General features: G+C 39.3%; 1 protein-coding gene across 1 annotated transcript; it reads right to left on the reverse strand.

Annotated features, from left to right (window-relative positions):
* Positions 1–6,269: 6,269 nt before the first annotated feature.
* SHROOM1 (shroom family member 1) lies at positions 6,270–23,610 on the reverse strand. Its single transcript, XM_070933931.1, has 6 exons — positions 21,022–23,610; positions 14,505–14,575; positions 11,145–11,711; positions 8,775–8,934; positions 7,613–7,885; positions 6,270–6,714 (listed from the first exon to the last, which is right to left on the reverse strand). The coding sequence occupies exons 1-6, from the start codon at positions 23,608–23,610 to the stop codon at positions 6,460–6,462; spliced, it is 3,915 nt and encodes a 1,304-aa protein (XP_070790032.1). The 3' UTR covers positions 6,270–6,459.
* Positions 23,611–61,776: the final 38,166 nt, after the last annotated feature.

Below are 61,776 nucleotides of genomic sequence, written 5' to 3' on the forward strand. Positions count from 1 at the left end.
ACTTTCCTGAACAATATAAAAGGGATTCACATTCCCTTTCTTGTCTGTAGTTCTTCCCTACATGTATCTTGTATGTGTTTGGAACAGCTAACCATTTAAGCTTGATCAAGATTAAATACGATTTTACTCAAACCTCTGTTTAAGTTTCTTGTTTAGCATTTATGAGCTTAAACATATTATTATTGGACCTTACATTTTTGGCGCCCAATGTGGGGCTCGAAGGCAATGCTTTTCTTCAAGGTGGCCACATTTGGCCTCCCACATACTGAACCCCATTGAGGTTCAGCAGGCCTTCAACACAGTGGACAGGAAAAACTGGCATGGGCCACAGACAATGTCACAGAGCACTCCCAGTAAGTTTGAACTGGTGATGTTGGCCTGGCTGGTTGCCAGCAGATCCTGTTTCCAGCCAGACCTGAACGCCCCATTGAGGCTTGAACTGGGTATTGGGGAAGATTGTACTCTGCTAGGTAAGTAGAGAATTGTTTTTCTTTTCCTTTGGGTGGGAAGAGGGGAGTGTTGCCTTGTGTGTGTGTGAATGAGAGGAGAGAAATTCCTACTAGAGGTTTACCCTCCAAGTGAATTGTGGAGATCCAAACTGTGTTTCTGATTCTCCGTGAGGAGATTAGCTAGAGCCGATCGCTTTAAAAGGCGTGTGGAGAGTAAAAGTCTGCAGTGCAGGGGTGGGTTCTGACCAAAACTCTGAGCTTAAAAGGGGAGCCCAAGAAATCCTTTCGGAAAAAATGAGAGTTTTGTCAGTTCCGAGCCTAGGAAGTGCCTGAGAAACCCCCCTCACTGAGACAAATGCCCTTACAAAACTTGAGGGGAGGGTTTTAACCAACTCAAACTCCATTGACGAAAAAACCCGAGAAATTCTTGAGGGAAAAGAAGGGTCTTTGGCCAGAACTCCGAGCTGTACCAAGCCCGAGAAATTCTTTTGTGGAAAAAGAGGGGTGTGGCCAGACCCCAAGCTTGAGTCAGGACAAACAATGGGCAACTATACTGGTAGCCTGTTTGGAATGAGTATCCTCATTGGAAGAGTAGAGCCATGTTCCTGTGTTAATTCATTGGAATTAACACATGGGACATGTTAAAATCCATCGTAGCAATCAAAGTTGTTTTTAAAAAGGAAAAGCTGAAAACCCTCTGCAAATCCATCTGGCCAACCTACTACATTGATCCTAATGTAGGAACCTGGCCTCCAGAAGGCAGCCTTGATTTGGATTTTATCAACAAATTTGCTGATTTTTTGGCTACCATCAGGCAAACTGAAGAGGAACTCTGTTTTGATAAAATGGTTATTAAAAGAAAGAAAAGATGTTCCTTTGTTCAATCGTAGGTCCATAAAAATGGCGGGGCAGTGAAGAATTCATTTCAGAGAAGCAAAGAAGTTGCATTTGTCAAAGCTTTGTAGTTTTGTTCCAGTGTGACTATGTTTCAATGTAAAGATTTTTTTTAAAAAAAGGAAAGGGAACCATTGCAGTATGGTGGGCACAGAGTAGGAAAAAGAAGAAATCAGAGTATAGTATGCTTCACCCCCACTGGGAGATGAAAGGATGAAACAGAAGACAGAAGTGTGCTAACAGAAAAGGTGAGGACCAGTGATGGGTTGCCCCCGGTTCGGACCAGTGCTATAGAACCAGTAGTAAAACCAGCGGGAGGCTCCACCCACCGACCCCGACGTCATCAGGAAGCTTCTGCGCATGTGTGCGTGGCCCCATTGCAAACCTGTAGTAAAGATAAGTAGAACCCACCCCTGGTGGGGATGTTCTGCCCCAGCTCCGGATTCCCGAGGATATTGACACACACCAACAGTCCTTATCAAATTTATTAAGTAGCAAGAATAAACCAAAGTCCGGCAAAGGTTGGCAACCAGCCCAGAAAGCAAGATAAGACTTTTCCAAAAATGCTCTGATGATAATTACAAGTTGTTTCCAGCAAGAAACTTACTAACCGCGTGTGACTTAAATAGGCTAAGGGAGTGGCCAATTATCCTCAAGCCTTACTCTCGAGGAGACCTCCTCCTCCTGAGTAGCCACTCCTGCCTTTTGGCAGCCCTGCGTGCTCAAGCATTGAGAAGAGGCTCCTCCACTTCGCTCTCTCCACTTGAAGGAGCCTCTGGAAGTTCTGAAAGCCCTGGCTGAGTCTCTGCCTCTGGCACCACATCCTCTTCAGCCTCCTTGCTGTCCAATGCAAGCACCGGCTGCACAGGCTGCTGGCGCAACACCACACCAGCCTCCTCGTCGTCAGGATCAGCCACGATCTGCACAGGCCACTGGCGGGCCACAACAGGGGACAATATGGTGGCAAGGGGATTACTAGATTCCATGTTCCTTATGGGCTATTGTTGGATCAATTGGAAGAAATGGAACCTACTGACCAGTTGAGAACACAGCAGCTCAACAGGCTAGGAGCAAAAAGCCATGTGGGGCAGCAACCACCCATTGGAGAGATGAATGTGTGCCTGATGCTTTAGTCAGTTGAAGTGGAGATGTTGTTAGATTGATGTCAAACCCAAGCCCAAAGATAACACAGTGAATCCCTATCAAGTCCAATTCTTTATTGGTTTACATCTAATCTCTGAGGGACATGGGTGGTTCAAACATGTGAAAAATAAATGAATTAAATAATGGAGAAAATCGTGCCAGACTAAAGCTATAACCTTCTAACCCAATAGTTAAAATCTAAGAAATTCTAGGAAGTGGCCCAGGGGTGGGCTGCTGGGGGTTCGCAGGGGTTCAGGAGAACCTCTAGCTAAGATTCTGTGCAGTTTGGAAACCCCCAAATCCTACTCCTGGCTGGCCCTGCCCCATCCCTCCCAGGAGTCCCCACATGGCCCATTTTGGATGCAGGTAAGTGCAGGGCACACATGGAGGCTCGAGGTGGGTGAAAAACAGGCCTACCGAAAGTTTGGGAAGGCTGGAAATGGGCCCGTTACCGGCCTCGAGAGGGCCTCTGGAGCCTGGGGAGGCTGTTTTTGCCCACCTGGAGGCCCAAGGAAAGCCTCGGGAGCCCCGGGAGGGCAAACATGACCCCCTCACACCATGGTGCAGGAGGCCGACTAGGCCATGCCCACCATGGCCACACCCACCCAGCAACCGGGCAGAGAACTCCTTGCTATAATTTTTGAAGCCCATCCCTGGATGTGGCTACTCTTCCTCCCTCCTAGATCCAGTTCAGGACTGTGCAGTCCCTTATTTTGGACTTCTTTCTCTGAAATGTTTCTCTGAATTCTCTGAAATGCAGAACTACTCTGGGAAACTGCACTGCTCCTGGCAAGATCCACACATACACACATTCTCCTTTTCGAGGTGCACTTTCCATCACAATTTTTTTTTTTTAATTTGATTAATTAAAGTCTGAGTCTCTCCGGAGACTCAGGGCGGCTTACAATGCGTTAAGCAATAGCCTTCATACTTTTGTATATTTATACAAAATCAGCTTATTGCCCCCACAAACTGGGTCCTCATTTCACCTACCTTAGAAAGGATGGAAGGCTGAGTCAACCTTGAGCCTTGGAGAGATTCGAACCAGCAGTAAATTGCAGGCAGCTGTGTTAATAACAGGGTGCATAGACCACTGTACTATCAAGGCTCTTGATTGGAATGATTCTAGTTGTACACCAACTGTTGGGGTACTTATGGTAGCTCAGGAGGGAAAATAGTATTTTTGAACCAACCTGAACCAACTTCCAACTTCCAAACACTGGCCCAGGTGTATATGCATAGGGCAAGGAGAGATTGGGTACCTTGATGTCTGTTCTTGTACTCAAGAAATGTTGATTGGCCTAGAGCAGTGGTGGCGAACCTTTTACTTACTGAGTGCCGGACAGGAACGCACTTGCATGCCATCCGTGGAAACACGCAGCTCCTTCCCATGTGCTGTATGCGCAACCGCACCATCTGCGCATGTACACAGCTTTCACGCATGCAATGCACATGTGCAAACACTGCGCATGTGTGCATTGTGCACCAGTCACCTCGCACGCATGTGCAAACACACATATGCAGGGGAGCTCTGAAGACTAGCTCGGTCCCCTGAATTGCGCGCATGTGCACCAGAGGCCTGAACACCAACTGGGACGCATGCACAGTTTCAGGTGAGCTTGGTGACGGCTCGCGTGCCCGGAAAAATGGTTCTGTGTGCCACTTCCAGCACGCATGCCATAAGTTCACCAACATGGGCCTAGAGACTTATGCAGGTCAGTCAGAAGGTACAGATCTGACCTATAACTCAGTGAACAGTGTGGCAATTATTTCTAAATAAACACGGACTTTTACTGCTCACCTCTGACTTATCAATTTAGATCCAATCCATGCTTTACATACCTGGCACCCTTTCCTTGTCCTTCAGTTAAAAGAAAGTCACTTAAAATAATGTGTAAATGATAGTGGGTGTTTGAAAGTAGGATGTGGCAAAACAGTTAATAACTGACCATATGGTAGCTTGGAGCTGCATTCTTTTAGAACTATATAGTGGAAAAAACCCAGGATTTTCAAGGCACAATGCATTCAAGTAGCACTGAAACTGTTCGTTCGCTTCATTCCAGTTTTGATGCTAGCTGATGTGGGTGGCATCGCCAGGCTCAGCAAATAGCATTTTAAATGATTCATGAGAAAATGTGCAGAAAACTAGACTGGCATGGAATTTGCTATCCCCATTACCCATCCTAACCCTCTCCTGCCTCCATAGTCTCTATTCGCAGGCAATGCAGACACCTGGCTTTCCTCAAAGAAATGAGGGGTAAAACCTCATAGGTTTTACCCCATCCTGAGGCTGACCTTAAACAGTATTAGAGGAAGAGGGAAATTCTGTATTAATGTCAGGACTGCTAAGGGCAAGTCACACCCACCCAGTGGTGGGTTTCAAAATTTTTTACTAGCAGTTCTGTGGGTGTGGCTTGGTGGGCGTGACATGGCTTGGTGGGTGTGGCTTGCTGGGTGTGGCAGGGGAAGTTTACTGCAAAATCCCCATTTCCTCCCAATCAGCTGGGACTTGGGAGGCAGAGAATAGATGGGGGCGGGGCCAGTCAGAATTTTTACTACCGGTTCTCCGAACTACTAAAAATTTCCGCTATCAGTTCTCCAGAACTAGTCAGAACCTGCTGAAACCCACCTCTGCACCCACCCCATTCAAGGGCTCCTGACAAAATGAATATCATTATAAACCTCTAGAAATCATTTACTTAAGAGCTGTGGTGGTGCAGTGGTTAGAGTGCAGTACTGCAGGCTACCTCTGCTGACTGCCGGCTGCCAGCAGTTTGGCAGTTTGAGTCTCACTGGCTCAAGGTTGACTCAGCCTTCCATCCTTCCGAGGTCAGTAAAATGAGCACTCAGGTTGTTGGAGACAATAGGCTGACTCTGTAAATCGCTTAGAGAGGGATGTAAAGCACTCTGAAGTGGTATATAAGTCTAAGTTGCTATTGCTATTGCTACTGAACACTTTGTGGTTCATAGCTATTCTATACTTTTGGTTCTTTGATGCTGTTAAATAATACAGGATAAATAAGAGATGACCTGTGTTCACAGATTCCAATCCATAATTTGATGTGAATTGAACTAAAGTTACAGTGACCATATTTTCTTGGAAAAAAATAAAGACAAGCCTAGAGAAGAGCTGAATCTGAAAGCGGTTCATAAAAAAAAACTTCACATTTATAATTTTTCTTTGCCAAGGAAAATTCAACAGAAAAGCAACAAGAATAAATCAGTTACAAAAATCTAGTGAACAGCTTTCTGAAATAAAGGACTGTCCTTTATAGTAAAGGCATGTGGTTATTGTAACTGTAATTAAGCCTGAAGACATTGGGCTAATGGTGGCTTACTCCATAAAGAATAATGAAGCCAGCAATGGCTAGCATGACTTGAGAACCAGCCCTTGCTTCTTCTACAGACCATGCTACAATCTTAAAACACTGACTACCTGACAGTAAGAGTGTAAACTAGATTAGCATTTCCATAACCAAGGTATATATATATATTTATTGAAAGGGCCTCAAAAACAAAACCCATGATTTTAAAATAATACCTGGCAGTAACTATAAATAACAATGGAAGAGATATTGATGTATTTGGGATTTTAAAAAATTAAGAATGGACAATGATGAATGTTCAATATAGCATAAAATATATTTATGGAATTATTATTATTATTATAATCAGTCTGAAAAACAGACTGCAGTCAATAAAGAAGAAAGGATCACATTAATTCCTTATGAAAAGACAATGCACATTGTACCAATCATTTCAAGATTTTGTTTTTTTTTAAAAAAAAGTGCTATCTGCAGTGAAGGCATTGTCTTTTTCTTCTAAGAATATACTGTATGCCTGAGCCAATTTAGCCTTTGTCAATGGGATCTTGTGATGGCTTGCTAGAAATAATCAAAAAGTGCCATTGCTCACATCGTAAATGATGCTTTGTTAATAGATATCTAGGAAAGCAAGAGCAAACAATAGGGTTTTAAGGAAGAATACTCTTCTCTAATCTCTCCAGTTGCTCTTCAATAAATTTAACATGTTCCTCAAGGTCCTTTTGTTCAATCAGTAGAGTTATCTTCTCTTGAATAAAGTGTTTGTAGTCCTGGAGCTGATTCTCAGTCATGTATTTGGAAAGAATGCCTGACACCACCCTTTCTCTGCGATCCAAGTTCTCCTTCAAGTCCTTTGCATCTTCCTGCTGCCTGGATAAAAGTCGGTACCGCTCATTTAAGGATTCCTGAAGGCAAACATGACCAAAACAGGGTTAATAGGTAAGATGTAATGGGAATATAACATAAAGTGAGAATTACCGATTCCTTCTGGGATATCTCTGAAAATTCCTTGTATCTTATGATCAGTGACACCATGTGTAGCAGATAAATTTAACTACATTTAACTCCTTTTCTTGCTTGACTGAATCCAAGCGCATAAGGGACCAAATTAGATATTTCACCATTCTGAAAAGCAGTTGTGGACAGCTGCCACTTAAAGTTTAAAAAATACTTTGTTCTTACAGTTGTTTTTTTTAGTTCAATTCCATCTCTTTTTCTATTCATTTGGATTTTAAAATGGAAGATGTAATTTTAAAGGGAATAATAATAAAAGAAGAAAGGATCTACTCATGTCCCATCATGTTCCATCTTCTACCCCAACCCTGTGTAAAGTTTCTTTGGGTCTCCAGCACTGGTGAATTCCAAATTTTTTTACTACTGTGGGCGTGACTTGGTGGGCATGGTTTGGCTTGGTGGGCGTGGTTTGTGGACATGACAGGGGAAGGATGCTGCAAAATCTCCATTCCCACCCCACTCCAGGGAAAGGATACTGCAAAATCCCCATTTCCTCCCCACTCCCGGGGGAAGGATATTGCAAAATCTCCATTCCCACCCCATTCTAGGGCCAGCCAGAGGTGGTGTTTGTTTGTTCTCCGAACACAAAATTTCTGCTACCGGTTCTCCAGAACCTGTCAGAACCTGCTGGATTTCACTCCTGGTCCCCAGCCTATCAACAATAGACACAGACTTCACTTCAGTTCCCTGGGCAACTGGGAAAAAAAGTACCAGGATGTGTTTAAAAGATAACGTTTATACAGTAAAAGATACTGTATAAAAGTCTACAGTATCTTTCCTGGCACTCACTTTTTCTTCAGCATCGGTGTTTTCATCCATTTTCCCCATAGCATTGTGGATCCGGGCAAGGCGGGTGGAGAGACACAGCAGCAAGTTCACAACTTTCTCTAAATCACCCATGAACGTCAGGTAGCGCTCAAACTCATTGGGTTTACATAGATCTTGCACCAGGGATTCCAGCACCTTCCCGTGAGCAGCATGTTCCAGAGCTTCAGACTGGATAAGTTCCCTCTCATCCTGAAGAGTCTGTAATTTTGACTGGATGCTCAAAATAAGCTGCTTCTGCAAGAAGAAAAATAGCTGAGAGTCTGTAACGGGCTGTGCGAATAACCTTGGGAGACAGGAGGAAGAGCTGTAGATTAGACAGAAGATATCTCAATCCACATAAGAGAGCAGGAGATGAAACGCACCCAGAAGGGACAATCCCTAGTGGAAAGGAAAAGGAAAAAGAGGGGACTTGCAAGCTTCTATTTCTGTAACCTCCAAATAAAGATAGTGTTAGCACTTTTAATATTATTTAATTTTTATCTATTGTCGGGTTGTTTTATTGTTGTGAGCCACCCCGAGTCCTACGGGAGAAGGGCGGCATATAAATCTGACAAATAAATAAATAAATAAATAAATTTAAAAGAAAAAAAGCCTCTGATGATCGCCTGGCTCAGCTGGGCATGGGGGGCGGGGGCAGGGATTTTTGCTACCGGTTCTCCGAACTGCCCGCCGCCATCGCTACCTACTCGCCCGAGCTGGTCCGAACCGGGAGCATTTCACCCCTGGGAAGGGTGTTATAAACTAACATTTTACTTTAAAATATTTGTCCTGTTTTTCTCTGTCACTCAACAACTATTCGGTGGCTATTTAATTTTTTTCTTTTCTGAAAAAAATGGTACAAGAAAAGTATTTTATAGTTTGGGGAGGCGAAGCATTGGAAATTCTTGGAAGGTCTTATAAAAGTGGACCTATAGTGTCCATATTTCCTTACCTGATGTTCTGACAAAATGGCTTGCCATCTCATATAATTTTTGTTTTTAAGTAAATATATTTTCAACAGGATTTTGTTCATTTTTTTTTTCAGCAACACAATACGCATTTACCACAAAATAATTCTATTGAATTCAAGGGAACTTTCCTGTGAATAGAAATGTAAAGGTTATTGTGCCATTCAGCTACTTACTTTCTTACTTGTGATTCTGTCTACATCAGGGAGACTTTCTTTATTTTCATTACTTTCATTCATGATTTGATTTATATGAATCAAATCGTCTTCTGCTCTGTATCCAAACTCATTTGCAGTTCCATAATATGGATCTGTTCCACACTCATTGCTTCTTTGGCTGGAAAAATTAAACACACACAACATTATTACCCAAACCATGTGACGAACAATTATTCAATAGAGAAGTTATTATTCAAATAAATGGTTTAGATTATTCTAGACCAGTGATGGCTAACCTTTTCCGGACCGAGTGCCCAAAGAGCGTGTATGTGCACACGAATGCACGCGTGCACGCCCGAACCCACAAAATTCATGCACATGTGCCCCCTGCACGCCCCGTCCCCACACATGCATGCACGGGCCCATACACAAGCTCCTCGCATGTGCACATGCGGCCCATGCACGCACCCTGCACCCCTGCATGTGCAGCAGAGACCCAAAGACCAGCTGGCTGGCGGGAGGCATGCACACATGCGCAGCAGAACTGAACTGGGGCAGCGGCTCATGTGCCATCAGAGAGGGCGCTGCGTGCCACCTCTGGCACATGTGCCATAGGTTTGCCATCACGGTTCTAGACCATTTTTCTTGTAAGCACTTAAATTGATCCTTAAAAATACTGTATGTACCACATCCATGATCCTACCTAATGTTTTCATGCATGTCAGAGACAGAATGGTATATGCTTGTATCAATATTTCCCAGTGCAACATAGGTATGTTTTGACTGCTAAGCCACTGAACAATATTGAGATACTTGCTTTCCTAATGTGGCATATAGTTTTTAGAGGCCTGGTATGGCTGCTATTGTGCTAGCTTGAGTCAGCAAAAAAGGAGAAAAGAGGAGAAGACATTTAGTTCTAGCCATGATGTGCAGTAATGTTAAACTGGCTGATGAGGTAAATTGGCTGCTGTCCAGGATAGTTGTGGGGCAGATGTAGACCGCGGTCCCATTGGTCCAGCCTTGTAAATAGGTGTTGGGGACTAGAGCTTTTAGGGATCATGCTGCTCAAACTCAAAATTTGAGAGAAAGAGAAGGGGAGAAATGAGGGGAGAACAAGGAGAGAAAATGTGAATTACAAAGTCTCTTGTAGAAGGGAGTGGCTGGAGACAACAATTAGAGAGTACAGTTGAAGTGTAGAGAAATTGTTGTTTCCTGAGTCAGAAGGGGAGAAGAAAAGTTAACATGCAATTTACTGGAGGAAGAGAAGCAAAATCCCAGAGAGATGGTATCTTCACTCAAGACTCAAGAGGAGAATGAGGGAGATGGTTGGCTATGGATGGAGGATTGAATCTTTGATGAAGTCCTAGTCTTTGGAAAGTTTCATTGAAAACTTAAATATACCTCCAGTTCCAAAAGAACCCAGTCATCTGTGACATCCAATTAGTGGATATTGCCCACTAATTAATAGGTGTTTATAGTGAGAAGAGTTCTGAAATAATAATTTTCTTGGGATTGAAGCCAGTGCTATAAGTTTGCATTTTCAAAGTTGGATAATATCAGCAAGAGAGGAAGAGGACATCTGATAAAGGAAGAAACAATCATTTTGCTGCCCGCAGCACCATGCAGTTCCACCAGATGGCAATAGCAATAGCACTTAGATTTATATACCATGTCACAGTGCTTTACAGAATTCTCTAAGCAGTTTACAGAGTCAGCATATTGCCCCCAACAATCTGGGTCCCCATTTTACCAACCTCGGAAGGATGGAAGGCTGAGTCAATCTTGAGCTGGTCAAGATCGAACTCCTGACAGTGGGCAGAGTTAACCTGCAATACTGCATTCTAACCACTGCGCCACCATTGCTCTTAAATCCTACATGCACATTTTAAAAAAAGTTGATTATATAAACACCAGGCATTTCTGTCAAAAAATTGCCAAAATTCCTTGTAGCATCATTGCAAACTATCTGATCCGAGATAAGAGTATTTATTCATCTACGTAATATATTCTACTTTGACTGAATTTCAGACCTTCCACACACAAAACTTGTGCTCTAGTACTGAACTACAGTCCTTCCTTCAGGATAGTGTCACATATTTTAACAAATGCTGTATCACTGATATTCATGTAAAAACAAAAACAAAACTCCAGAAGAATCACAAATGCTTCAGTCAAATTTGTTAGCAGGAAAAGCTAGCTACCAGACTCCTGATTTTTTTTGCCATATTAGATTAACATGGTTCTCCACCGATTGTGCCTATGATATTCATGCACCAATGTTTTTTTTCCAGTTGCAAACAATCCACAGAGTTGTTAATATCCATTGTGCTGCACACATTTATCTCTACCCTTACATTCAATTTAAAGTTCCGTGCTTCCTAAACTTACTCATTTGCTTGGGCAGATTGAATTCCCCCATTCCTTCTGTGAGTCCTCCCTATCACTGAAGTGTTCACAGGAAAAAGGCCTTCCATGAGATCATAAACAGTCTTTCTTGAGGGATGAGGCATGAGGATATCAACCAGAGATCTGTCTTCCGCAATAACCTCAACTGCAAGATGGCCACATTTTTGATCCTGTTGAGATTTTGACTGAGTTATGGATAAAGCTGTATCTTGCAATGAAAACCGATGCTCCTGTTCATTTTGCAGAACTTTTAAATTCGCAAATTGTTGACTCAAATGTTGAGGTCCTTCATTGTCTAACAGGGCTGTGCCATTGTCTGTTCTCTCTTCTGACTGATCTGATATGTCTTCTTCCTCTCTGTGCTGCCAATGGTTTCCCCCAGGATCACTGAACACTTCCAAGTTTTCACTTATTTCTTGCTTCAGCTGAGAATTCTTACTGTTTTCTTTGGAGAACAAAGACAATTCAACTTCTTGACCGTGTGAATTCTCCAAGGATTTCTTATCGTCTTCACTGCCTGCAGAATCTTCTTTCTCAGACACAGAGAAGCTAGAACAAAAAAGTAGATACAGAATTATGCAATTCTACACAATCTTCTTTTTTCTTTAATCATACTTCTTATGAGCCAATGCACGGGCTGTGTTTACATGTGACAGTAAGCCACAATATACTTTGTTTAATTTTGGTTTAGGAATATTGTATAAACCCAAATATTGTGGTTATATCCCGGGGCTTCTTTAGATGTCATTTTTCCAAATTAAAAAAAAAAACATTTTAGAGTTGCACTCTACCATAACCTCACTTACCCACATACGAAATAGTATACACATTTTATACTATAATAATAACTTTAAAAAATTAAATAGGTAGCTTTCCCCAGATGTTATTAATTTGGAAACAGTGTCGAATATTTCTTTGGACAGTCTTGTTTTCTATTTCCCATCCACCCAAACTTAATGTCATAAAGTTTTGAAGGTTGCAAAAATTCTGTACAATCGCACTGCTGGAACATAATACGAAGTGCCATAAATGCCTCACATGTCTCAATCACGTCCTGTTGGGATTAGTATTTTTTCTCAAAAAAACCCCCCAAAAAACAAAGACCACCAGAAGTTATTTATAAAAAATTCATCTAAAGAGGTACTTGTATGAATTAATTTAATAGCACACTTTTACACCAATTATCCAAGCATAGAGCCTGCATAGGAGGTATTTGATGGGACCTGTGTATCTCAAATGACTTGTTACTATTATTGACAGTTTCACAGCCGAAATAGGCTTCAGAGTTGCTTCAGAGACAAGACTGAATCCTTTTCTTATCAAAACACCAGAAGTGGGTTTCAGCAGGTTCTGACCAGTTCTGGAGAACTGGTAGCGGAAATTTTGAGTAGAATGGAGAACCGGTAAATACCACCTCTGACTGGCCCCACCCCCATCTATTCTCTGCTTCCTGAGTCCCAGCTGATTGGGAGGAAATGGGGATTTTGCAGTAACCTTCCCCTGGAGTGGTGTGGGAATGGAGATTTTATAGTATCCTTCCCCTGCCATGTCCATCAAGTCACGTCCACCAAGCCATGCCCACCAAGTCATGCCATGCCCACCAAGCTACACTGACAGAACCGGTAGTAAAAAATTTTCAAACTCACTACTGCAAAACACCACTGTATTTTGTACACAAGTTCACATGTTTAATTCCTTTATTGTTTTAAACATTATATTCAAAAACTGCTGAAATGCTGAAGTCAGAAGAACTCATCCAACAAAAGTATTTTAGTTCCCACTCATTATTTTAAACACATTTCTTGGTTTAGTTTTAGGCTTAGTAATAGTGGCAAATATTGCTTGGGCTACAGTCACTGTATTAATACTTGCCTTTATAAATAAGCATGGGGATGAGGGCGGATGTGGCAAAAAAGGAAATTGGTGTTCGGTTTGCGCATGGTTTAGTATAATAGTTATGCGCCTCTTTTTTATTCAAGTAAGTTGGAAACTTCATCAGCCATTAACCCCTAATGACTTATAGCATCTTTGACGAGGTCATAATGCAGGTCACGAGCAAGGAAACAAAAAGCACCCAGATTGCAAGAAGTATTTTTAATGCCATCATTTGGGCTAAAGTACAAAATGTGGGGAAACTGTGATAGGAAACTTCAGCCCTCATTTATAATTGAGTACATTAAAAAAAAAGTATCTTGGATAGTTTTAAATCTTTTCTTTTCAGGCTTTCAGTAACCTAGGCTAAGCTGCTATTTATAAGTAACTAATGAACTCTGCCACCTGTTGATTGTTCATGTCTATAATTCCTCCCATTTTTTCCCCTCAGCCTTGTCATACTCTTCATAATCTCACCCAGGCACTGTTGAAGTGATAGAATTTCTGTTTTCATTACTGCTATTTTGGCATAACAATGATTGGATTACTCTAAAAAATGCTATAGATCACTACTGGGAAAATAACTCTACATTTATCAGCTTTTTTAACCTGATAGTTATATCACATTATCATGTGATTGCTTAATATGTATATTACCACATATTTAATATATATTTAATATAATTGCCCTGAGCATTTTCTACGAAATGGCAAGTTATAAAATTAACATTTTTTTCAAGGTATTTTCTGCTATTGGCTCAATTTGGAAAATGTCCCTTTTGAAATACACAGTTTAAGCATAAGTCTGGGGAAACGCAGGTTGTTTTGATTGCTTATGGTGAAAGACAGAGGGAAACATACAAGAGAGGTAAGAGGTTCTCTGTGTGGAACAAACCACTTTTTGATAATGCCAAGAGTCAACACTGGAGAGAGAAAAAATGGAAATGCAAGAAAAGGTGAAAAATAAAAGAAGAAACTAAAAATTAAACAGCTGCAGGATGGGACAGTACAAAGGCTTTTTAAAAAGTATTAGACGATGGCAGAGGGAAGAGGATCTAGAAGCTTCTTTTGGAAGAGAATGCAGCAAATGGTTTTCAGAGAACCACAGACGTATATGTACCATAAGGCAGTGGTGGGATTCAAGTAATTTGACAACTGGTTCTCTGCTTTAATCATTTCTTCCAACAATCAGTTTGCCAAACTGCTCAGAAAGTTAACAACCGGTTCTCCCGAAATGGTGCAAACTGGCTGAATCCCACCACTGCCATTAGGGTACATTAATGAAAAATATGAAAAAGAATCTTTGGTGGAACGACAGCGAAAGATGAGGGCGAGGGGAAATGCATATGAAAATGCCAGAAATTTCTTGCACCCTGCATGAAAAGCACATGTTGGAAACCATGTTCATCTCTGCATATTAAAATTCTAATGAAATAAAACTGGCCAGATTTATTATATGGTCCCATTTACCTGTGATGTGCAGCATAATATTCATGATCCTGAGATGACGAGGTTGAAAAAGCTGTAGATCTATAGTAATCCTAAAAAAATAAAAATTCTGTAAGAAAGTTTCATCATTACAAAGCACCCAGGTTGGGTTTTTTGTTTTTTGTTTTACTTTTAATCTAAACGTGTTGATATAAAATAACACGTTAGCAACAGGAAATGAAGATGTTCGGGGCCAAAGTATTGTACATAGGGACTCTGGTTAAAGGTTGTCGATTGCTAAGAATCCAAATAGCCATATTTTCGGTTCAAAGACAGAAACAAAGACTTTGATACTTACCAGACCTAGTGGCATACCCAATAGGAGAAGAGCGGGTCAGCTGAGTGCCAAGATAGGCTTAACTATGGACCTGTTTTGCCCTGAATGGCATTTCAATACTCTGCAAAGCATTTTATCCCTCACTAGCTGTACCCGGCCACGCATTGCTGTGGCCCAATCTGGTGGTTCCGCTGGGCTAAAAGAGTGAGGCTGAAGTCCCAAACTCTCCAAGAACATTTGGTGGGCTTGGGCAACTCGATGTCACTCACTTTCATTAGTCACATGACACCCACCCAGCCACGCCTATCCAGCTGGTGATGGAGAAAAAAATGGCTCTTTTCTGGCGACTGGGGTTGGTAATGTTTATAGGCCGCTTCCCCCCCCCGAAAGCATATCCAGGGGGTGGAGAGGGTGGTCTAGTTGGTGAATTGCTGGTCAGTTGCTGTGGCTCAGTCTGGTTAAATGGAAAAGAAAGGAAAGAGAAACTGCACGTTTCTAATATATTTAATTGCACAACGCTTGTGGGTATACAATATTTTTTGTTCTTCCATTGTGTGTGTAGATATAGAGATTGTCTGGTTTTCCGACTCTAGAACATGCGACATATAATTGTCCATGTGAGAAACAATCCGTGTGTAGATCTAAACTGCAGAATTCTAAAGATTGGCCCTGAGCTTTGTTGATGGTGATTGCAAAGGCCAATCGAATTGGGAATTGCAATCTCTTAAATTGAAATGGCATATCTGTTGGAATCATAGGAATGCGAGGAATGAGGACATCCTCACCTTTGAAAGGATTTATCTATCCTGGAAATTATTGATGGAGTGACATTTCATAACCAGTCTGCTTTTCCCTAAAATTCCCTTCATCTGTGCTTCCTATAAGTATTCAGGTATATATGTGCAAATGCCCATTTTTAGACATTTCATTCAGTAAAAACACAACTGCAGCTGTGGTGTAGTATGTTTCCTCAGAGAACAGAGCAACAATTTATATAGCATTTTTAAACATGAAAATGTATGTGCTACCTGAGTCTTCTGTATCTGGACTGCTGATATTTTTTGTTGATATATTTTGGAATTATACCTAGTGAAAAATTTGTGATTTAATTTTCAAAAGTCATGTGGTAAAATGTTGGTGTGTTGGTTTTATGTCCAGAGATGGCGCTGTTTTTCAATGTTTGTCAATGTTTGTCAATGTCTTTCAATGTTTTCCAATGTTTTTCATGTTTTTATCTGTCACAGGTGTGACATGTATATAATATAGGTATATAAAAACACGCCCGTAGTCGAATGCAACATTCTGTCAAAATTTGAAAGCAATCGGTGAAGAACTTTCGGAGATGTGCGGTTATGTACAAACGGACATTTACATTTTTATTTATATAGATTATGATCCAGCCACTGATACAACATTCACCCAAGAAATGCCAACCCTAAAGAGAATCCAAAGATTATTTTATAATTTCTAAATTTAGCAGGTTACACTGAGTCACTGAGTCATGCTCAAACTTTGGTCACCATTTTATATAAGACGTCTAATCTTTGAGGTCTTTCAATTGGCCCATTTAGGTGTCTAAATGGGCCAATTGAAAGACCTCAAAGATTAGACGTCTTATATAAAATGGTGACCAAAGTTTGAGCATGAGAATAATTATGGCTCAGGGATGAAATGAGGGGTCCTTGGTGCTCTCTAACTTTGGTGGTTTCCTTGCAAACATCTCATTACCAAACAATTACCATTCATCAGTGTTCATAAGTGGTTCTTCCAGGTGCGCTTCAAGGTGTTGGTTACCACCTTTAAAGCGCTCCATGGCATAGGACCTAGTTATCTTTGAGACTGCCTTCTGCCACCGACGACCTCCCATCGACCCGTGCGCTCCCACAGAGAGAGCCTCCTCGGGGTGCCATCAGCCAAGCAATGCAGGCTGGTGACCCCCAGGGAGAGGGCCTTCTCTTTGGGGGCACCCACCCTCTGGAATCAGCTGCCCCCAGAGATAAGGAGAATCCAAGACCTCCGTGCCTTCCGCTGTGCCCTTAAAACTTTCCTTTTCCAACAAGCTGGGCTGGCCTAACAAATCCTTTTAAATGATTTTAAATTTGTATGTCTTTTAAATTTTGGGCCAAATTGAGATATTTCCTTTTAATCTGTTCTTAATGTTTGTATTATGTGTTTTTATCTGGCTGTACACCGCCCTGAGTCCCCAGGGAGAAGGGCGGTATATAAATTTGAAGTAAAATAAAATAAATAAAAAATAAATAAATAACTGCAATACTGAGAAAAAATATTTTTACAACTGATAAGAATGTAAGATAACAAGGGGAAAGGCTGGCTGACTTGTACTGAAGGGATCCCTACAAGGGGATTGGAAGTTCGACTGGTCTGGAAATTCATCTCACACTATAAAAACAGAAAATCCAAGCAGACTAAACATTTGCTTCACATTCCCGGAGCTTACCAGTGAAACCCCAGACATATTGCCTAAATAGTGATCATATGGTATCATGTAACTTCGCTACAGGTAGTCCTCATCTTACAACCATTTGCTTAGTGACCATTCAGAGTTACAATGGCACTGAAAAAAGGGACTTAAGACTGTTTCACACACTTATAACTATTGCAGCATTCCAATGGTCACATGATCAAAATTTGGACAGTTGGCAACTGGCATGTATTTATGACTATGGCAGTGATCACCTTTTGTGATATTCTGATCAGCAAAGTCATTGTGAAAGTCAAATTCACTTGACAACTGTGTTACTAATTTAGCCATTGCAGTGAGTCGCTTAACAACTGTGGCAAGGAAAGTTGTAAAGTGGGGAAAAACTCACCTAACATCTATCTTGCTTAGCAATAGAAATTTTGGACTCAGTTGTAATCACATGTTAAGGACTGTCTGTATTCAGAACCAAAGAGGGAAAAGGTGCTCAGATCTGGTTTGGATGGGCTCACCAGGCCTGTTATTCTTAAAAAAGGAACCAAGAGAACAGTGGTGGGTTGCCCTCGGTTCAGACCGGTTCGCAAGAACCGGTAGTAAAAGCGGTGGGAGACTCCGCCCACTGACCTGGATGTCATCAAAGTAGATCTGCGCATGCGCAGAAGAGCACACGGGCACGGGCATGATGCAAACCAGTAGTAAAGGTAAGTAGAACCCACCCCTGCAAGAGAAGATGTGGTTTTTCTAAGGAATAGCTAATCCAAACTGGAATATTACATAACTGATTCCTTCTTGCTCCAGATTGAGCACCTCTCCATCCATAAAATACGTTGTTGTGCAGCTACAACCACCAGCTCTCTTTCTCTCTGACATACACACATGCACGCACGCACACACACACATAACCAATGGAATTTTTTCCCCACCTTTCATAACTATGCAGGAAGAAACATACTTGGGGAAGTGGGAAAGTCACTGCTACAAAGGGGAAAGCTGCAACTTCCCTGTACTCTGTGTTATAATTCACCCAAAGTGTTACTTTGCTTTCTGATTTTCTTTAATTTATATTTACACACAGAGAGAGATATATGAATTAAAGAAAACCAGAAAGCAAAATAAGGCGCTATGCAGAATGTATAAATTAGTCTCAAGATCCAGCGGTACAGTACTCTAGTCTGCTTATTTCCATATCTCCTTATGTCCAATGACCTATGGACACAGAAAGTTGGCCCATAGTGTAGACCACTATTAATCTAAGTCAGTGTCATCTTTCATTGGGAGCAGCTCATAAGGTCTTGGGTTTAGAGTTTTCTCAGTGCTTGCTACATGCTCAAATACTAGAGGGCCATGGTTTCAACTGGTCCAGTTGCAATCAGTAGATGTAACATTTTGGTTATCATATTTTAATCAATGAAGCCAAACTATTAAGGTATTTCAGAATATAACTGACTGTAAATTAAAATAAATAGACAGCAGAGTTTAAAAATAAGGGAACATTCATGAAATTCATAAATCCAACTTTTCTATCTCCCTTCGCATAATTTTACCAAGAAATCAGGAACTTCTTTTCCCTCTGGTCTTTTAAAACAAATAGCTCAAGAGTTATCATCTGAAAAAGATGTAAAGTTCTCATTCTCTGTAATATGAGAATTATCCCTCTCCTTAAATTCCATTTAAAAATGGAAAATAGTCTTCTCCATCCATGCCCTCCAAATTAATTGGATCAAAAGTTTCATCATTGTTGTCCCACATGGCTATATCTGGAGGGTATTGAAAAGGGTACATTATAGACTGGATCTCTAAGCCATGATTCAGAAAACCTAGGAAACCAAGTACAATGATCCATTAAACTTTTTCCCCCTGTTTTATTTTTTACATTGCTATATGAATACTCTATGTTTTTTTAAAAAAAACATTTAAAAACAATTGTCCCAATGGTGCTTTTTCAGGAGGCAACTGGACTTTCTTGTTTTTTCTTTGAAGACGTTTCACTTCTCATCCAAGAAGCTTCTTCAGCTCTGACAGGATAGTGGGGAATGGAAAGAAGGGACAACCATGACCTGGATAACTGAGAATCTCTACAGACATTTAAAACAAATGATTATAGAAAGTTTGTTATCAGAGAAATAGGTAACTGAAATCTCTTGAGCTGAAGAAATAGGTAATTGGAGTTTTGGCATGTATTTCTTGTTTAGTGTGGAGAAATAAATGTGGAAGATGACAGAAAATTTTAAAAGGTAATTTAAAAAACAGTAAGATTCAAGTATTAATAAAGACAGATAATTGTCCATGGTCAGTAGCTTTTTTTTTTTTTTTTAGCCCAAAATCAAGTTGGGAACATAAAGAAGCAGCAGATTACATGGCAAACTATGGAACAATATCGTATTTTCGATAGACAGAAATCAGTTGAGTTTCAGTATCTGTATCATGGCACATTACATGGTATTTGATCACCTTTAAACTCAAGACAAAACCTCTTACTCAAAAATTACTAGCATACAGAAAATGGTAAACTTTGAAAGTAGTTTATCATCAATAAATTTCACATAAAAATCATTTTATACGAAATGTAAAATATGACTTCCAGCAAAACCACCCCAAAATGATTCACAATGAAAATAATATTGTGCTGTCTCATTCAGGCTGTTCCGTTTGGGGGCGGTGGGGTGGTAGTGGAACAGAGTTAAAAGAAGTTGGAAGCCAAGGACGTCATTTAAGATATTTCTGCTCAGCCCTTCAGGACTTCTGGAGTAGGATTGGCCAGGTCCCTCCTATGGCATCCTGTAAGATCTTCCCTGTCATAGTGCCTGCCCAATTGAACAGTATCATCCTGAAGGTCCAGATAGCCCTGATATCTTGGCCTTTTATAAGGCATTAAAAATCTGAATGTTACCACAGACATTTGTCTGTTCTCATGATTCATCAGCTGAAATGCAATGATTTTTAGAATCTAGTTTATGTTATATTATTATAACTACACTATTCTGGATTAGTATTTTTGTGTATATTTTTCTTTCCTTTTTTTGCTTTAATCCTCTCTGCCACAAAAAGTTATTGTTGTGAGATGGATGATTACATTCATTGTTTAAATAATAAATAAATAGAACATAAGAAACCAGACCTTAGCCAAAACAATTCTACTCTGTTTCCCCCAAAATAAGACATCCCCTGATAATAAACCCAATCTGGCTTTTGAGTGCAGGGCAATAAGGCCAAGTGTTTATTTCAAGGTTCAAAAAAATATAAGACAGGGTCTTATTTTCAGGGAAACACGGTATGTCTAAGATAAAGAGGAAGTTATTACTTAGTCTCTCATTCTTTTTAAATTCAGCTCTTAAAAAAAAAACCTATCATGACAAATCTACCAGTAATCTATTAACTATTTTATGATATTAAAGTATTGGGAAAGGAAGAATAAAAATATTATAGCAAGTTACTGTTTAAGTCACAGTGATTTTGATGAAAGAGAAAGTAGTCCAGATATTTTCTCTTTCTTTCTGCTTAATTATTAATGCCCAAACATACTGAAGTTCATTGGAATTACAGTACAAGTGAGGTAATTTTTCAGATTATGAAATTCATTCATTCTTCAAGATCATGCTGGAAATAAATGTGACAATGAAGCATAAGTCATGCCTTCCTCCCTGATTTTTTTTCAGTCAGTGATCTGTTCAATATATTGCTTTTACACAGATGAAATTCGGACTCATATGTATTATAGCATACTAAAGGAAAGAGCAAATTATCACCAGAAGTAAATTATGTATTAATAGCTTCATAACTACCTGAACAGGAGAAGGAACTGATTGGGATCTCTCTCGTACTCTGCTGGAAACAGTATCTGAGTGAAGAAGACTTTGAGCTGGTACATATTTGCTGTTGTAGCTTTCTTCACTGATAGCAGGCTGTGCTTTTGAATTCAACAACTCAGACTCCAGTGATCTGACAATACATCTATCAGTTGTAGTGCTTGTACAGGTTAAAGTAGGGAAGGTAGAAGGTGGTTCATGAATTCTCCCAGAAGCAGGGAACGGAAAGAACATATTCTGTGACTTCCTAATGGTACCAGGATTGGAAGTGTTGTCTTCTGGAAGCCTCTTTGAACTCAGAACTCTGAGTTGTGAAGTCTGCTGTGACCAGTTCTTTGCCATGGCAGGCTGTTGCCCAATCTTTCGTTCCATGTACTCTAGGAGCGCATTTTGTTGCAATTGCTTCAGTTCAGCTTTTGAAATGGCCCTGCCTTGATTTTCCAGAGCTTTACTTCTGATTATCCTTATCCCCTGTCCAGTAATTTCATCAGACCGGGATCTTGCCTTTTTCTCTCCCCATGATATATTTTGATCCTTCTGATCATCCAATTGGTTGAGCTTATCAGGTTCAGAATAAGACATCTTCTTTTGTTCTTTGGTTGCCCTTTTCCTGGCCCCAATTCGAACAGTCTGTGGCTTTTTGGATTCCCAGTCTGCATAAATATTTTCCTGTGGCTTGGATGGAGGAATTGATTTGGAGTCCTCATTTGTACTAGATAATGAAAATGACCTTAAATGTTGAATAGATGGCCTTGAAGAGGGCTTCTCTTTTAGCCGAACAGGCAAGCTCATCTGTAAATCCTTCCTCTTAAAAGATGTCTCTCTTAGGACTTTCTGTTGGGCAAATTTAAGTTTTTCTCGGTAGTCATTCTTGAACTTTTCATCCAAGGAACCTTCATTCTTGTTGGCAATATCATCCACGTGCATGTTACTGTCTTTTGGCCTTATTCCTGGTTCAGCCAAGCCTGAAGGATTGTTCCTTGGAGATTTCATCGAAAAATCTTCATGTTCTTGATCCTGATTTTTATTATTCATAAGGCTGGAATTTCTCCCACCAGAGAGATAATAAAGCAAAGGAGTTGTCTTTCTATTTATCTTGATATTGGCAGAGTCATTCTGGGGTTGACTTTCAGCCCTTGAAAATGGCAGTCTGGGGAAACCAAAAGGCTTGAGCATTTCCTCCTCTTCAGGATATGCTAAAAGGCTGGTGCTGCTGGTTGTATTCTGCTCTGCTTTTCCAGGGCTGCTGAACAATTGAGAAGCAACTTCCTCTGCATCATAATTGAAATAAGATCTTGAACGTGATGTCTCGTAAATCTTACCGTAAGATGTTTCAGTAGGAGCCAAAGCTTGAGAGGGCAGGTTCTGGATTTTTAAAGGTTGCTGCCAATTGCTTCCGTTGTCTCCTTCCTCAGAACAGAAAGTGCAGTCCTTATCTTCATAGGTATTAATTATTCTTGGTGTAACTTCATTAGGAACAGAGCTGTCAGCGTATTTTAAACTTTTACTGCTCTTGTGATCGAAACCTGAATAATAATCAACTCTGAACAGATCCAAAAGCTTGTAAAGCTGCCCCTCCTGTTTCGTGAGTACTGTAGCCCTGCTCGTCAAATCCAAGTGTGGCTTGTGTACACTGCTGGCATAATATTGTTTGTTCTCCAGTGGATCATTAACAGGTTTGTGGTTGGTCTGCGGTGAAAGAGAAGGCTTAGCCCTCGTTGCTTCTGGAATTTTATAAGCATAAATTGCATTCTGAGCAGTCAACATCTCCTGGCTCTTCTTGGACAAAGAGCCCAATTTTGACTTTTCTTGAAGAATAGAATGCTTGGTGGAAGAGGCAGTACTATTCTTTGCACTGTTCAGGGTAGTAGGACACCAAACAACATCCTTTTCTGTGACTTGGCTTTCATTCTGAGAAAATGAGAGCCAACAGTCATTACAGCAATTTGGTAGGGTGTGCAAAGGAAGCCCTTGGTTGCCCTCTTCCTTGTAGGTTTCTCCTTGAACATTACGGCTAAAGCAAATTCCAGCATGAGTTTCATCCACATTTCGGTTAGTTTTATAGTGATCTACTTGAGCTGTTGGGGATGGCGGATGAGAAAGCAGAGGTGAGAGCCTGGTCAATGGTGATGCAGTTTGGTATAACATCTCAAGGGTTGGCTTGCTTCCATATGATTTTATATATGCAGGGCTGTCCAACCTAGGGTAATTGCCTTTTCTCACTATCTTGTTTTCATACATCTGTTCATCCTCAACATGTCTTGCACTGGGATTACAAATATTTCCTATATATCCTGAATCCATGTATGGCAGTTGCTTCAGAGGAAGCAAATCATCAGAGCCTAATGACATAGGGATGTCTGGAAGGTTTGAGCTCCCTGAGAAAGAACTGTATGCAGAATCTGTTTTTCCAGAAATGTGCATATATTGGTCTATGCCAGGAAGAGGGGTCTCTGGAGATAAAATGTGAACATTGTTAGGTGAGACCAACGGTGACAAGAGCTCAGCTATTTCTCTGACATCTCCAGGGTGCCATTTTGACACTTCGTTGTCAGAAGAAGACATTTTGTACTATGGATCAGTCTGGTCTTCTAGAAAAGAAGTAATCTGAAGAGATCTCTAGTCTTATTGCCAGGAATGCACATTTTGGAACATATTTCTTTGGAGAAAGTTTCACCCGTCAGCTTCACCTTTCATGAGAAGAGGTGATGGATGCTAGAAAAGAAAAGAGAGAATTAAAACACATCTAGTACATCTGTTTGTTTTTTCTAGCTAATCATTAAGATGATAAACCAAGCAAAACATTTATCAACCCAAATGTTTTAAACATCCAGTAACGTATCTTATAAAGAAAATAACCTATCTCTCGTAGTATAATTTTAAAAAATTGCTCTTATGATTGAATATATCTGTGAAACTCTGGTGCACAATTATTAATATTCTACACATACCTTGTGAAATCATTGTGATATTGTTTTCTGGTGTATTTTATAGTTATAACTGTTACTGGAATTTCATTATTCCAGTAATAAATATTATAGTTTTTATAATAATCATATTACATATATTTTATTGTACTTTTTAACCAATACAGCAAACAAATACCTGATACCAAATATTAGGAGTAATAGCACTGAAGCTGTAATTATGAATCCTATTGTCACATGAATTATATTTACATGTGCATTGACATTAGAAGAGGAGATCATGTTATTATTATTATTATTATTATTATTATTATTATTATTATTATTATTATTATTATTTATTCAATTTATATCCCGCCCTTCTCCTAGTGGACTCAGGGCGGTGCACAGTCAGAACTAAAATGTTAACTTTCCTCATCTGTTACATGAATATATTTGCTTTACAAATGATCTGTGCAGAGATCAACCGCTGGCTGATTGTGACACAGCAAAAGTTGTCGCATTTATTCATTCCACCCCCACTTGTACTTTTATCCAGAAACATTTGATCGGTTAGCCTTAAAAAAAATATTCAAATTGTTTTCATGGAAATATTTTATCTGCTTTCGCCACCGCTGTGTAAAATTTGAACAGATTTTGTTTCAGCCATTTATTTATTTGCCAATAATGCAATTCCTCCCCGAAACCTGTCTCGGTCAGAGAAAAAAACAAGGTAGGGTTGTTTTCACAGGCATTTGTTTGAGTGATAAGTTTCTAATTTCCTGGTTCCTCATTCTGGAATTTGACTCTTGTTCAGACTTTGGTCACTTAGAAACTGCCAATCCCTTGTGCAATTTTCTTCTTCCCACCTTCTCTGTGCAGAACCTTCTCTCATTTTCTTTTTCCTTTGGTTGTCCTGGTGCCAAGAAGCCTTTATTGTCTCTGGATATATTTTAGGCTGAAACTACAAACGAAGGATCCCACTTGATCTCCAGCTCTGAAGACACCATAGCAAATATTAACCTTCTATGGCAGGGGTGGGCAATTGTGGCCCTTTTACAACCTGTAGACTTCAACTCCCAGAATTCCTAAAACAGCCAAGCTGGCTCAGGAATTCTGGGAGTTGAAGTCCACAGGTCATAAAGGGGCCATATTTGCCCACCCCTGTTCTATGGTTATATCTTAAATGTCAGGATTGTCCCTTTAGTTTTCCTAATACTATATGAATGTGAAGATATTTTAAATTTAGCTAACGATCTTTATTATTGCATAATACTTAGTAAAAAGGAAAAGAGTTTGCATATGAAAATGCCTTGGAAGGTTATCCCCACAATTCACATGCACTGGCAGGACATTTTAAAAACCATTAAAAAAATATATATTAGTCCAAAGAAGTGAACTCATGGTCTTTAATTTTTAGACAAAAAATTAGCATGTAAATCAAACGTTGAATCAAAACAAACAAACAAACAAACAAACAAACAAACCAGCACATGACCAAAGAATTTTTGAAGCTTTTTCTGAAATAAGCCATGCAACTAACAGCAGAACTTACTAAATGTATGAATCAAAGAAAAGATTATTAGGGGGGGAAAAAAGAATTATAGCTGTATTTCAAATACTTTGGATTCTTGTCAGTGCTGGGACATTCAAATTCAATCCTCATCACATGCGTTAAACTATTTTAAATGATACTAAAGCCACCATAGCTGATACTGCTTAGCAAGTCCACTGAAATAGCCTTTTACCTCAGAGAAGAATAATGGTATGTTTACCCTAGTCTGATCCAAGGTTATTTTCTAGAGTGGCGGTTTGGATTCTATTTAATCGTTGAAGGAATCCTGCCAGCGAATTGCTAAGGTCTCTTTGCTGCCAAAATAAGAAGTATGTTTAAAAAGAATGCAAAGAAACTACCTAAGCACCATGGCCCTGATTATCATGCCACATAAGTCACGTTGGTAAGGCTCCCGAGAGTTACACTGGTTTTGTGACCTTATAGAGAATGAAGACTTTCCACACCAGAATTCACTGCCAACATGTAGCTAGTACAATATTGAAAAGGTGGTATTTTTAACGAATCTAAATCAGGCTACACAGTGAAAGGTAAGATTTTATCTCATGTTCAAGCTCCATAATCAGTTAGGATAGTAATGAACTTTTATTTTCCTGTCCTATGTTTGGGTTTAGACCCCCAGGAGGATCTCAATGCATGCTGAGTAAATAGTTTCTAATCCAGTTAGATAAACTAAGACTTGTATTTAAAGAATCATGAATCATTCTCCAGTCTTCATTGCCACATCAAAGACTTAGCTAAAGTTAAATGCATGTCTTAATTGGCAACATGTGTAAAGCACTTGAATCACTTAATTTTCTCCACCTGGAAGAGGAAAAAAAAAATCTGGCAATTTCCTTCCTAGACTATGGAAAGACAACCAGATAAAATGTCAGAAATCCCAAGAGTTCTGTTGAGTCACAGATCAGGGATGGCTGCACACATGACATTTCCAGAGAGCTGCAAAATTAAAAATATATACCAGGGGTGAAATCTAAAATTTGTTACTACCAGTTCTGTGGGCGTGGCTTGGTGGTGGTAGGGTAATGTGATTGGGTGGGTGTGGCCAACTTTTTTTTTTTTACTTTTGAAAGCATTTTTTCTACAACCTTAGGAGATTGCAGAAAAAAATGCTTTGAAAAGCCTCTGACGATCCCAGCTGAACCTCAGATCATCAGAGGCTTTTTTTTTTTACTTTTAAAAGCATTTTTTCGGATGAAGAGGTTGTATAAAAAATGCTTTTAAAAGTGAAAACAGCCTCTGATGATCGTGGGGCTCAGCTGGGCAGGGGGGGCATGCAGGGATTTTTGTTACCAGTTCTCCAAACCACCTGCCACCATCGCTACCGGATCGTGTGATCCGGTCCGAACCGGGAGCATTTCACCCCGATATATACCGTATATAAGAGCATATGTTGGAAATGGCTTAAAACTCACATTTGGGGTATAAAGATCAAAATCTCATATGATCACCTCAGCTCTTCAAAAAATTATCTTTATCATTTTTATTTTATTATATAAAATACAAAAAAGAAAAGAAAATAGGAAACTAAAGGATTCTGAACAAAGGAGTTTGCTATTTTTATAGTGACTGTATACAAAATATCTATCTACAAAATATGGCTGATAAGTTGACTTCTGAATTTTATCTTAAATATTTCTCAAAATAGTTTTGGCCAGAACAAACTTCAGCCCATTTTGGGTATTATTTTCCAAGTACAAGTGGCCTTCCCTGTGACTATATATGTGTGGTGTGTATCTGTCCATCTATCTGTCTAGTTGGATGCAATGGTTAAAGTGCTGCAAACAGAAAGATCTGAGTTCCAGTCACCTATTAGGCATAGAAGTCTGCTGGATGACTTTGGGCAAGTCTCTCTCCAAGTTCTAGCCTGAAAAATGTCTTGAAGGAATGTTCTGTCAAGTTACTCTTGTCAAGAAAACTGTATGATCCTGTCAAAGTTGACAGGAGTCAAGATTGATTCAAAGGCACAAACACACATTCACATACAGACATGTAAGCAATAACTTTGCTGTCTTCGGTCTGACCTAAGTGTAGTACATAAAATTATCTGCTACAATGTCCTACGTGTCAATGACTACTTCAGCTTCAACTAAAACAATACACGAGCACACAATAGATACAAACTTATGGTAAACCGCTCCAAACCTGATTGCAGAAAATACGACTTCAATAACAGATTTGTCAATGCCTGGAATGCATTACCTGACTCTGTGGTTTCTTCCCCATATCCCCAAAACCTTAACCTTAAACTATCTACTGTTGACCTCGCCCCATTCCTAAGAGGTCTGTAAGGGGCGTGCATAAACGCACCACCGTGCCTACCGTCCCTATCCTAATGTCCCCTTTTATACATTTAATGTATACATTTAATGTATTCATAATCATGTTTATACTTATATCTGTTATCTAATATATGTTTGATGAAATAAAGAAGGAAGGAAGGAAGGAAGGAAGGAAGGAAGGAAGGAAGGAAGGAAGGAAGGAAGGAAAGAAAGAAAGAAAGAAAGAAAGAAAGAAAGAAAGAAAGAAAGAAAGAAAGAAAGAAAGAAAGAAAGAAAGACAAATACAATATACCTTCCTGAATTTGGAATTGCCATCTGGCCATAGCTGGAATATTTGCCCACACAAGAGCAAATCACATATCACTAAAACCTATGTCATTTACCAGCCAATTGTAAAAGCTTTTGTCCCATCTTTTTTTCATTTCTACCAGCTGAGTGGCAAGTCAGCAGCAATGAAGAAGCAAAGCATGGGAGAAATGTGCCAGAAGAAAGCATCTTTCTTCAGTTGTGGAGGTGAGCTAAAAAAACAACTATCTGGTACAGAGCAGTCAGATTTTATTTATTTGTTGCATTGCTCCATCCAGTTTGCAGATGGTGGCAACCAGACCACATGGGGTGTCTAAGCAACAGGGATTGCTCCAAGTATGACACACCTCATTATTTCGGTTCCAAAGACAGTATGGAAAAGGAACAAGGCATAAAAAACATTATTTTTCAAAATAACCAAAGAGGGTAGAGAGTTAAGTACTGTTTTAGACACAATGTTTTCTTGGAGAAATTGTATCTGGAATTTAGTACAAAATTCACATAATGATCATGAGGCTAAAGAATTCAGAGTTTACTGTTTAAATGGTCTACAGATCTCACAAAGATTATTGTTAATCTTTGCCAGAATCAAGTTACTTTCATAGCCCCAGGAGGGTGAATTGGAAAGGTACACATATTTTCAATATTTTAGTACATTTGTCCCAGGTTTGGACAAAGGGTTACTAGGTCAATGGGTATGAATTTCTGGGGCTCTGATGGTATAGTTTTTATGAAGGACATATTCGGAGGTTAACATGTTAGAAAATCAACTACCTTTGGGCATCACTGTGCCCTAAAATAAAGTTGTCTGACAGTTGTGAATCATACATCTTAATGATAGGCAAACAGTTTTGGCCTCCCAAATAGCAATTTTCCTGCAAACATTCTGAGGTCATTGAGAAAAATAAATAAATAAGCTGTCTCTCAACAGAGCTCTGCATTTCAAAACATGTCATGACAGTCAATATAGTAAAAAACTACAAAAGTTGAAAAAATGAAGCACTGGCACTGTAGCACTGATTCTTACGGTGTCCTGGAAAAGGAGGGATAGGGTGATAAAACAAAAACAAAAATTAACTTTTTAAAATCTCCCTCTTTGGTTATTCTGGACAATTATTTGTAACCTACTTATCATGGCTGTTGATCTGGTCTATCCTCAGTCCTGGAAGGCCACTGGATGACTTAGCCCAACCTACGTCACAGGGTTGTGGTTGTGTGGAGAAAGAATTCTGCCTGCACAGCCTTGACAGATAAGTTTTATACCTAATAAAGAAGTAGATAAGTTTTATCTTCCTGACACCTCAAAAATCAGCCACAATTTCTGTAGCTAGCTTAGACGATAAGGAGATTACTCCTTCCCATCCTTAAAAACAAATTGATGCACTTGGGGACCTGTACTGCTCTTTCACAAGACTTATGTTAAGGTGAATTCTTTCCAAAGTCCTGACAATGAACATGCCAACAGGCTGAAAACTGTATCACATCAGAGGTGTGATCAACTAACCTATAGAAGGTGGCATCCTAAGATGTTTCTGGGTGTTTCCAGGTTGATCTATGCACAGCCCTCCTCTCTAGTTCCTGGTCCTTAAAAATGTTCATGTTACAGGAGTTACTGTAGTTATCTTTTTGGCAGTGTCTATTCATTATTTGTCCTTGATCACTGTTATCTGCCACTATTTATCTGCTCTTGTCTCTTTAAAGAGATGGATACAGCAGCACATGGACATAAAGGGCTTGAAGTAGCATGCCATTTGGATGTAATAAGTGGTGGTAAATAAAAACCAATCTTCCCCATTGTTTCCCTAATAAAGCACAGTGAACTCTTCAGCTGACATTTGTTGCCTATTTATGAAAGCAAAGAGATAATTGCTGGGAATGTGAGTACAAAAAGATTAAACTTGCATACATGTATTAGACATCATGATTTAATTGTGCCACTTGTGTGATGACGTTATGAATCATATGTTGTTGATTTGACATAATATGGATTCTGCAAGTTCTTAGAAGCAATTAGAGACATGTTTAGCAATTCGATTGCCAAAAGATTATTTTTCAAACTCCTGACACACTGATGAATTATATCCAGTTCTAAATCAGTTACAATCTTCTATCTTTTATGGATACCCAGAATCAGATGCCTGAGACAGATACTTCACCTGCCTAACGGCAGAGCAAGCCCCTCCATAGCTCATATGAACAATTGTAGGAGCTCTTGAGTGATCCATCTCACAGCATCTCCTGGCAGAAGAATGGGAGAAGGAAGATGCCACAGACTTTCATGAGAAAGAAATACCATTTTCAGTACAAGAGAACTATTATTTTCATATTATATTATGCATTTTGGGTTTCAGTTGGAAGGAGATGGATAAGTTCATTGGAGAGTTACCTTCTCCAGCAAAGAATTTAGCATTCCAACATAGTTTCAAGAACAGTTTTGACATCAAAACTTATTTTGAGTTTAGGGTTAGGGAAATCAGCCAAGTTGGGTAAGAGGTAGAAGCGGAGAATAGTTAATTGATAAAGTAGATCTACAAAACAGTTTAAAGAAGGGGGAAGGAAAAAACCAAAATGATGTGCTGCTTGAGGAGCAGAATACAGCCCTCCCCATGCCATGTGCAGAGTGATGAGGTCTAAGTCCTTTGCCTTAATGATGGAGACAGCCTTGCAAGTAAGACAAGTCCTAAGGAAGAGCAAAGTCATGACAGTGGAAATGGCAGTGGAAGGGTAAATCTGTCTCTGAAAAAAAGCCACCAATGTTATGCAGTAAAGCCACTAATGTCTATCTGTCTGTCTGTCTGTCTGTCTATGTATTTATTGTGATTTTGCAGTAGATTATAATAGGCTACTATTAGCTTTTCAAGATAGCCCAGATACGAAACCAAAACCATGAGTACTAATATGACCTTTATTGTAGTGTTACCATAACCGAAACTTGTATGTCTGAAAGCACTTCCTGCCCTCATTTTATTTTCAAAAGAATTAGAGATAATCCCTTCTAAGAAGCTTTCTCCTCCCCTTCATTCCTTTGGACTTTCTCTTAACAAAACATTGTTAGGCTGCAACTCTTCCTCTTGTCTCCCAAGGTTATTCTCATAGTCCATTACAGCTACCTTATTATAATGTTTTTATTGTACTATTCTTAGTTACAAGCACACAGCAAATACATCTATTAGGACTGGTGATGGAAAAGTAAATATACACTGAAGAAAGAAATAATCAGTTCAGGAAATAAAGAGGTGGCGGTGCATAGAAGAGAAGAGAGCCCAAGGATCACAGGAAAAAGCACCACGCCCTCCTGTTTTGTTTCTCCAAAAGCCATGGAGAGATCAGAAGCCTGGATACTTTCCCATTCTGATCAGAGGTGGTATTCAGCAGGTTCTGACCAGTTCTGGAGAACCGGTAGCGGAAATTTTGAGTAGTTCGGAGAACCGGTAAATACCACCTCTGACTGGCCCCACCCCCATCTATTCTCTGCCTCCCGAGTCCCAACTGATTGGGACGAAATGGGAATTTTGCAGTAACCTTCCCTTGGAGTGGGGAGGGAATGGAGATTTTACAGTATCCTTCCCCTGCCACGCCCACCAAGCCACGCCCACAGAACTGGTAGTAAAAAAATTTGAATCCCACCACTGATTCTGATTCTGAACCAACTTGAATGCTCAGACCCTTGTATTCACATAATCTCAGCAGTCTTGGAAGGCAAACTGATTTATTTCCATAGGAAAGTAAATAAAAAAAATATATCAAAAAATAAATAAATCAAAAAATAAAATAATAAAATCATCTTTGGAATCTGCCACCTCAACGCACATCACCCACCTGTCTTTTCATAGAACAACTGAGCCTAGAGTCTATTTGGAGATGGAAAATGGCCATGGGTCCACTTTTGTCTACCAAATGTGTTTTGTTAATATTTGTTGACCATAATCCTAATCCTAACCCTTTTTTTAAAGATGACTTGAAAGGGACCACTTCTCACTCCTGATTGGATCTTCAAAGTTTGATTTTTGCGGGATTTAGATATCCCTGTCCATTTATCTAAATTAATATGTCAGGTTTTTTTCTTCTTTTTTTAACTCTTTCAAGGTCAGCACCCCATTCGCTATATTTCCCCTCATCAAGTGAAAATTACTGAAGACATTCTGGGTGACGCAAGAGTATTGCTCCTGTGAAGTTAAAATCTACCTGGAACATGCATGGATTGATTTACAGGCTCACAGGTAATATGATCAACACTCATTAATTTATGGCCTCCCTGTCAAGAACTGATTTGCGGTTTAGGCACTTGTACATTTGCTTTTAACCAAGTAATGAGGAGGGGGAAGCAAAAACGAGTGCCCTTTCTTAATAGAAAATAATGAGACAAAAGAATCCTATTAATAGTTTTTAATTCAAAAATTTATTTAAAAATCCATCCGTTCTCAGAAGAATGCAATCAATAAAAATGTGAAATGTAAAGCAAATATCATGACTAGTTCACTAGAATTATGTCTGGTACCCAGCTGCGAACGACCCATGGCTTATCAAGGTACAAATGGCTAAGATCAATATTTAACTACATTCCTAAAATTCCATTCAGTACAAGTGGCATCTGGCATCCAAGGTTTCTGGTTATTTACAAGCAAAAAACTCTGGGGTGAAAGCACCACCATCAGGCACAATGTAGACACTCAGGGAGAGATCTAATTATTGAAATTTGAGCCTCTGATTAGCATCTAAAATGTCAATAAGGATGAGTGAGATGTTGTTGGTCAACGGTGAGGAGAAATGTACATTGTAGAAAATGCAAATTGTAAAAGGGAAACCTCAATGAGGTACTGTACTATCAAGGAGCCTTGATAGTACAGTGGTTTAGTGCACCCTGTTATTAACACAGCTGCCTGCAATTTCTGCCGGTTCGAATCTCTCCAAGGCTCAAGGTTGACTCAGCCTTCCATCCTTTCTAAGGTAGGTGAAATGAGGACCCAGTTTGTGGGGGCAATAAGCTGACTTTATATAAAATATACAAAAGGATGAAGGCTATTGCTTAATGCATTGTAAGCCGCCCTGAGTCTCCGGAGAAGGGCGGCATATAAATCAAATTAAAAAAAAAATGATCAAAGGGCAATAGCAACTTCTGAATGATGAAAAATTGCCACATTTAGGATGTTTTAGATGAGAAAAAAGCAAGCAAAGGGAGGCATGACAGAAGTGCGAAGAGACTTTTTCCTATAAAGGAGAATGTTTGTAGCTCAGGGTTAAAATGAGGAGCAGCTTTGATGATGTTACCTAATTTGGGTAATGAAACATCTGCAAGATCAGAGAGCGACAAGGACTCCTCAAACTTTTTCCTTTCCTTCTTATAGTTCAGTTTAATTCAGTTGAAAGCAATAATTTCACAAAGTATTCCAAATATGAAATACGCTATTCTGAAATGTAGTAATAAACACCAACAAGAACGACATTAAAAAGAATTGACAAAATCAGCAAGAATGCTATCACTGGGTACCACTAATGACTGAAACAGTAAAAGAACAGTCACAATGTCTCTCAAAATCCTGGGTGGCACCACTGCATTTCTGTTCAAATCTAGTTAGCTAATGTGAGAACCAAATGCCAAGTGAACAGACCAGACCCAGTAGTGGACTCCTGAGGCTTTTAGAGAAGTTCAAAATTTTCCTAAAGTTTGCTTTTCTTACACTTGTAAGTGTTCATTCATACAGTAATAGCAATAGCACTTAGACTTACATACCACTTCACAGTGGTTTACAGCCCTCTCTAAGCAGTTTACAGAGTCAGCATATTGCCCCAACAATCTGGGTCCTCATTTTATCTACCTCAGAAGGATGGAAGGCTCAGTCAACCTTGAGCCAGTAAAAATCGAACTGCTGGCAGTTGGCAGAATTAGCCTGCAATACTGCATTGCGCCACCACAGCCCTTAAGATGCCTTTAAGGTGTTTGACAATAAGAGTTTTTTTTTTTATTCCATTGCCTGTACCGTAAATTGTACTTTCTGTTAGAGAAACATGACTGTAGGACATTTGTCCCCTTCACCTAAATCCAGAGGGCCCCTTTGAAAAGTAAAGGTAAAGGTCTCTCTCGCACATATGTGCTAGTTGTTCCCGACTCTAGGGGGCGGTGCTCATCTCCATTCCAAAGCCGAAGAGCCAGTGCTGTCCGAAGACGTCTCTGTGGTCATGTGGCTAGCATGACTAAATGCCAGAGGTGCATGGAATGCTGTTACCTTCCCACCAAAGGTGGTCCCTATTTTTCTCCTGGCATTTTTTACGTGCTTTTGAACTGCTAGGTTGACAGAAGCTGGGACAAGTAATCGGAGCTCACCCCGTTACCCGGCACTAGGGATTCGAACTGCTGAACTGCCGACCTTTCGATCGGCAAGCTCAGCATCTTAGCCACTGAGCCACTGTGTCCCTATAAAAATTAGCATTCTTTGAAAAATATTGTCCATCAAAGCAACATTTCTATATGTATTTCTTTTATTATTGGCCATGTTTCTAATCAGACATGCGTAAGATTATACTCATTATCTAGTTCTAGCAATTCCAAATTGGTACCCTCCCAACAACAACCCCAGATGTTATATCGATATATAATCTATAGTGGTGTGCTGGTAAATGTTTTACTGGATCTGCCAGCTCAATTGCCAGCACCAGGCTGCACTGCTGCCACCAAACTAAGCCATTGTTGCTCAATTCTGCTTTTATCTGGCTACAAAATTTCAAAAACAAAATTTAACAATAAGTTCTCATGAGCCAATATAAGGCAGTTCCAGCATACCACTGACTGGGGATGATGGTAGTAGTGAACCAACATCTGGAGAGCCTCCAATTTGAAATGTGTGTCCAAATTCACCGAACCAACTGTAAGCATTTTGAACTAATATTCCATACACACATATGCTTACTGTAATTTATCTGTGTTTTCTTGATATTAATATCAATTTCTGTAAGAGTAAAGAGTGATATGCAACAAAGATAAAAAGGAAATGTTAAACTATAGCATACTCTTATTGTTAAGCATGCTGTACACACTATTGCAGACCAAATGTTGCATTGAAATGAAAATGATTTCCTATCAAAATTGAAGGAAATATTGAGGTGCCTCTGCATGCAAATCTGAATCTTTTTAATATGTTGCAGCAAACAAAAAATAATTTATGATTTGCCTCATCCAGCACAAAATCCAACTTTTCTTTGAAATATTATTTTATTTATTTATTTATTTAAAGACAAATTTAAAATTTTAAAAGTTTAAAAACAATTTAAAAGGGAGGTTAGGCCAGGCCAGCCTGCTGGAATAAAAATGTTTTGATGGCATTGGCGGTTGTGATGCCTATTTTGAGCTTCAGGGAGCCACAGCAGAGGAATGAAAGAGCCACATATGGCTCCAGAGCTGCGGGTTGCTGACCCCTGTTTCTAGCAAAATCTGTCTAGCCCCCAACCTGTGCACAATAATTAGGGCCTCAAGAGGCTCTGTGTAATACTCTGCTTTTCTTGCAACAGACACAGACCTAACAATTACCAGCTCTGTAGCAAATATCAGAGATCAGGCCTTTCATAATCAGAATGAGATCTTGACTCATAACCAGTCTTTCTGGACAATTTGGAACCTGAGGCTAAGAGATAAAGGAGATCTCTGATAACATTTTACCACTTAACTGGCAAGTGAAGAAATGGGACCTGACAACCTTAACTTGAACAGGGTAATTTAGGGGGAATGTTTATTTTTTATTTATTTATTTGTCAAGCATATATAAGATAACAGATAAAAGTATAAACATGATTATGAATACATGAAATGGATATGAATAAAAAGGAACATTAGGACAGGGATGGTAGGCACGTTGGTGTACTTATGCACGCCCCTTATGATCTCTTCGGTATCATGACTGCTCAAGAAACTTAAGGCAAGAAAATTCTACATACATCCAATTCTCAATAACATCTATACATGTTTCACACATTTGTTTGCTTGATTGATTAGCTGCCCGGTTCAAAATACATGACTTTGAGTGGCTTTTAAACATAAAATCCATTTTTTGACTCACCTGAAAGGATGAGGTAAATTTCATATTACAACTTTGCAAAGTACATATATTTTCATGCCTGGTCTGAATGTAAAACTATATTCCCCATATGACTACATATTACTTTTAATAACATCTACTGCTCCTTTGAAGTTAAAAGAATCCACATATTTAGCCTGAAGGGGGGCTGGGGGTAGATTAGATTAGATTAGATATGAATTATATTAATCAGTATTATGATGCAGGCTTAGTTAGACAGTCTTCATGCTTTAACAAGGTCAGCATAAAAATGGATTTATTTATTTATTTATTTATTTATTAGTCGCATTTCTATGCCACCCAACTCCCTAGAGACCCTAGGGATTCCGCGATTCCTATGTTTTCAATAGTTTAGAGATTTACAGAAAATTTGTGGTTTTTTAAAAACAACAATAGTACTTTCACTAATCGTTTATATATCCAAGATGTGTCATTTAAAATTCTATGCAGAAATGCACTTTCACAGAGTTAAATATTTCAATAATTGAGATTCGGGATGCCTTTGGTAGATAGCAATCATAAAGGTAAGCTAAATAAATAAATATATTCAAAAGGGATATATCATATACTGAAGATCCTTGGTTACTCTGAGATTCCAGCTACAACAGTGAGATAAAATATAAACTGACTGAATTTATTATGATCACCAATAGCCTCCCACCGGCCAGTCTGTTCCCTGAGGGTCTCCTCAGGCTGCCATCGGCCAAATTATGTCGGCTGGTGACACCCAGGGGGAGGGCCTTCTCTGTGGGAGCCCCAGCCTTGTGGAATGAACTGCCCCCCGGAAATATGTAAGATCTCTGACCTCCGGGTGTTTTGCTGCACACTGAAGACCCTGTTGTTCCGCCAGGCTGGGCTATCAACATAATAATTTTAAATTGGGGTATTTTAAACTTCTGGGGTTTTAAATTGAGCCAAATCTATTTAATCATTTTAAATTTTTAATCATTGTTTTGTCTTGTGTTTTTAAATAGGCTGTATACCGCCCTGAGTCCTTCAGGAGAAGGGCGGTATAGAAATAAAATAATAATAATAATAATTATTATTATTATTATTATTATTATTATTATTATTATTATTATTATTATTATTATTTATCTCTGATCTTGAAAAAAAAATACACGGCAAGGAGCATATTATTAATTGGGGAAGAAGTCCTTCTGTATAATTTTATACTTAGGCAATCCAGGATCAAGTATCAAGGAAAATGCATATTTTAATACTTGAATACAGTGGCATAGTTAAATGATTGTTCTCTGAAAAGGCAAGAAAAATAAAAATAATAATAGCCGCATAAGTTATTTAATTAGGAAGTTCTTCTATTCAGCAGCTATACAATGTATGGTCTGTATTAACCTTCTCCAACTCCGCATATTTTCAACTAAGTCATGTTTGAATCAATGAGAGCAAATGAATTTAGACTATTCATGATAAAAATATGTTACATGTACAATAATCAACATCTCTTAAGAAGACCTTTTATAAATGCTATTGCATTTTGCTAATTAATTCATTGATTTAAATAATTTATATAGCCGTCCAGCTCACAACAGTGAGTCTGGATAGTGTACACAGAGTAAACTATAGCTGCAAGCAATGATCCCTGCCAGATGACTATAATAACTTCTGAAACTACATGAAGATTCTGCAAGCAAGCTTTCAGTACTGTTTATTTACATAGAAGAGGCAAGTCAACAACAACAACAACAACAACAACAACAATAACAATAATTTAGAAATTCTAAATTTACCGGACTTGAACATTTTGACTCTACAAAAAACCACTTTACTTGGAACAGCTTACATCCTCCGACGATACCTTAACAGTTCCTAGGTCCTTGGTTAAGACTCGAGCTGCTGAGTTATTAACCAGCCTCAAAGGCTGTGAATCTCACCAAAAATTAACTAATAATAATAATAATAATAATAATAATAATAGAAAGAATAAAATGTATGTGAAAAGTTATCAACCATAAACCAGGTAATTCTAAATTAGCTAAATATTTACAACAAAAGCCCGTTTTTCTTTGCCTATTAGCTGATTCATAAATGTTATTTTCAGACTTCCATCTTTTTGCCCACAACTATTTCTAAAACTGACTTTCTGGTATATTTTGTCTTTAGTGTGTCTCATATGAGTTCCACCATGCTTCATAAACTATATCAATATACATCCTAGTGTGTATCACCCATAGGGAAACTTCACACTGGCCTATTAATCTGACTTCCACCAGTATAATGGCATTGGTTAGCCTGAATGATCACTTCCCTATTTCTCAATAGAATAGAATAGAATAGAATAGAATAGAATAGAATAGAATAGAATAGAATAGAATAGAATAGAATAGAATAGAATTCTTTATTGGTCAAGTGTGATTGGACACACAAGGAATTTGTCTTGGTGCATACGCTCTTGGTGTACATAAAAGAAAAGATACTTTCGTCAAGAATCATAAGGTGCAACACTTAATGATAGTCATAGGAAAACAGTCAATATAAATCTTAAGGATACCAGCAACAAGGTTACCGTCATACAGTCAAGTGGGAGGATAGGAACGATGAGAAGATTAATAGTAATGCAGACTTAGTAACTAGTATGACAGTGTTGAGGGAGTTATTTGTTTAGCAGAGTGATGGCGTTCTTGTATCTAGTTGTTTTGGTGTGCAGTGCTCTATAGCGACATTTTGAGGGTAGGAGTTGAAACAGTTCATCTCCAGGATGCGAGGGGTCTATAAATATTTTCACAGCCCTCTTTTTGACTTGTGCAGTATACATGTCCTCAATGGAAGGCAGGTTGGTAGTAATTGTTTTTTCTGTAGTTCTAATTAGACTAACCATTTGAAAAGCTAAATAAAGAAACAATCCTGTGTGTTACAGCCACAAAGAGGGACAATTCCACTTAAGAGGCATAATAACTTATCTTGCAAATTATCCCAAAGGGTAAAAATGCTACAGTATATGTATTTTCATTCCTTTTTTTGTAAGGAAACTAATGAATAAATGAAGCAGGAAGCCTTCGGCTACTGTGTTGCTAGTGTTACTTGGCAGAGGCAAAGTTTTGAAACAATAGTGTCTTTATTACCAAGTGACTGAATAAATAATAACACTCTCGACCACAGACAAGCTAGCTTTTTTGTTTTTCTTCATTCTGCAAACTTCTCAAACAAAACAGCTCAGGACTCCAAACATTTAGGTTAAGACTCCTCAAAAGTGAGGAATCTCCATTTTTGCTTTATTTTTAAACCAACAAAAATAGCTTTTAGCCATCTTCTCAAAGAGTATATGGAAGCTGTTGTCAGCATATGTAGAGGATATCCGAATGGGGAAAGCTGGTTTGGCCTCAGATTCTTTGCTTTACATACCCATTCATTTGTAAGGACAAGGGGCTACTGGATGTCTATGGAGATTCTCAATCATCCAGGCCATGGTTGTCCCAAAGGTGTTTTTTCAAACGTTTTGAAGAAGGTTCTTGCATGAAAAGCTAAATGTCTAAAAACAAAGGAAGTCCAGTTGCCTTTTGAAAAAGCGTCTTTGGGACAATAGGCTACTGGAACAAACTATACATGGATGAGATTATATGTACATACACACATTGTACATGGATGACACACACATACATACACACAGAAACACATATTTCTTTTTTCAATTCTTTGAGATGAAACAAAAAGTAAAATCTTCTTCTTGACTTCTGTATTTGAATCTAAAACCCATTAATAAAATTGAAATTATTCAGAGTAGGCAAATAAGATTTTTTTAAAAAGGATGGGGATATTTTTATTGTGCCTAGGCAAAGTTTCAGATGTCAGAGAGATGCATGATTTGTAGTCTGAACAGTAGAATACAAATCATGTATAATTATTTAATTCCTCAAATGAGGAATGATAATTACTGTATCTAATCAAGTGGCTTCTTTATGAGGTGGTAGATACTTCAGCTGGCATTCTGACATAGTTTCCATCATTTTATCTATGGGAGAACCAACATAAGGTAGTGATTAAGGCAGCAGGCTAGAAACCAGAAGATCATGAGTTTTAGTCCCGCCTGAGGTAAAAAGATAGTTGGGTAACCTTGGGCCAGTCCTTCTCTCTGAGCCTTAGGAAGAAGGTGGCAAAGGCAATTTTTTTCTTCTGAAAAAACCTTACCAAGAAAATTACAGGGACTAGTCCAGGCAGTTACCAGGAGTCAACACTGACTCAAAGATGCACACAAAAGGATTTTACATCAATATTCTCCCTAACTCTAAAAAATTACAAGAAATTAAGAATTTCTCTCAAAGGGAAGGGAGCATAGTTGATTAAAATACTTACATACAGAAATTAAATACCCTCTTCCAAGTTATCCTAGATTTCCTAATGGTTACACAAGATATGTAGCTCTGTCTGGATTTCCCTTTAATCCACCAATAAAGCAGGACATATAACTCTTGCAAATGTCTGGTAAGAGGAAAGGTGATTTCATGTTAAATTACATAAAATAAGCATTCCCTCCCCCTGCTCTTCTGAAGAATAGCTAGACACATTTTCTATATCCAGTGGTGGGATTCAAACATTTTTACTACCCTATCTCTGGGCATCGTTTGGTGGGCGTGGCCAGGGGGTGTGACAGGCAGCACTCGGCCTCCTGCAACCTCCTGGGAGCAAAAATGGGCTGTGGAGGGGATGCCACCCTGCGCCACATTTTGGGCCTAGGAGGCCTACCTGCACTTACCTGGGAGTCAAAATGGGGCACGTGGAGACTCCTGGAAGAGGCAGGGTAGGCAATTTAACTACCAATTCGCCCAGTGGTGAAGTCCAATTTTTTTTTACTTCTGATTCTGTGGGCGTGGCTTGGTGGGTGTGGTGTGGCTTGGTGGGCATGGCTTGGTGGGCATGGCAGGGGAAAGATACTGCAAAATCTCCATTTCCTCCCCACTCCTGGGGGAAGGATATTGCAAAATCTCCATTACCACCCCACTCTGGGGTCAGCCAGAGGTGGCACTGCCGGTTCTCTGAACTGCTCAAAATTTCCACTAGTAGTTCTCCAGAACCTGTCAGAACCTGCTGGATTTCACCCTGGGTTCGCCTGAACTGGCCTGAACCAGCTGGTTTATTTATTTAATTTATTTAATTTATTTATTTATTTATTTATTTATTTATTTATTTATTTATTTATTTGCTTTAATTTATATGCCGCCCTTCTCCGCAGACTCAGGGCAGCTTACAATGCATTAAGCAAAAGCCTTCATACTTTTGTATATTTATACAAAGTCAGTTTATTGCCCCCACAATCTGGGTCCTCATTTCACCTACCTTTGAAAGGATGGAAGGCTGAGTCAACCTTGAGCCTGGTGAAAATTGAACTTGCAGTAATTGCAAGCAGCAGATGTTAATAACAGTGCTTTAGTCCACTGTACTACAGGCTCTGTAGTATCCCACCACTGCCTATATCCAATCTCAAGTTTGACTCTCCCATTAAATAACATGTGAAAAATAAAAATATTGTTGATCAGCACAGGGAAGTATTTGCAATAATATCAAGGTATTATTGCTTATTACAATTATTTGCAGGCCACCTGATTCACAGGACTTTCTTTGGGGAGGGGGAATGAAGCCTGTTAAAATTCATAAACATTAAATGGAGTGGGGAGGCATATTTTCAATCCATGTTACTGCAGCGCATATATATACTACCTACACATGCAAGCATACATATGATTTTTATCAGAACAGAATGAAATTTCTGGTAAAGGAAAGTCAGTCCATGTGCCAAATAGCTTTTTTTATATTGCATACTTTTAACTATAGCATCACCCTTCTAATAATTTTTACAGAACAGTTTGACTGAGACCCAATCCTTCTCGGTGCTCAGTCTGCCCTAATAAGTGCAAATCCATCAAGCATACCAAAGCCAGATGAATGTTGGTTGTTGGGTAAGAAGTACAAAAGGAGACAACAGACACTCATGGTGATTTAGTCCTTTCAGTTAGTTGCACAGTAAAATATGCAAGCACGCCAGTAATAAATAACAAATTATTTGCAGGAGAAATCAATGAATGAAAGAGGAGGAACAAAAAAAAAAAAAAATCCCAGGAAAATTGTAAAATGACAGTCTTGAAATAAAATAATAGGTTGGAATACCTTGGGAAAGGAAAGGATGGGTGAGGGGAAAAAGCAGAATGAAAATCTGGATAAAGTAAAGAACTGAAAGATATTTAGAAGAGAATGGGAGCGATGATGAAGATAAATAAATTGAACTGGGAGAGAGTGTCATACCATATAACCATGGAAAAGAAAGCCTGACCAGCAACAAGATATTAATCAGTGGCAAGAGCAGTGGTGGGTTGCCCTTAGTTTACACCGGTTCTATAGAACCGGTAGTAAAACTGGCGGGAGGCTCCGCCCACTGACCCCAATGTCATCAAAACGCTTCTGCGCATCTGCGCGCACAGCCCCACTACAAACCAATAGTAAAGGTAAGTAGAACCCACCCCTGGGCAAGAGGTATATTTCTATCAATCTGTATTTTTAGCTCTCACAAACATGCCATTTTATTAAAAAGGCTGTGGATTGTGCAACTAATTGAAAGTGAAAACAGACCTGTCAAATTCTTAAACCCATTGTTCACCTTCCCCAGCTGGACTTTGTATGAGCAAACCCCAACGATTATGACTTTTCAAAATGCCTTTGCTCATGGTCCTTTCTACTACGAAATTCCCAATCTATATATTGAAAGTGGAGCTCCATGTAGGATGTTGAATTAGAGAAAGGAAGTTAGATATCCATCCTAACTCAGGTCAATGTAAAACCATATGCCAAGAGTTCCTCACTTTGAGTTGGCAATTGTGATTTGAGCCAAGTTAAAACACAATGTTAGTTCCAACCTCAGTCATACCAGGGCCTTATTTTGACCATATGTTGTCTGTCACTTCTTATTCCAAAAAATGTAAAGCAACTCTTGGTTTATCTTTTCCATTTTGAAGCAGCTTGGTGGTCCAAATCTCAAAGCAATAAGCATTAATGTGAGGGCTATGCCATGTTTCTGATTCAAAGGCACAAAATGATTTGGAGCATGCAGAGTTGCTCAGGGATCACCCTGAAAAACAGTTGCATCCTGTGTTAGAATTGTGTAGTTCACTGCCATGCCAACCTGGAGCAGAATATATGTGGTTAAAGCACCATTTTGCCTTTGAATCCAAAGTGCTGTTTCACAACACCTGAGTTAGATGATAGATGATAGAGGATAGATGGTAGATAGATAGGAGAGAGGGGGGGGGAAGAAGCTTCTTGGATGAGAAGTGAAATGTCTTCCAAGAAAACCAGAAATTCCAGTTGCCTCTTGAAAAAGCACCTTTGGGACAAATAGACAGACAGACAGACAGACTATATATTTCATTCTATAAAACAAACTAGGCATTTCACTATTTGAACTTAATCAAGATGTAAACATGACCTAGCAGCATCTTTTTTCTGCTGCATCCCCATGATATTACCATCATCTCATCCCAAGCCCATTGCTGAAACAGCTTAAGTTATTCGTAGCTGAATCATGCTAACATAGTGGTTTTTCTCTTAAGTTGACAACATCCATTTCAGCTGCAAGATCAGTACTATTGAGATGAGGTGGATCGGTTGCTTTCATGGTGTGGAGACAATAACTTGGTCCTTAACACCAATAAGACCAAGGAGCTTACAGTGGACTACAGAAGGAATAGATCAGACATCCAGCCCTTGGTTATCAATGGGGAGCAAGTGGCCAGTTTTAAGTTTTTGGGTGTTATCGTAAAAGAGGACCTGACCTGGGGCACTCACGTTGAGCACTGGTCAAAAGGGTCCAGCAGAGATTATACCTGAGACTTCTCAGGAAACAACTGAATGAAAAACTGCTGGTGGCCTTCTACCGCTGCACTATAGAGAGTATCTTAAGTTACTGCACCTGTGTATGGATTGCTAATTGCACAATGGCAGATAGGACAGCACCCCAGAGGGTTAACATCACTGTCCAGAGGATCATTGGTTGCCTTCTCCCCTCTTTGGAAGAGCCTTATGGCTTCTGGTGCCTTAAGAAAGTTCAAAAAAATTTTAAAGATCCATCTCATCCTGGGCACCCTTTTTTTGAACTATTACCATCTGGCAGACGGTACAGGATAATAAAAACAAGGACTAATAGGCTGAAAAACAGCTTCTATCCCAGAGCAGTAACTACGTTGAATTCTACTGTATAGTGCAATATTAATGCAGTATCAGGGGTTTTCAATTCAATTGTGTTGAATGTGAAGGATGTGTGTTTTTGTTTTATTTTTTTTATAGTTTTCTTATGCATGATGTACACTGAAGATGGCATTTAATTTAATTGTACGAGGTGCAATGACAATAAAGTAAACTTAACTATCTATTATGACTCACCACCCATTATATCGGAGGTGTGAGCAAGTAACCAATAATGGGTGGCATTGCCCAGCTTCTTCTGACCATTTCAGGCTGATCCGTGCCTGGACTTCCTTTCTGGTCAGTTTTGTCTGCCTTCATTCCTCTGCTCTTGTCTCTGGATGCAGAGCTGGATACATCAGGAATGTGCCAGACATCTATTAAAACTGCATAAGAGGGCCAGGCTTATTGGAAGAGCTTCAAGACTGTTTCCACTGCCAGTTTAGCATAAAGCTGGAATAGCAAGCCAATAACCCCTCCACAATGACTCCTGTAAGAAATAGAAGAGTCTGGGGCTCACACATTGTTGTACTGATAAAAAAAGGAGAGGCCCAAGAGAAAAATCTCAAATAAAAGTTATTCTTGTGATTTGGCAACCTCTGCAATCCCAATTGTTTGTTTGTTTGTTTCTGATGTTATTCAGTTCAGACCAGTGGTGGGTTGCTACCGGTTCACCCTGGATCGGGAAAACTGGTAGCGGTGGCAGGAGGCTCCGCCCACCCACCCAGATGTCTCTGCACATGTGCAGAAGTGTTGTGCGCGTGTGTGAGCATGCATATGCCTGCGAGCAAACCAGTAGCAACTGAAACCCACTACTAGTTCAAACTATGACAGAACAGGAGAAGGGAGGAAGGAAGAAACCCAGAGACAATGAAGAGAATCCTGCAGCTAATCCCATTGCTGTTGACATGTTGTTTATCCATAATCAGGGCTGCACCATTCAGCAGGGAGTCAAAACGAACAGAACAGGAGGCAGCAAATTTCATACCTATATATTTTTCTGCCCTCATAAGGATAGAGTTACACAGGCACTGTACGTTTTCATCATTGGCTTTAAGTTGGTCTGCAAATTCCTCTTTCAAATTAGTTTAATTTCAGACCTGCTCAGAACTATCTTCTGCCCAAAAGCATTCCAAAACACTGTGATTATGTTAAAAGTTGCATTCAACCGTCCTCCAGTGAAAAGTAGTGAAAGGAGCCATGTAGAGGAGGTGCACTGATGCTGAGCCAATTTTTGGTTGGCAATCACAGCTTGGAATTGCCAGTGCTATTCAAGTCTCAAATGGCTGAGCAATCATTTTACTCACAAGAGCACAATCTGTTTTGGGCTTGTCATGCAGGTTAAACAGTTTGTTACATCCAAGGAACATATTTTCTAAATGCTTAGCTTCAAGTACTGCAATGGTTTTTTTAAATATATAAATATCCTTAACAATGTTTTGACAACTGCACATGCACTGTTTTTTTCCTCCAAAATTATATTTAATTTTAATGTAATATGTGAGATTTCTCCCTTTATTTTGTTTGATTTCTTCAGGATAGATAAAGTGTTCCTACCTGACTGGTGACATTTTCTGCAGTTTCAAGATATTATTAAATCAAACATTGTGCCATTCACACAATGATAGGTATACATTTTTTAAAAATAATAAAAACATAATTTAAAAAAAAGACATGATTAAATCATGATTCACTGAATATAAGATAAATGATTGCATTTGGTTATTAGTACCATCAGTGGAATATAATTCATGAATTATTTTACACACTTATTTTAAATCGGATTTAAAAGCAACACATTTAGTCTCCATTCAATCTGTAAGAATGTTTATTGCATAGAACAGAATATTGCAACAAATACATTCAAAAGAATGTTGCAACAAATACCATTCATATCGTCCAATGTGCATCAAATATACTGTTATAAAATTTTGAAGGGGTTATAAAAATGGAATTATAGCTGTTACATGAATATTAAAGTAGCAGAATTTTACTTTTTAAAAGAATATAATTCAGTAGGCAATTCTCTTATACATGTTGTATCCCTCCACTGCTGATCTGATTTAAGTGGAAACATTAAAAGCAATCTCCCAGTTGATTTTGTTCCAAGTCTTAATAGTTTCTTAAATGATAAAGTATCTGTAAAAAGCTAAGTCAAACACTTTTAAGAAAAAAAAAACCCTGAATGTCAGATATATTGATGGAAGGGTTACTATTAAGATTGATGTAAGTTCACCTTGTGTGGCCCCACACAATTACTATTCTCTGAGCTATGCAGCATTCCTTAAATACTGGAATTACTTATGTAACACCAGAACTGTTTTATTTACATTTCCCTGTATAGATGATGCATTAACTATGCCAAAGTGTTTCTTGCCTAAAAGACTTTTAAGACCTATGGAGCCAAAGAGCATCCATCACAGGCAAAGGGCCCACTTACAGATGCTGCTACTTCATCTTTTATTTCCCAATTAGCACCAGATTTACTGTATAAAAGGTAGTGAAAAGCAAGGGAAAAAAGAGGCCAAATAGAATGTCTGAAATCAAAAAATGAAAGCTTTTACCTCATGGTCTCTTGCCAAATTCACCACAGTCATGGTATGGCTTTGAATGATGATAAACTAAAATGGATCGCAGTCGGCCTCTTCACTGCCCTGACAAGATTAACTTAATTATCCCCCAAAATCTGACTTTAAGCTACAGAGAATGAGTGGAAAACAAAGTCATAACATCTGGATCTCTTGTGGTTTGATGATTACTACTTCTGTTGACTGCATGCCTTTAATTTTAGATATTTTGTCTGACTTTGAATCTAATGTTTTCCAGGATGGTTCAGAATAAAACAAATCCAAATCACAGCTAAAGTTCCCATGAAGTAACAACTCTTAATGTAGTTAAAATTCAGAAATCAGAATGTTAATGTTGGCAAATTAATATTGTTACCATTTCTGCCTCAGTGATGTAGCAGTGTGATGATATTTCTCCTGCAGGAAATCCTTGACTTACAGTCACAATTGAACCCAAAATTTATGTTGCTAAGTGAAACAGTTAATGAATTTTCTCCCGTTTTATGACATATCTTGCCACATTTGTTAAATGAGTCACTTCAGTTGTTAAATTAGTGATATGGTTGTTAAGTGAATCTGGCTTCCCCATTGACTTTACTTGTCAGAAGGTTGCAAAAGATGATCACATGAGCCAGGATACTGCAACCATCATAAATATGCATCAGTTGCCAAGAGTCTGAATTTTGATCACATGCCCCTAGGGATATTGCAACAGTCATAAGTGTGAAAACCAGTCATAAGTCACTTTTTTCAGTGCCATTCTAACTTCAAATGGTCTAAAATGAACCGTTGTAAGTTGAGGGCTATCTGTAATTGGTCATTTTAAAGATTCATTGGGTTGTGAAGGGGCATAATTTATTTTTATTAGATTGGTTGGGAAGGTTCATTTCATTTATGACATTCTTTCTAGATGTCTAGCCGTCTCTGCAGTTTTTGTTCAACTTTGTTTCTCATCAGTAGCAAACTTGGGAACATATTGAAGACTACAGGGGTCCTTTACTACCGGTTCGCAATGGGAGCGTGCATGCGTGCTTGCTTCGCTCGTGTGCACTTCTGCACATGTGCAGAAGCTTCTGCGCATGCGCAGATCGTCAGTGATGACATCGGGGCAGGTGGGCGGAGCCTCCCACTGCCATTACTACTGGTTCACAAGAACCGGACCAATGGTGGGTTGCTACCGGTTCTCCCCAGTTTGGTAGAGTTGGTAGCGGAAATTTTGATAGGAGAGTGAACCGGTTCACTCCAAACGTCAGTTGGGCCCTCCCCCCTGCCCCCGTGCTATACCTACCTTTATTTCTTTTGTTTTTAGCTCAGCTGTAAGGCACGGCAGAGTGGATTGCCACATTTTTACTCAATGCGCTTACACGCTTGCACATGCAAAGCACATGCGCAATGCAAACTGGTGGTAAAACTGGTTGGAACCCACCACTGAACCGGACTGAACTGGGAGCAACCCACCACTGGAGGACTACTGTATATTGTAGCTTTTCACACAGACATATCTGGGCTGCAATACTCCTGATAGCCACTAGATAGCACCAGAGACAAATAGAGATTCTAAATTTTAGTTTGCACCGCAGGTTGCTTGAAGTTTTGCAGCCAAAATGCAGGAGCCCCAGAATTATTTCTTCTGGTATGTATGTATCTTCAGCTGTTTTTAAAAGAATTTTAATTCCACTCGGGTAGAACAGCTTTGGTAAATCCTCTGAACTGCTCATAGGTTTTGTAAGGTTTCATAAGGTTTTTATCAAAGGAAATTATAAAACATTTTTATTCCCCAAAAAATATTTTATTGTTTGCCTATTGAAAGCTATGTATAACTTTACATTTTGTGGCAGTTAAAACAAAATCAGAAAATATATCCAAAGTTATTTTAAAACACATATTCTGATGATATTGAAGTACACAGGAACATGGCCTTTCTAGTGTTGATGGAATTTACTGTAATTTGTGTTAACATTGTTGCCTTTTTTCCCCTTTGAACTTTTTGTTGAGAAAGAGTTACTGTTTTTACCCAGTTTCTGGTTATTTCTTTGGCCTGAAATATTGCTCTGGGAGCAATGAAAATCATATTAGCAGGCCCTTGCATGATTCAATAATCAAAGGCTGCTTGTTTAGGTGATGGCTTCACTAAAACCATATGAGTAAATAATAAAATGAATAATATTCATGTACTTTACAATCTCAGCATCCTGGAGAAGATAAGGCAATCCCAATATGTTTGGTCCTGAAAGAACTTGCTTCCCCTGAATTAAACAAACATCTCCAGATAATGTAATGGTAATGTATTTGCAAATTCAGAATGAGCTGACTAAAATCCCCACAGTACTATTTTACACACAATAGATTCTTATAAGGTTTCCCACACTTATAGAAAATAGTATATATTATAGTAATGTATGACTATAAATTAATACATTAAAAACCAAGTCATCTATAGTTCAAATGTAAAAAATGAAAAAACATATATAGCTCCATTTTTTAATTCCTCATCTGCTCCAGTTCAATCTTGCTTGAAAGAAATGAGTGGCTTTCCATGCACAGTTATCTTTTTGTCTTTGTTAAATGCACCAAATTGGATTCAAATGGCTTACAGTACATAGTTTTGTTCCTTAAAATACCCCTAAACTATAAATTCTAGCAACAAGAAGGCCTTCCTACCTCCGCCAATTTCAAGCTCATCTTCATCTAGAAATCTCAATTTATTTTATCTTTTTAAAAAAATGTTGCTGTCAGACGCAAAAAATTTTGCCACATTCCTGGGCAATAGATTTATCAACTGAAGGTAGATATCATGTTATCATTCTGGATTTGTCTATTTCTCAATGTACTATAGGACTATATAGGAATCATTATAAAACCAGTCATAATTACCTGTTTGTCATCATTTGATGCTGCCTCTGTCTAATTGCACTTTCCAAAGTAGCAACTTGGAAGCATTAAAGAGACCGATGTAGATGATATGCATTCCTGGTCATGCTGTCTACAGCAAGATGTTGCTGCTATTCCTTTATGTTGGATTTAGGACTACGGTTTCCTTAAGCACAGTAGAAGCAGCTCTTTGAGTTTTCCTTGGTTCCCTAGCTACTTTTACATCTTACAGGCAATTGGAAGAATTCCTCATCCAATCACATGAAAGTAGGTGGGGTTAAAATAATGAACCTGAAACGCTGGCTTCAGACTAACTGTGTTTCAGCCTGACCCAGATCCTCTCATGCAAGAGAGAAAGAGAAGCGCCCGATAAAAAGGAAGATTTACATTCAGCTTAGAATTTGTGACACGGCTTAGATTGTAATTAGAATCTTTTAAGGTATTGATATACTGCATAGAATGGCTACATGTTTATATGGCTCTTAATTTACAGCAAGGATTTTAAATGCCTCCTTTGTCTCTGCAGAAAATTATTGTAAGGCTGTCCTGTCTTTTCTTTGTTTTTTTATGTTGCAGACATTAGTGAAGTTTGGCTTCAGAATATTCTGGCAACCCTTCCAGCTCTTTCTCTGACTTTCTAATTACATATTTGGTTTCCAGATATGCTGGCAAATTATATGCATGAGGAAAATCATAGTGTGGAAAGTATATACATTTCAACTTCTCATATGTCAGGTGCATATTAAAATCTAGTATTGACTGAGTGTATCCCATATATAATTCATTAACAACTGCTGGGAAAGACAGCAGAATAATTGTTCCAGGCAACAAGGCCTCTACTACAATTCCAAAAGCTTCAATTAAATTTCTTCAGGTAATGAGAACTTTTTAAAAAAGTTCTCAGCTGAAGCAGACAGCACTTAACAAGACTTCCAAAAATTATAACTGGGTATATAAATAAAAACTTCTTTCTCCTTTTGTGACTTGAAAGAGTCCATTGAGGTTGAGCAGCCAAACACCTACAGTAGTGGCCAAAATTGTGGAAACCTTTTGGGAAAAGTGTATTTTCTAAAACTAGCTAATAACACCATTTTTGGGGAGTAGTGCCATAAAATTATATATCAATGGAAAGGTAATTTAATCAAGAATGTAATATAATAACTTTTATGAAGGATTTGCTATTAAAATAGTGGTTACAGTATAAAGAAGAAAAGTGAAACATGTAGAAAAAACGGGATATACAAAAATTATCACCATAGAAAAAATGAGATATACAAAAATTACCATGTCAGTTAATACTTCGTTGGGTAACCTTTAGCATGAATTACGGCCTTACAATATCTTCCCATGGAGTGAACCAAGTCTTTTAGTTCTGCAGCTGTTATAATGTAAAACCAAGATTGAATGATTGCTTCTATTAACTGGGTTTTATTGCTGGGTCACTTCTGACTAACAAATTTCTTTAGTCGGCTCCATAGATTTTCAATTGAGTTAAGACCTGGGCTATTCCCAGGCCATTCCAGCACTGGAATATGATTATCTTGAAACTTCAAAAGAAGTGGTGTTATTAGCCATCAAACCTCAAAAATACACTTTTCCCAAAAGGTTTCCACAATTTTGGCCACTACTGTAAAGACCAGAAGATGGCATGAGAACCATAAACTCTCCTGAAGTAAATACTCTATAGTAAACTGTAGATAGAAAATCCATAAAACTGCTCTGTTTCACTTGAATTTTGCACCACGAAGTATGAAAGACAATTGCGGGAGGGGGCGGATAATGTTTTTTGAAGGCAAAATCATTCACTTCTCTCAAAACATAGTTTTTTCAATAGGCCTGAGGATCCCCAGATAACAGAGAGCCCGCATCTTTGTTGTGTCCTGTGTAAGATTCTGATGCCTTCTCTCATGAACTTGTTTGTATTTATGTAGTAATGTTTTAATGGCTTTTGAAGAACGTTTTCATTGCTGTCTTTAGTTCTCCCATTTGTGAGATGGGCAGTCATATAAATTTGATTGATAAATAAAGGAGATCCTAAAAGATACCCAATTCTTGTTCTTCTTCTTTGTGCAGAGCCAAAACAAGATCTTTTGATCTTTTGAGGGGAGGACAATAAAGAGAACTTCCTTCACTCCATCTACAAAAAGGACATTATTGTAAAACTAAGGTAAGTTGACATTTTCCACTCTACTATCAAATAGCAGATCACTTTAGAGGATATAGATTTATTCAGTGACAAAAAAAAATAGTCTTCTAGCAGAAGGATAAACTGGTGCTCATGAAAGACAACTAGATAACTACAGACTCATGGTATCTGCCATCTGACCAGGTTGATGGATTCTTCTAATGGCACAACTGATCTTAGCATTAAATTGCAAGCTTAATCTTATATCTGTTTCCATTCTGTGCACATTTATGGGAATAAGTAGCAATGTGGGAAAGGAAGTTACAATAATAATCATCCTTCCTAAGTGACAGAAAGATGGTGTTTTTTAAAGAAAAATAGAAATTGAACTATATAATTCTTTTATCATTTTTAATTGATAAACAATCCCAGAGATGAGATATTCATTGAAATATTTTTATTTTAAGCTACTTTGAGATACTATATACCTTTAGGTACAGTGATGAAATCCAATTTTTTTTATTACCAGTTCTGTGGGCTTGGTGGGCATGGTGTGCCTTGGGCGTGGCAGGGGAAGGATACTGCAAAATCCCCATTCCCTCCCCACTTTGGGGCCAGCCAGAGGTGGTATTTGCTGGTTCTCCGAACTACTCAAAATTTCCGCTACTAGTTCTCCGAACTGCTCAAAATGTCCATTACCGGTTCTCCAGAACCTGTCAGAACCTGCTGGATTTCACCCCTGCTTAGAATAGAACTATCTGGAATCAATAAAATAAAGTACTATTTTTTTAAAAAAGTAGCTAAACTCAAAGTTATGAGATTACCACACCAAGACAAGCATTCTAAAAAGAGCCTCTAACTTATTTAAACATAATAATGGCAATATTTTCCTTTGTAAGGCAATATTACTCAATAGGAAGTGTGCTATTGGTCCAATTAAAATGACACCAATAAATATGGCTATAAAGTCATAAAGATGGTATCAAAGATATGAGACATGGAAAATTAAGGCTAAAATTTCATTGAAATGATGTATATCAGCAATGATACCTCCAAGGTTAAAAATATGAAAGCAAGTAGCATCGTGAAAATCAAAATTGTATCTACCGCTTCAAACATTGGTGTCTATACCTTCTGCTTTTCTTTTGAGGATCTCATCAACTACATCCAATCATGGCTTCCTCAGTCTTCATAGCTTCAATCAATTGGTACTTTCACATAACAATTTTTGAAAAGTTATAGGGATATTAAGTTGGTAGCTTATTCTTAACTGTGCCTTAAACACAATTTAAATAAAATAAGATTAAATAAAATCATTGTTTAAATAAAAACAAGAACTTTTGGTTTTGCCATGTTTTGGCCAGCATGCCACAAGTGCAACGAAAGCCCAGCTTTACACCAAGTATGCTTATGCTATTCCATACAAGCTAGGATCTCTAACCTAGGAATTCCCTTACATGCCAACATTCTGCTTTCCACATCCCACCAAGTAGAAGCTATGTGCAATATACTCAGGAAGCCATACTCAACACTTCCAAAGACAACACAAGACATAAAGGTTAAATAAAGATGTTCCAAATGCACAAGATTGCTGAATTACAATTTGCTCAATCAATTTTGGAAGAGGAGAAGGGACTTTATTTAGTTTGTTCATAGTTAAAGTTTGTGTGTATGTGTTAAAGCCATCATTACTATATGGAAACATTAGCTTTGAAAAAGAAAAAATTCATAACTACTTAAGCAGGTAGTTAAAATCATACTTATTTATATCCAAGAAACATTTTACAAGAAATAGAATATATGTAGCTCAGGGTTAAATTGTGGAGTGTTGGGGGTAGGATATAATTTTCTCCTTGGTAGTTCCTTGATTAGGATACTGTTTTCTGCTTTCTGCACAACTACAGCAAGACAAGCAACTCTAGACAGTGAAGAGAAATCAAAACATCAATATGGAGGGAAGTATGCAGTGGAGTACCCCAGGGCTCTGTTTTAGGCCCATTGCTCTTCAACATCTTCATCAATGACTTGGACGAGGGGATAGATGGGGAACTCATCAAATTTGCAGATGACACCAAGCTGGCAGGAATAGCCAACACTCCAGAAGATAGGCTCAAAATACAGAAGGATCTTGACAGACTTGAACATTGGGTGCTATCTAACAAAATGAAATTCAACAGTGAAAAAAGCAAGGTTCTACATTTAGGGAAGAAAAACAAAATGCACAGGTACCTATATGTGGTACCTTGCTCAATAGTAGTAACTGTGAGAGGGATCTTGGAGTCTTAGTAGACAACCATTTAGATATGAGCCAGCAGTGTGCAGCAGCTGCCAAAAAAGCCAACACAGTTCTGGGCTGCATAAACAGAGGGATAGAATCAAGATCATGTGAAGTGCTAATACTACTTTATAATGCCTTGGTAAGGCCACACTTGGAATATTGCATTCAGTTTTGGCCACCATGATGTAAAAAAGATGTTGAGACTCTAGAAAGAGTGCAGAGAAGAGCAACAAAGATGATTAGGGGACTGGAGGCTAAAACATATGAAGAACGGTTGCAGGAACTGGGTATGTCTAGTTTAATGAAGGACTAGGGGAGACATGATAACAGTGTTCCAATATCTCAGGGGTTGCCACAAAGAAGGAGTCAAGCTATTCTCCAAAGCACCTAAGGGTAGAACAAGAAGCAATGGGGGGAAACTAATCAAGGAGAGAAGCAATTTAGAACTAAGGAGAAATTTCCTGACACTTAGAACAATTAATAAGTGGAACAACTTACCTACAGAAGTTGTGAATGCCCCAACACTGGAAATTTTTAAGAAGATGTTGTATAACCATTTGTCTGAAGTGGTGTAGGGTTTCCTGCCTGGGCAGAGGGTTGGACTAGAAGACCTCCAAGATCCCTTCCAACTCTGTTATTCTATTCTATTCTATTCTATTCTATTCTATTCTATTCTATTCTATTCTATTCTATTCTATTCTATTCTATTCTATTCTATTCTATTCTATTCTATTTAATCTATATAAAGTAATAATATGCAAGAAAAATTTAAAATGGCAGCCCCCAACTATCAGCACTAATACTAACTAAATGGTACCAGATTTCCTTCCTAGCAGTCCAGACAGGAAACAAGGCAAAAGGATCAGAATTCAGATTAATAATGTTTGCTAGAATGAATGACATCAAGAGATCAACACATGATGTGGTAAGGCAAACCAAGTATTAGGATGGCTGGCTCCATTCCTATAGCATAAGGCAGTGCCAATCAGTACAAAGAAGCATCTCATACAAAGCATATTCATCGCCACTGTATGTTACCAGTACCAAACATGGACACTTACAATAAAACATAAATGAAAGTTAGTCACCGCAGAAATGAGATCTTTGAGGAAAGCTGCTAGAGTGACCAGAAGAGATAAAATCAGAAAGGAGATCATAAGAGAAAGAATTGGCATAGATCCAATCTTAAACTACATACAAAAACAGCAAATAAAGTGGCTTGCTCACCTGGAGAGGATACCGTGGTAGTCCATACCATACAAGGCATATGCAAAAGGAGGAGAAAGTCAAAGAACACAAGGCAGACTTAGAAGAAGATGGAGAGACAATATCAAAAACATATAAGACTGGGCAGCCACCTATCTGAAATGGTATAAGGCTGTGTTGGCGAACCTATGGCACAGATGCCAGAGGTGGCACGCAGCGCCCTCTCTGATGGCACTTGAGCCGTCCCCCCCAGTTTAGCTCCGCTGTGCATGTATGTGTACCTCCCACCGGTCAGCTGGTCTTTGGGTCTCTGCTGCGTATGCACAGGGGTCGGGCCACATGCGGGCCCCCATTTGCACATGCATGGGGGTGGGGCACATACACAGGGGTCATGGGCATTGCATTTGAGGGGTTTGGGCATGGATGTACGCCAGGGGTGGGTTCTACTTACCTTTACTACTGATTCGCAACAGGGCCGCGTGTGCGCTCTTCTGCACAAACACAGAAGCATTTTGATGATGTCGGGATCAGTGGATGGAGCCTCCCGCCTGTTTTACTACCGGTTCTATAGTACCGGTGCAAACCAGGGGCAACCCACCACTGATGTGCGCATATGGGCACTTGGTCCAGAAAAGGTTAGCGATCTCTGGTATAGGGTCTCCTGATTGAGCAGGGGGTTGGACTAGAAGATTCCAAGGTCCCTTCCAGCTCTGTTCGGATTGATTGATTGATTGATTGATTGATTGACTGATTGATTGAACATCAATTGACAATGTTTAAGGCATCCAGAAGAACAAGAACCAGAATTTTGTATCTCCCTCAATTCCCTAGGGAGGTAAAAAAAAAGAAGCAGGATGATGATGATGATGATGATGATGATGATGATGATGATGATGATGATTTGTTAGGTGAAAACACAAAAATTCAAATGACTCCTCTATGTCAAGTGTAGCACTTTTATAAATACTATTTATGGAACATAATTTTCTTATGCTCTTATAATGAAGGAGGTTCAAGGTTTGATCAATGCAATATCTTGCTGTTATTTTTGAAACTTTTGCTAGACTTCCTATCAGTGTGAGAAATAACTCTCAAACCACTTCTTCTTAAATTTTTCCCTTCCTTGTCCCCAGAGAATCCTGGGGATTTTCCTGTCCCCCCCCTGAATCCTAGCAGAAGCAACCAATATACAAATAATGTCTACCTTTTCTCTTCGCCCTCTACTCTCAAGCAACAGAGAAATAAGCTTCCTTTTTTTCCCCACAAGAAAAAGTTTTAGACCAGGAATTTATGGCAGCCGAGTGTCTATATGACAAGTCATCCAAATAGGATTGTTTTCAAGATAAAGCAGAGGAGGTAGAAAGGTATCCATGTTGACTCTAAGATTAGTTCAGGTTCAGAATTAGGCACCTCTTCCCTTGTACAGAAATCTCTTCTGAGCATACAGGCTAGGAACAACAAGGCTTTTATAAACAATGTCTTCCTCAGGGTCCCAAATTGTCACCCTCCCTCTTAGAGTCTGTAGATATCTATGGCAAATATGAAGATTAAGACTCTTAGGTTTATATGGATACTACTACAAACGAAATTGGTAAAGAATACAAAATATATACTGTACATAGACATACAGTAGTTAGGTGGCTCAGTGGCTAAGACACTGAGCTTGTCGATCAGAAAGGTTGGCAAGTTCAGCAGTTCAAATCCCTAGTACAGATCTCCTGCATGAGCAGGGAGTTGGACTAGATGATCTCCAAGGTATCTTCCAGTTCTGTTACTGTTAAATTAAATAGCCTCCTGCTTCCCAGGTTCTATCAGCATCTAGGTAACCTTTCTAATGAAGTTTACAACCCAAGAATTCCAGCAAGTACTTCACTTTTAAATGAGGCACCTATAGATAGACAACTTATATTGGGAAAAGCATTGCCCAATCACATTATCCAATGTGGGGTTAAAAGTGACCCTATTCTCTGAAATGCTGCCCATATAAATATGTGTTCCTTCAGATATCTGAATCCAAAATTACAATGGATTTTCTAGGTAGTTATCAGAACCTTCAATTGGAGTTAAATAATTTGGTAACCAACAGCATTCTTTAAATATTAGCATCATATGTGTGCCAGTTACACCCTTTCCTGGACTGGCAATCTCTACTCACAGTCACTCATGCCTTAGTCACTTCCTGTCTTGACTATTGCAATGTGCTCTACATGGGGCTGCCCTTGAAGAGCATCCAGAAGCTCCAGTTGGTGCAAAATACAGTGGGCCACACAGTTTTGTGCAGATCCCAGTATGCACATGCATCACCTCTCCTGCGGGAGCTGCATTCGTTGCCAATTTGCTTCCGGGTGCAATTCAAGGTGCTGGTTGTCAACTTTAAAGCCCTTCATGGCTTGGGACCAGGTTATCTAAGGGATCGTCTCTTGCTGGTCACATCTATCTGACCCATCAGAGCAGGGAGGCAGGGAATGCTGTGGGTCCCATCCCCGAGGGAGATACATCTGGTGGGACCCAGAAGAAGAGCCTTCTCTGTGGTGGCTCCCTCTCTCTGGAACATCATTCCCCCAGAGATTAGAATGGCCTCCACTCTAATTCTCTTCCAGAAGGCACTGAAGGCCTGGTTCTGCCAGAGGGCCTGGGGAAACCAGAGCGGGATGGAGCCCATTAAATGGCTCGTGTGACCGGCTGTCGCTGGGGTGGGGGATGGGGGTGATTTTATTACATTTATTTTATTATTATTATTATTATTATTATTTAAATTTTTATACTGCCCTTCTCCTGCTGGCCTCAGGGCAGTGCACAGCCAAGAATAAAAAACATCCTAATAAAAAATTTTAAATTTTAAAAGAATTAAACAAATTTTGGCACAAAATTTTAAACCTCCCAACTAAAATCCATTTACAATTAAAAATATCTAAAGTGGGGGGTTACGCCAGCCCAGCTTGATGAAATAGAAAAGTTTTGAGGGCACGGCGAAAAGCACGGAGATCTGGTATCTTACGTATCTCCGGGGGCAGGTCGTTCCAGAGGGCAGGTGCTGCCACAGAGAAGGCCCTCCCCCTGGGGGTTTCCAGCCGACATTGCCTGGCTGATGGCACCCTGAGGAGTCCCTCTCTGTGGGAGCAAACTGGCTGGTGGGAGGTTATCGGCGGCAGAAGGCGATCCCGTAAGTACCCAGGCCCTATGCCATGGAGCGCTTTAAAGGTGGTAACCAACACCTTGAAGTGCACCCGGAAGACCACCGGAAGCCAATGCAGCTCGTGCAGGAGGGGTGTCACATGGGAGTGCCCCATCGCTTCCATAATCCCCTGCGCAGCCACATTCTGCACCAGTTGGAGCCTTCGGGTACTCCTCAAGGGGAGTCCCATGTAGAGAGCATTGCAGTAGTCCAGGCGGGAAGTGACGAGTGCCTGAGTGACTGTGCGTAAGGAGTCCTGATCCAGAAAGGGACACAACTGGCGAATCAGGCGAACCTGATAAAAAGCCCCCCTGGCTATGGCTGTCATATGCTCTTCTAAAGACAGCCGTGCATCCAGGAGGACACCAAAGTTTCGAGCCCTCTCTGTGGGGGCCAGTAGCTCGCCCCCAATAGCCAACCAGCACCAGCTGGCTATATTGGGACGCTGGAAGCCACAGCCACTCAGTCTTGGAAGGGTTGATTCGAAGCTTGTTTCTCCCCATCCAGACCCGCAGGGCATCTAGGCACTGGGACATCACTTCAAGGACGTCATTGGGATGGCCTGTGGTGGAGATGTATAGCTGAATATTGTCAGCGTACTGATGGAACTCCACCCCAAAACCACGGATGATCTCGGCCAGCAGCTTCACATAAATGTTGAACAGGAGGGGTGAGAGGACTGACCCCTGCGGCACCCCACAAACAAGGCGCCTTGGGGTCGACCTCTGCCCCCCTGCCAACACTGACTGTGACCGGTCAGAGAGATAGGAGGAAAACCACCGTAGGACGGTGCCCCCCACCCCTAACCCCTCCAACCGGCGCAGCATGATACCATGGTCGATGGTATCAAAAGCCGCTGAGAGATCTAACAAGACTAGGATAGAGGAACAACCCCTATCCTGAGCCCTCCAGAGATCATCCACCAACACGACCAATGCCGTTTCAGTGCTGTACCCAGGCCTGAAGCTGGACTGGAGCGGATCTAGATAGACAGCTTCATCCAGGTACCGAGGAAGCTGTCGTGCCACCACACTCTCAACAACCTTCGCCACAAAGCGAAGGTTGGAGACCGGATGGTTAGCCAAAACAGCCGGATGCAGAGAGGGCTTCTTGAGGAGGGGCCTCACCACCGCCTCTGATTTTTTATTAGTTTCACTGTTTTTAAATGTGGTTTTTATATTCTGTAAGACGCCTTGAGTCACCATGGGCGAATAGGCGGCAATATAAATTTAATAAATAAAATAATAATAATAATCTTATATAGTGAGCCAATTTGATGAGCACCAGGGTAGATCTGGAGACCATGAGTTGCAGGCCTGTCTTAGAGGCAAAGGGTGACCTTGGGCCAGTCACTTTTTCTCAGCTCCAAGAAGGAGGAAATGATAAACCACTTCTGAAATTTTGCTAAGAAAACTGCAGAGACTTGTCCAGGCAATAACTGGGAATCAAGACTGACTCAAAGACACCGAAAAAAAATCCTATTATTTTGTGGACGTTTTCATTATTGTAATGTTTTTTTAAGATTATTTTAATCTAAAATAATTAATAATTATAAAGTTTTATAATTTTAGAATTGTAAGCTGCCCAGAGCTACTTAGCTGACTTGGCGGCTAGGGAAATTGAATAAACAAAGATAAATAAAATTGATTTTCAGCGACAAAATGTCCCAAACTGACCACACATCTTTTCAGAGGTTAACATAGTAAGAAGAAAAATACTTTAGGTTCAACATACAAAGGAGCAAACATTCCTGATCTAGACATGCAAGAATTAGCTCCTGCATAACAATGCCCCCAATAATAGCAACACCAGTGGTGAAATCCAAATTTTTTTACTACTGGTTCTGTGAGTGTGGCTTGGTGGGCATGGTGTGGCTTGGTGGACGTGGTTTGGTGGGTGTGGCAGGAGAAGGATACTGCAAAATCTCCATTCCCACCCCACTCCAGGGGAAGGATACTGCAAAATCCCCATTCCCTCCAACTTCTGGGGGAAGGATATTGCAAAATCTCCATTCCCACCCCACTCTGGGGCCAGCCAGATGTGGTATTTGCTGGTTCTATGAACTACTTAAATTTTTCACTACCGGTTCTCCAGAACCTGTCAGAACCTGCTGGATTTCACCCCTGAGCAACACATATACCAGATGATCATCTACCCCGCTCACAAACACATCTCTCCTGAGTTAAATTATACCTTAGTTAGGGACATAATAAATGGACAACACAGACAACATGGGACAAACATGAATCAAAAATCCTTTGCTAGTACAGGAGATTATATGTGGTGAGAAAGCTAGGACACTCCCTAGAAACTCTATCCATTTGTCATAGGGAAATATCACAGGTAAACAATTGCATTGAAATACTCTTTCTTCAGATTAGGGAGTCAATCACGCATATGCTTTTTCTTCCAAATGAGCTGCTTCATCCCTATTTGAAGTCTAGTACTGTAAGCAAGTTCCAAAGGGTTTCTTAAATTGTTAAGAGCTAGTAAGTTTATGTATTTAAATTTATTTACATACTGTACTTCCTTTCTTATTTATATATAGAAGTTTTTGTAAAAATATCCATTTTTGATCCTTACTTAGGTCTGTTTTTCCCACGCTGCATCTTTTGCATTTGTTTGTGTTGCAATATTTTCAGGATCAGACTCAATAAAGATAATAGAAGTTAGAGATTTAAATATATCTCTCTTTAATCATAATAGGCATTCTATATTCGCTGAATATTCAAGATAGAAGCAAGGAAAATGGGGAGGATGGCTCCTTATATATACAAGGGGTGGAGCCAGGAATGGGAGTGGTAAATTATGAATACATTAAAGTCCAAAGAATAAGTTAACCCCTGATGTTCCATATATACATTATTTACACATTAGAGAATAAGGCATTTACATCTGACAAATCCCCCTCTAAATGCCGGTTCGTTATACAACACCAGTTACATTCAGATTCAGGACAATATAATACATATAATTTAGAAGTTAAATATTTGTGTTGTTTAGAAGGTAAGGGTTTTGTTAATATATCAGCTAATTGTTCAGAAGTATCACAATGTACTGCTTTGATGAATCCGTCTTGAGATAGTTGTCTCACGTGCTTAAATTTTATATCAATATGCCTGGACCTTTGTCCAATTGCATCGGACCTAGATATTTCAATGGCCGCTTTATTGTCTTCATGCATAATAA

The sequence above is a fragment of the Pituophis catenifer genome, unplaced genomic scaffold, assembly GCF_029215685.1.
Source record: "Pituophis catenifer annectens isolate HBS135680 unplaced genomic scaffold, rPitCat1.0.hap2 SCAF_2, whole genome shotgun sequence".
Classification (NCBI taxonomy): Eukaryota; Metazoa; Chordata; class Lepidosauria; order Squamata; family Colubridae; genus Pituophis; species Pituophis catenifer.

Excerpts from the sequence above, each read along its gene's own strand:
- SHROOM1 (XM_070933931.1), bottom strand. The coding sequence starts at position 23,610 with ATGTCTTCTTCTGACAACGAAGTGTCAAAATGGCACCCTGGAGATGTC. Across the intron at positions 8,935-11,144 it reads CAATCTGCCCAAGCAAATGA|CCAAAGAAGCAATGAGTGTG; the intron begins GTAAGTTTAGGA and ends TAATTTTTCCAG. Across the intron at positions 7,886-8,774 it reads ACAGAATCACAAGTAAGAAA|AAGCAGCTTATTTTGAGCAT; the intron begins GTAAGTAGCTGA and ends TTCTTCTTGCAG.